Here is a 62,037-nt window from a genome sequence, read left to right as displayed (position 1 = left end):
TCCATCGGACCCAAAAAAGTTAAAAGCACATATGTATATGATTTGACAGAAGAATCTCCATCTGATATGAAGCAAAGTTTGTCAGATTTGTTGCTTTATTTGATCCAGAGGATCTTAGTTGGATTTTTTTTTTTTTGTAAGGATTTTGAGAATTTTTCAATTATATTTGTTCACCGTACATCGTGCGATTAGAAATCATTATAAATTTTTTATTTAAAATTAAATGTAAACAGTACCTGACAAAAGGCTACACAATATACGATGAACGAATATGCTTGAAGGATTCTCGGATCCTCACAAAGAGGATCCGATGAGGATCCAGCGAGGATCCGATGAGGATCCAGCGAGGATCCTCACTCGTATTTGAATGGAAGAGCATCCTCCATTGTGAGAATCCTGGGGATCATCAAATCGTGTCCGTTCATTGTACATTGCACAACCAGAAGTTATTTTAAATACTTTTAATTTAAATTAAATATGAATAGTATCTATAAAAAAAACTGACCGTATAATATACAATAAACGGATACGATTTAAAATCCTCCTGGCTCCATTGGCATAGCCTCCAACAGTCCCTTCCTCTCTCTCCTCTTTCCGTGGCAGTGCCATTGAGTGTAATTCAAACTACTGCACTATAACTCTACCCTCATTGGAGTGTTTCTGTACAACTACAAATACATATAGTTACTCCCTTTGAAGGGGATTTGCTTTACTGTTTATGGAGTGGGATAGATTATTGCCCATATATAACACGTATATTCATCTTATATCACCTATATGATTTCACATTTTGAGTTACACATATGGATAAAAACATGTAATATATACGTGTGGTATATATGTGAGTAATAACACGTCTCGCTTTACGAACAGTGGAGCAGAATACTTGCAATAAAGTTAATATCTATAAACACACGCACGAAGACATATATACATATATATACTGTTATACGTATACAGGTATATTGCATGTGTGGAGTTTAGATACTTAATCCAAATCATGGGGTCCCTGGCAAAGATCTCTAGGTCCAAGAAAATCAATGTTAAGTTGATTCATATATGATCATCCATAACCCGACAATCCTCCCAACACTATTCCTGTTCTCCTGCTATTGCATTATTTTGCATTATTTGATTGTCAAGATGATGTGTGTGTGTATATATATATCCTGTACTTCTACATATATTATTTCGTTGTTTCTCCAAGTTTGTAGTCTGCCATCTTGTTAATAACTACTACATTTTCTTCCTTTTAATGTAGATTAATATTTTTTGTTCGGAAACAAAAAAAAAAAAAAAAAAAAAACTACTATATCCTCAAAAAAAGTTAATGACTACTACTAATTATAAGAGATAATCCAACTTCTCGGCCGACCTCTATTTCTATCTTATCACTTGATTCATCGATCCATGTACTCATAGATAATAAGTTGGATCCCCTCAATAATATGTTTGATAACTAGAAATATATTTTATTCAGTTTACAACACTTATTACACGATCAAACCACAAAATAAATATTGTACACACAAATATATCAACTAAAATATGAAAGAAATATTTGTTTCTATGACTCTTACCGCTAAATCATTTCTATTCCATTTAATCTATGACACAAAAAATGTATCCATTAAAAAGATATGAAAAGTAAATATAACAAAAAGGATAAATAAATATGCACTTCAAGATAAGTTTCTCGTACTCGATACCATACATGTGAGCACCCGGGCCTAAGAATGTGAAGAAAATTGAGGTTATTCCCTTCAACCTATAAGAATGTGAGGACAAAGTCTCACATTGGTGAGAAACCAAATCATGCAAGAGTTTATAAGGAGTTGGGCTATACTCTTATATTATCAATTGATTTTATGATGGAATCTTATGTCACTGATTCTGTGCATCAACATATTCTTTATGGTATCTAAGAGCTAAAATCTTACGACATCATTTGATTCTCCCTTTTTTTTTTTTCTCTTTCCAAATGGCTTGGAAGGACTTTATCCATCATGCCAATTGATTTTGAAGTAATACCTCTACTTCCTTCAAAATTTTCCATCATGAAAGTATACAGTTTTTTTTTTATTGGGGACGTGACTTGAAGCTGTTTTGAATGCTAAAACATTGACATTTTAATTTTAATAATTTTTTATGTGTGTACGCATATGGTTCTCAACTTTTTATCATATCTAAGCACAGCATAAATACTAATGTCTAATTCCCCAATTGTTAATTATAAGCATGACTTCTTAATATTATCACAAAGAATCTTGATCTCGTTCATCTTTTTGAAATTTTTCCAAATAATTAAACAAACCTTTTTTTTATGAAAAAGTAAAAGAAGACCATAGCTAGGCAGTTTTCAAGATTCTCCTACATGATTGTATATAATTTGGCCTACTCGCTTATGCCTATCTCTCCAACTTCTGCATTTGCCATTTGGAATCATTTTTCATCCAGCATTATTCAGTTTACTTTTCAAAATTTTCAGTTCTATTCATCTCCACCCACAAGGGCCACAACCTAATGTCCATGCTAGAAATATGAAATTAAGAGATCCTATAATATCCGACATAAATTTTATGTGTATTATATAGTATGTTCATTCTCTTTAACATCATTTAGTAATCATACTTATAAAAGATTATTCAATTTGAAAGTTGTTTACTTAATCGTTGTGTCGTGCAAATTACGTTTTCATGATAAGTCATAAAAATTTTTATTCGTATGAATGATTAAATGATCTTCAAATTTAATGAATTTTTCTAGAGATGATTTATAAATGATAATAAAGAAAATAAACTGTTCTAATTACGATATTTGTAGAGAAAATAATATCATATCTGTAAAATCCCACATCGCCTGGAGAAGAGGAGGTGATGTGCCTTATATGTACATGCTCACCTCGCTATAGTGAGACACGTGAGAGCGTGACCCAAAGCAGACAATATCTTACTATGCGGATTGGGATGTGACAATTTGGTATCAAAGCCACTCCCCGGCCGGAAGTGTGTCGACGAGGACGTTGGGCCTCTAAGGGGGGTGAATTGTAAGATCACATATCGCCCGGGAGAGAGGAGGTGATGAGCCTTATATGTACATGCCCACCTTCCTATAGTGAGACACGTTTTGGGTGGAAGCCTAAGAACAAATCTGTGAGGGAGTGGCCCAAAACGAACAATATCTTACTATACGGATTGGGATGTGACAATATCGTTATTGAATAATCTTACATGTAAGGAGCCAGACAATTTCCGTCTTAAAATAATGCAGATCACACTTAAGGACAAATGGTCTGGTGTTAACCTTACCTAAACCAACCAACTCTATGAATTAGTGTATAGTATAAAATAAGAAAGCAATAATTCCTTCTTTTCTTGTAGCTGTTGGGGTATACTTTCTTTGGATCCTTTTTACTTTGTCCCCCCATTTCTCTCGATTATGCATAAAAAACAGTATAACCACACTGATCAAATGAACCTTGTTTTACCACTTACTTGTAACTTTGGGTTGCCCAATGCCTCTGCTCAGTGATTTGTACACAGATTACAGAGCCGACCTTATTTTTTTAAGATCACACAAGATTAATTTCTTTTGGATTTAACCACAATATAACACACACACACACACACACACACACACAAATATCATTTCATGCATGATCGATCCATCCAAGTTTCTAATCAAATCATGCACTTTCTTGGCTGCATGCATATCTTTTCCTTCATTTTTAAAGAGCTTTGAGTATGCCCATATATAACTGATGTTCCAAGCCTATGCAAGTTTTGTTATCTTCTTTACCAAAATATAGTCTTGTTATCTTAATCACCTTAATTAGGAGTAAAAGTTTGCTAAAAGTTACTATGGATAAATCTTTATTCTTTTGTCCAATGGTTGGCTAGAAGGGTGAGAAACGAGTGGTACTCATCGTTCTTGTAAAATACTAGTCAATCCTAACTCATGTATTGCGTTAAAATCATTAGTGTTTAGTAAATTAATAATTTTATTTGAATATATAAAATTGATATAAATGTAATGTGGAGTGTTTAATTATTGAGGGATCCCTCAATGCAAGAGGAGAGAGTTAAATTTTATGTGTCAAAATAACATTATTCGTACTAGATTTAATTGTTTATCAATTATCATAAGCCTTTGTTAGCAAACCACGTTAGTTTCATGTCAAGACGTGATCAATTCCAACACGCAAATGTTTAATTTATTTAATTTTCGGGTTTAGTTCTATCTTATTAATCATTTCGGTTGAATTCATGTGAGAATGTGAATGTTAAAGAATCTCATGTCTGTAAAAGTAGAAATTTTGCAAGTACTTAAAAAGTAAGTTGGGCTACTATTCATATTGTTAATTAGTTTTAGGATGTAATCTCAACTTTCTTCTGTGATCGATATTAGAGCAGATTAGCCCACATATGAAGCCCAACGGCCACACGTGGTTCACACCGCTCAATTTGTGTTGTCTACATATTTGGCTTGAATATTCGTCACATGCGAGGAGCGTGTGAGGACGTGTAAGGTAAAGAGTCTGCAATCTGCATCGATAAAAAAAAACTGACAATAGTAAGGTGGGTTACTCTCCATATATGGGTGGTGTGTTGAATAGAAAGATATATAGTCACCCTAATTGGCTACGCATGTGTCACTTTTCCTTTGGCAGCATTGTTCCATATTTCATCTCATTCATGCATGTTTTAGGGGTGGTAGAAGATACCAACTTCTTTAATAGATTAAACTTTATTTATTTTAGATAATTTATTTATTTTAGATAATGTGACTATTCAATTCCTTTCTACCTTGAATTAAGAAATAGTTAGGCTAGATCTCCTTCTTGTTAATTACAGCGACTTAATAATGTTAGCAGGACCACCAGAGGTCCACAAAGAGGTCAAGAATAGTAAACCATACTTTCTTGCCACCAATTACCATTGTCAATGACGAACATTCAACCACAAAAAAGGTACATTGTTAAACCTAAAAACAATTTTTTACGCAACACAATCAACAAATACTACAAGAAATATGCATAAACATACATCTCGAGACCTCAACATATCCCACGCCTTCCTTGGTTTTGTGATCATCAAAATACGTATTTTCTTTGTCCTCATACATAAACATGAACATCCATTGAAAGAGAAGAGCCAATACAAACGACTTATCTTTCTTTGTCTTTTTTCTCTTTTTCGAACCGTTACGCTAACCGCCACCAAATGTTAGTCGCGTCGCCACTACCTAATGAGTTTCCGGCTTTTTTTTCACGGACATATCAGCCGCTGAAGCTGGTGCAGGTGCTGGTGAATCTTCAGCACACAGTAGGCCGATGACAAGATCGGTGAAGGCACTGATAATGTCCTTGTGCGCGTGTGTCGGATTGAGCGAAAGGTAGCACAAGAGAAGCTCATGTAAATACTCCATGTCATCGCTTTTAGCATGAACATGATCACCTGCCGATATATGATCTCGATTCGCTTCGAGCATTTCCTCCATCGAACGCCGAAAATCCATGTAAGGGTTTGAGGAATACTTGGGAACTCGCACGCCTTTGGTGACCAACATTCTTTTGTGAGAAGACTTGGGTTTGGTGGTGGTGTCTGGAGACTCGACGATGGAGTTGGATTGTCCCGGGGAGGAGAAGAAGAAGCGTTGAGAGGCGAAGATGGTGGCGAAATCTGGAGGGGAGTACTGATCGGCGTCTGATTCGTCGGAGGAGTTGTAGAAGTGATCGTCGGCGGAGGAGGAGGAGGCTATGAGGGATTTGAAGGTTGAGTGATCTGATGATGAGTTCACCAAGTTGAAGTCAGGGTAGAGGGAGTTGAAGTTCTTGATGATAAGAGATGTACATGTGGTGGTAGAGGGACGTGGTGGCTGGTTTTGGTGGTCTAATTCGTTTGAGGCTTGATCCGGTGGAGCTTGGATTGTGGGTAGGCATTTGATGAAATTAGGGAAGCAGTGGAAGTTCTTGCATAGGATTTTAGACATGGTTTTTGAGAGAGAGGGAGGAGGGTGTGCTGGTTATATTTGTGAGTTATGGAATATGGGTTAGCTGAATGAGTGCTGGAGGTAAAATAAACGGTGGGATGATAAGTTGGCTTTTATTTGGGGAGAGAGAGAGAGAGCACTGCAAAAGTCCGAAAGGACAGGGAGAGAAGGGTGGTGAGAATCGTGAGATTTTCTTGTCTTTTGTTCTCTCTTTAATTGTTGGTCCGACCAAACAAGAAAGGTTCTCTCTTTGTTTTGTTCTATTTCTTCGTACAATAATATATTTATAACAACATTGTTACGAGTCATATAAAACTAATCACATTTTAACTCATCTACATCTATCTCTCCAATAAAAAATAATCTCTATATATTGCTGTTATGAAATTTATCTGTATTAAAAATATAGTTAGCAATGTGATTAGTTTGTGTGCAATTATCATTACTCTAGTTTTAATATTTATACTTTTAGGATGGCAAGGAAAATTTATCTGTATATTAACTCAGATTATATATGTTAACTAATTTATTAGTACATGATTTATACGAAAAAAAAAAAAAAAATCTTGCAACCACTTTGGGAAAATCTACAATCTACGTACATCCACAATATGAAATGTCCATGATCACATTCAGTTTGGAAGCACAAAGATTGACCTTCAACAAGATTCATCTTTTTGTTAATTGTTTTACATACAAAGTGGATGACCCCTACTTTGCTTAACAATTCCTTTATTTTTGTCAATACATATATGGATGCTAGCTACAAATTTACATTAAAACTCATGTTCAAGCAAAGTCTACTGCTAAAGTGGGATACACTTAGATTTCATATTTTTTTTTTTGGCATATTAGGTATTGGTTGAAATAGCACTAGTTTTAAGAAATACTATTAGGAGACTACCATTCGCTACTTGTGCTTTGTTTCACAGAATGTTTGGTGTGGGATGGGGATGCCAAGCAAATTATAACAAAGAAAAGAAAAGCTTACTAATTAATAGTTATGAGAGTCAATTAATCAATTTCAATTCTATCTTAATTTCAAGCTCTCACAACCACCCTTAATTAGAAATTAGTATACAATACTTCTAGAAATATTAAACTTTTATCAATAACAATAAGATTACTTGTATACAATTTTATCTACTATAATGATCATATGATATGGGTGGGACTGATGGAAAGTCCAATATTTATGCAAAAAAATTCTAGAAGTAGTACTTTGGTCTGTTTCATCGAGCAATTTTTTAGTATAGCCGTACCCAAGTGATGTTACTATTCAACTCAAATTATAACACTATAATTTATTTTGTTAATATATCCTCAAAGCGGGACATCTCAGTCATATTGTCTATTCTTATTATAACACGTGACATAAAATACAACATGATGAGTTGTATTCTCAAATCATTTGAAGAGAGAAAAAAAAAAAAAAACCTTTCCATTATTCAATTTACAATTTTACTTGCAAGAAAAGTAAATATTAATTCTTGGTAGGAAGATTGAGAGAGAGGAACTAATCATTTTCATGACTTTTAGTACAACATTGAACGTCATTTTATCCTTGCAAAGTTGCAGACCTAACATGGTTTTAACCCCCTGCTTGAAAATGGAAAACTTTTTCTTGGCTTTTCGTGAACTTTCTATGCCCACTTTGAAAAAGTCACTTCCGGTCTACCATATCTGATTAACCGTAAACAAAAAGTTGCAGTGGCACTCCTCACTTCCATTCAAAGCATCTTGCTGCTGATGATGCGGCTTCAAATTGAGGGCCTGGAGCTCCATGTAGTTTGATCATCACATCAGCTTTTAGTAACAACATCGGATCGTTGGCATCCAATCATTTCACTTCATGCATGCACATTCCAATTGCAACATTTAACATAGAAAATGGAATGGAACAGCCAAACTATGTAAAAAACAAGCGGCCATATGGCATATCTCACATAGACCAAGAATGTACATCCTAATTGTGGAAAATTTGTATCTAGCAATGTTTGAGTTAAGAATTTAGGCATATCACACTCAGATCTATCCCAAAAAACAAGCCATTTATTCTTAAAAGGGAGTCCAGTTCTCCTAAACTTACCCCATGGTCTAATAATTGTGATCACAAATTGTTTAATCTTAATCCAATGATGAAGAATTGAAATCAAACTGTGAGTGATCACAATTTTCTAGGTCTAAGAGAACAGACACGAATAATGCAAACCAAATTACACAGAGCAAAAATGTGTTACTGTGTATGACACCAACCATTACATCTCCACCTTGCAATTATAAAATGAAATTTTCTGCCAATGATTTGATTGTTTTACTGCAAAAAAACAAAGCCATCTGTCATGTCATATCATTGCCAATGAAGTAACGCAAACAACGCTGTAGGGAAGCATATATATATGCGCCCAACAGGGAACACAAATAGTACTACACTCCACAGATCTCCGTCACCTTCATATTATTATTTGTTGCATGATGCATGGCACTACGCAGTTACGCATGAGAGTAGGTACTTGTGGGTCTCAGTCCTGTAAGTACGTGCTTGCTTTTCCTCTTCCAGGAAACCACCAACTCCCACACTTTTACCGTTTTGGATTATTCTTACTCGTGGAAACATAACCGCGCCATTGCCCCCACCCTACATCCATGTAAATTATTGTCCTTGCCTGGGAGAGGATCATTGTGCATGCAGTCCATTATTAGAGGGTGACTACTAAGCGTAAAGATATCGGGACTACTTAATTGTTGTATAGGTGCAAACTATACAAGGGTCGTAGAATAAAAACCGCTTAATTGGTGTAAACTAGCTAGTTTATATTCACCTCAATGTGATGTTTGAAAGAGTCTAATGGTGATAATGTTTTTGTTAGTGGTGCTATTCTCACATCCCATTCAATATATAACTGATACGTCAAACTAATTAAAGAAGATCAAATGATAGAGATCAATAAGAGATGTGTGGAAAATAAAAAGAATGTGTGAAGAGCACCATCTTTATTAGTATCAGCAATATTCTACACTAACACACATTGAGGATATGAGTTTAAACTCGAAACACCGTGAGCAAAAGTACATCTCATTACACTTCATTACATGTTGGGATACTTTGCAGTGGGCAAAAGATACTACATCTCGAAGAGATTTTAATTTTTTGTTAAACTAAGAAGTAAATATTGTTAAAAAAAATAGTTAATCTTTGATTTCCAACACCACTCTCTATTTTAAAAATTTTTGAATATTTTATTATTAATAATTCAAACACAACCTACTTAAGGAAAAAGGAAATTTAAAGAGCGACTCTTGGGTCTAGTCTAGAATTGTTGTGCTTATTTTAAACACTGCTTCTGCTATACTTTAAGAATAATCAGCTGAAAATAAAACAGTTGAGCGTTCAATAAATGTAAATTTAAAAGTATTGTGAGTAGAAAATTAGTGCAAAGCGGTTGGTAAACTTTAAATGTAAAAGTGATATAATTGCATATAAAGGTAAAAATTGACATGAAAATATGGAGTACAACAAAACCAACGGTGGCTAGGTAATGGTTTGATGGTAGTGCTAGTGGTGTCAATAAAAGGGTGTGGTTGTTAAGCCGATAGAGGTAACAATAGTTGTAGGCGCAGTGACAACAGTGAGGATCACGATTGTAGTTGTGATTATGACAACAATGATGGTGGTTGTGTTTATAGTGATAGTGGTGGTAATAATGGCAATAATGGTAGTGGCAATTGTAGTTGTGGTGGTAGTTGTACGAAGGGTGACAACAATGGTGGTGATAGTAACCTTCCTTAGAATTTGTAATGGTGATTGTGGTCGCTTTTTACTTCAAAAGTAAAATGTATTTGGAATGATAAATAATCAAATTCTGTAAAATCAATGAGCCTATTATAAAAACTAAAAATATTCATGAAAACTCAATTTTGTTATAAATAAGTAAAAGTTAGAGAGATAATCTTTACTAGTGACAGGAGCGAAGTAAGTGTAAAATATCACATTGGAACTATAACACAAGGGAATGACAAATAAAAGAGGGGCGGATAGATACTGATGTTATTTATCTTTCCTTTCTCTGTATTTTGATAGTACACGGAGCACTCTATTTATAGAGCAACTCCAGCATACACACTTTGAAAATACGATCTCCTTCATTTCCAAAGTCCACATTACTGTGTGGGTATTGAAAATCTGTGTGGGCATTCATTAATCTGCCAAATATTTTCAACACTACTAATGTTTTCAACACTCACTCTTAGATACCCGCATATCAACATCAGTTGCCTCGTTAAAACCTTGCTCGGAAAAACCCAGTGGGAAAAAACCATAGTGAAGGAAAAAGAATACAACTTTACCTGTATTGTTGATACAGTGTTAAATATGCTTATGTTGCCTCGTTAAAACCTTGATAGGAAAAACCCAGTGGGAAAAATCCTGATCAAAAGAAAAAGAGTACAACATGCATGTATCATGGATGCTCCCCTTGATATGTATCTCCTTCTGATTCCGCATTTTCCAAATCTATCTAATTGGTAAGTCGACGTAATCCGATACTTTGCACGAACTTCTGAAACGTGCATTTTGGTAGAGACTTGGTGAACAGGTTTGCCAGATTTTCATTGGAACGGATTTGTTTAACTTCAATAATTTTAGCTTTTTGAAGCTCATGTGCACTGAAAAACTTTGGAGATATGTGTTTAGTCTTATCGCCCTTGATGAATCCTTCCTTCATTTGGGCAACACATGCTGCATTATCTTCATGGATGACAGTTGGATTATCTATCTTCGAAGTTAGTTCACATGAATTCTGGATATGATGGATCATTGATCTTAACCAAGAACATTCACGACTTGCTTCATGTAAAGCAAGTATTTCTGAGTGATTTGAAGATGTAGCAACTAATGTGAGCGGGCTTTATATGGATCAGAGAGAAAACCAGCATCTGCATATCCAACAAAGACCTGGTCATTTGTGGATTTCTTTGAGTAGAAGAGACCCATATTTGTTGTCCCACAAAGGTATCGCAATATATCTTTGATTCCCTTCCAATGATGAATTGTTGGAGCAGAGTTATACCTTGCTAACAAGTTGACTGAAAATGCTATATTTGGTCTAATACATTGTGTTAAATATAATAAAGCACCTATTGCACTTAAATATGGTACTTCTGGACCAAAGACCAGTTCATCATCTTCTTTTGGACGGAATTGATCTTTCTTAATGTCCAAATAACGAATGACCATTAGATTGCTGAGTGGATAAGCCTTGTCCATGCCAAATCGCTCCAGGATTTTTTTCAATGTAAGTTGATTGGTGGACCAAAATTTCACTTGCACAATGCTCGATCTGCAGGCCGAGACAATATTTTGTTTTTCCAAGGTCTTTCATTTCAAATTCACTTTTCAGATATTCAACAGTTTTATTGAGCTCTTCAAGAATTTCAACTAGGTTCATATCATCGACATATACTGCCAATATAGCTAATCCAAAGTTGGATTTCTTAATGAACACACAAGGGCAAATGACATTGTTGATATACCCTTGTTTGATCAAATACTCACTGAGACGATTATACCACATTCGTCCAGATTGTTTCAGCCCATACAATGATCGCCTTAATTTGATTGAGAGCATACCTCGTGATTTGTTAGTTGTTCCAGGCAACTTAAGTCTTTATGGGACTTTCATATATATGTCTGTATCTAATTCTCCATATAGATACGCGGTGATGAAATCCATAAGTTGCATGTCAAGTTTTTTTGAAACCACTAGACTTATTAAGTAACTGAACGTAATTCCATCAATTACAGGAGAGTATGTCTCCTCATAATCAATTCCAAGTCTTTGCGAAAAGCCTTGTGCAACGAGTCGTGCTTTATATCTTGCAATCTCGTTTTTCTCATTTTGCTTTCTTATGTATACCCATTTGTAACCCACGGTGTTTATACCAGGCAGGGTTTGGATTACTGGTCCAAAAACATTTCGCATTTCTAAGGAATTTAATTATGCATGGATTGCATCTTTCCACTTAGGCCAATCCTACATTTGTTTGCATTCATCGACAGAGCGGGGCTCAATATCATCACTTAATATGATTTCAGTGACTATTACGAATGGGAACATGTCGTCGATGATTATTTCATTCTGATCCCACAATTCATTAGTACAAGCATAATTTATGGAGATTTCTTTGCTTTCATGTACCTCTGTTTCTTCATGTACATGTATCTCATCAAGGACATTTTCTTTTTCTGAAAGTACAGAATCATGAATTGTGGATTTGTCATTCATTTTTTCTTCTTGAATGATTTCATTTGGATTCAGCTACGCCCTCGTCTTTCTCTTTCGAGGGGCTGAATCTTTTGAACCTGGAGATCTACCACGTTTCAGGCGTGCACTAGATGAATAATTCGCTGACACTTTATTTTGTCCAACAGGGATATCAATTCTTGCAGGTGCATTTGCAGCTGGTATATATGATTTTGTCACTTTCATAGCATCATTAAATGCATCTGGTATTTGATTGGAATACTTTGAAGATGAACGATCTTTTTCACTTCATTTTCACATTGAGTGCTACGTGGATTGAAATGAGATAAGGTGGGAACAACCGACGTCAGCTCTTGTCGTTCTTCTGGAACAGTTTTTTCTCCCCCTGACGATAGGAAGACTGTCTCATCAAAGTGACAATCAACAAAACGAGCTGTAAACATACCACCTGTTAAGGGTTCCAAATATCTAATGACAGACGGCGAATCAAAACCCACATAAATTCCCAGTCTGCGTTAAGGTCTCATCTAGGTACATAAACAGCACAACCAAAAACTCGTAAATGTGAAATGTTTGGCTAATGCCCAAACACAAGTTGTACTGAGGAGTATTGGTGGTTGGCTATAGGTCTCAATCGAACCAATGATGCAACATGTAAGATGGCATGTCCCTATGCAGAAACTAGCAATTTTGTTTTCATGAGTAGAATGCGAGCTATTAATTGAAGTCGCTTGATGAATGCCTCTGCTAGATCATTTTGAGTATGGACATAAGGAACAAGGTGTTCAACATCAATGCCCAATGTCATGCAGTAATCATCAAAAGTTTGAGACGTAAATTCACCAGCGTTATCAAGTCGAATTAACTTAATGGGGTAATCTGGGAACCGTGCTCGCAACTTAATTATCTGAGTAAGAAGTCTCGCAAAAGCTACATTCCGAGTAGACAAGAAACAAACATATGACCATCGAGTAGATGCATCAACCAAAACCATAAAATATCGGAATGGTCCATAGGATGGTTGAATAGGCCCACAAATATCCCCTTGAATTCTTTGCAAAAAATGATGGGGAACAAGCCTTGCAAGGGTTATCATTTGAGATAGCAATGTGTCTGCTCAATAATGGATGCCCATTAGAGTTGGTAATGATCATACGCATCATGGTAGATTCTGGGTGACCCAAACGGTCATGCCAAAACAAGTAAACTTTTGAATCAATGAACTTCTGGTTCATGACAGTATGTGATTCAACTGTCTTTATGTATGTATAATATAATCCACTTGTTAAACCACGCAACTTCTCCAATATACGTTTCTGGGTATCATTGGAGGTAATGCATAGATACTCCATATTTTCTGCACTTTTCGTTTTAATGTGGTATCCCGTATGTCTTTGAAACTCAACAAATTTCGAGTAGATTGAGTAATGTACAACGCATTCTGTATAGACTTCATTGTTCTATTTGGTAACATAATCTGGGCTTTCCCTGAGCCTTCAGTTACATCTAATTGGCCTGATATTATTGTTATCATTACTTTTGTAAGCATCAATCTTGAGAAATACTTTCAATCTCGAAGTATTGTATGCGTAGTTGTGTTGTCTACAAGACAAATACCTTCACCATTACTCTTGTTTTGAGAATGACCATAATGCTTATCCATGTTTTCTAAGTAAGGGGATACCAGTTAAAAGCAATTTATAACAGGAAATTTAAATGTCACTTTTATTGAATTTGAAATGCTAGTTTCAAACTACAAGTTCAATACATCAAACACAAATGATTCAGTCGAACCGGTATACTTCATTCCCCCTTTCCACAATAAAGTCTGAGACATCTAGGTATGTTGTGTTCAATTGCCCTGATAAGTCACACACTAGATCAGGTATATCCATTGGTTTAGCCTGATCAAGAAAATTGGTCTCAACACCTTTCTCCTTGATGGAGGCTTGATATAGATCCACCATATGTTTTGGGGTACGACAAGTACGTGCCCAATGCTCATTGCCACCACACCTATGGTAGGCTCTTTCAGAGTTTCTAGGAGCATTGTTCATATGAGCTTTGCCTTTGTGGCGATTTACATTTTTGAAGCTCGGGCCTGAATTATGCCTTGGAACCTGGTTGTGAAACTGGACACTATGATTCTTGCCTTTCCCATTCCACCGTCCTCGCATATGGCCATGTCCTCTTTTATGGTTATTACCACCATAAGATGTGGCGTTCACTTCGAGGGAAATAACATTCACTTTTGGGAATGATGCAAATCCAGTAGGTCGGGACTGATGGTTTTTCATCAGGAGCTCATTGTTTTGTTCAGCTACCAGAAGCACAGATATCAGCTGGTTGTATTCAGTGAAACCTCGCTCTCTATATTTCTGCTGCAGGAGCACGTTTGAGGCATGAAAGGTGCTAAAAGTATTTTCCGACATATCTTTTTCAGTGATGATTTCCCCCACATAGTTTTATCTAGGAGCCAATTCTGAACATCGCAGAATTATACTCAACCACTGACTTAAAATCCTGGATACTTAGGTGAGTCCACTCATAACGAGCTCTTGGAAGAATCACTGTTTTCTGGTGATTGTATCTATTTCTCAATGCCTTCCAGAGAGTTAACAGATCTTCAACCCTTAGGTACTCGCTCTTTAGTCATTTATCAAGGTGGCGATGAATAAAGATCATAGCCTTCGCCCGATCTTGAGAAAATGCATTGTTCTCTTCCTTGATTGTTTCTCCAAGATTCCCTGCCTCCAAATGGATCTTGGTATCCACTACCTAGGTAAGATAGTTATTCCCAGTAATGTCTAGGGCAACAAAATCAAGCTTTGCCAAGTTCGCCATTTTCTTTTCTGAAAGAAAACTGAGATGTGTAAGAACTTGCAATAATATCTAAAGGTATGTAGTGTAAGAACTTTTGGTTTTTATAAATTTTTCATTTTGATCTTCGAGCCAAAATGATAAGCACTCGAAACTTCTGGCTCGAGATTTACATGATGAATGAGGAGGACAATTGTACCGCACCATTCTCATTGAAATAACATAACATAGGATGAACGATTATTCCGCACCACTCAAGTAACAAGAAAATTTAAATACGCAGAGTAGGGTGGGCGATTATACCGCACCACCTAAAATTGTAATGAAATTAAACAACAGGTAAATTAAATATGCAGGGTAGGGTGGGCGATTATACCGCTCCACCTAAAATTTGCAGTAAAATTAGATATGCAGTCCAAGATAGGTGATGATACAGCATCATCTTGGATTGTAGTAAGATTAAATTTGCAGTTCAAGATGGGCGATTGTACCGCACCATCTTGGATTGCAGTAAAATCAACATAAATAAACACTAGGTTAGTAATCAAGATCTACAACAAACAAGAAATCAAAGATATATGTAAATATTAGGTTGAGAACTAGAAGCAGGCATGGTGTAAACAGTTCTTCGTGAGGGTATATCCAGCAATTGAAGCAGAGGAAGAAGATGAACAGTAAAATCCTTAAAGGAAACTTTTTTTTTTCTTTCGGCGAAGAGAAATGAGAGAATGATTAGAGAATCGTGTTGAACGTGTTATAAATAGGTAAAAGTTAGAGAAATAACTTTTACTAGTAACAGAAGCGAAGTAAGTGTAAAATATCACACTGTAACTATAACACAAAGAGATGACAAATAAAAGAGGGACATATAGATATTGATGTTATTTATCTTTCCTTTCTATGTATTTTGATAGTACATAGAGCGTTCTATTTATAGAGCAACTTCAGCACACTTTGAAAATATGATCTCCTTCATTTACAAAGTCCACATTACTATGTGGCTATTGAAAATCTGTGTGACCATTCATTCATCTGTCAAATATTTTCAACATTGTCAATGTTTTCAACAAGTTCCACATTTTATTAAAGTAATTTTTAGAAGCAACCCCCATGTTACACTTTTAAAAACTGATATTTGAGAGCCATTTCTTATTGATAAGCGGAATATTAATTTTATCAAAACACCTTTTTACTGTTTCGCTTTGCTTTTGGTGAAAAAAGCAATACAAAACTTAAGTTGTTTACAGCATGGGATGCGATGCTACCCCTAAAATAAGAACAAACCAAAGCATTTGGCTGCGTGGGCTAGCCCAGTCCAAAAGTTTTATTTTTCAGAAACAGCCCCATAATAAGAACTAGCGGTCCAGTCCAAAACGGAGAACGTAAAGAATTAAAGATGCAACTTTCATATAGGTATGTAGAACAGAACTCAAACTTGTTTAAGAATTACATATCATATAAGAAGAACGCACTGACATACAAAGTACAACACAGCTTGGTATTTTACCGCGAATACAAAACCATGGCGCACACGTTTACATACTATTTCATATAGATACGTGGCGTAAAACTGCTAACTAATTTAGAGATTGTTGATTACAGCACCTATTCAGTTCACCAGAAAGCATGAACAGCCGCATGTCACATGTTTATATTCTCATTCAGCCTAGCAGCCGCCATCACCGACGCTGCCACTCCACCGGGACGGGTTCCCATGCCCGGATTGTTTCGCAGCTCAGAGCTCACAACTCCTTCAGCATCCTGCCTCGTCGCGGCTTTGTCCGCGGGCAGCTTTGCAGTTGCACCCTTCAGCCACGCAACAAAAACTACTTCACATCAAACACCTTACTGACCATATTGAATAAATACAAAAAACCACACAATATCCATATGCCCAATGGTCGAGTTAATTACCGACAATACATCAGTGAGCTTGATCTTGTCCTGCTCCCTCTCCGTCCCAGCATTGTACGCTGCAGCGGATTGAGCCATGGCGGCCAGCCCACCCGGGCTTATTACATTGCTGCCTGTCGCTCTCACTTCAGCTGCCTGAATGGCCGCAGCATCGCTTTGATCAATTGGCCTGTCACCTGCTGTTTGGGCCGAGGCTTCCAGTGCTTCACCTATGGTGATTGAGTTTTGCTGCATGAACCCCGCCGCAGTTGCCTGCGCCACTGGGGTAGGCTGCACATGCTGCCCAACCACCTAACCACATCCAAACACACAAGAAAAAGGGTCACCCACCCCCTTTACATCCATAGCAGCATAGCATACATTATGTGTTGGACGTATAACACAATGCCAGCCATCATATTTATGTTTTTTACGATGTCAAACTATACTACTAATACAAATAGCAGAATGATCAATTCAACCCTACAACATACATGTTAAATTAGTACTGAATAGTACTAATTAATAATTTAGATTCAAACATATATAATATATATGATAATAACATAATGTATACGATAATATTAGACTACATAATATATATACATGATAATATTAGACGTAACAATCCGTATGAAGAAATATAGCGTATATATTAGACATAATTAACATATTAAAAGTGAGTTGTATTGTTAATTGAATCAAGCATTGGTATCTAAATGATCAGGAAAATGAGATAGCAGGTTGGGAACCTGTCCACCAACTGATTCGGTGATGATGCGGCTGCCGGGGACATCAGTCTCGGTAACAGTGACACCTTCACTTCCAGCAACATCGGTAGCCTGGTCATGGCGGACGAGACCGGCTTTTTCGTTCCGGCTGGCGGCCGACTGCATAACAGCGGCCGGACCGCCCTTCTGGGTCTGCCCAAAAATCATGGTCTCAGCGGTCTGCATCATGTTAGCATCTTGCGGTGCAATGGGCTTGTCAGCGAGTTGCCCTGAGACGGAGAAAACGTCACCGTACTTGATCGGCTGCGCCTCATCCTCCCGAGGCCTCCGTGGCTGTCCCTGGCTCATTTTTATCAGTATTTGTGATGAATTACAACGTTATTTCAACGGTTTTGGTGGTTCTGACTAGTTCTATACGTACGTGTAGATGTTAGGGAAGAATGGCAGACTTTATATAAGGTTATATATAATTTGGGAAAACTTATTGACACGTGGATTTTGAGACACGTGTCGAGATAAAGGCCAGGACACTTCGAATTCTAGCGGTACACATGTAAGCAGGTTGCTGTGCTTGCAGTTAATCTGCCGACACTTGTCGCTACAGAGGTTGCCAACACTTATAGGACCCTCGTCACTCCATCGAATGTTCGAACCAAGGTTCCAAAATACGTTAGACGTTAGTCGGGCGGCGTGCTGGAACCTAGCATTTAGGCAGTTAGGTGGAGTCTAAGCAGACTAAACGGATTTAAGTAAATCTATTGTATTTCGTGTAAATAAGTGTCTGTTTATACATAAAATATATATAATTTTATCATAAACTAGAAAATAGAATGATATATATACATATATATATATTATGAAGTATTGGAACATAATGAAAACATGGGGTGCAAATATATCATGTGTGTTTATTTAAGTGTTCAATAAGTTTCTTACAATTTATTGGAAACAATAAAATGCAAAAGGAAAGTTATCTATTTTCTATCTAAGTGAGTTGCAACCTAGGCAAGTGTCTAGACGGGTTTGGGCGGGCGCCTCAGCAAGTCTAGGCGCTATTTCTTAATTTTCAAACGCTTAAACATTAATCGGAGCGGTGGCTAACCGCCTAACACCTAGGCAGGGATTTTTAGAACAATGGTTCGAACTGATACTGGATGCTAATGCTAGTATCCTTTCAAAGGTTGAAGTTCAAGCTTTTACTATTATTTGGACCCAAATTTACACCATCGGCCCGTGCAATTAAGGCTATTGAGTGAGCATAGCTCTCAAACATCAGATGAAAACTGAAGATAATTTTGTTATTATTGAAAGATAATATTATGATTTTTATTATAATAATTATCGTTTAACAAATTATCTTGATATTTTCTTATACAGGATAATAAGATGCAAAGTAAGTTTCCGAGCAAGCAATACAATTCAATTGGACTTGAGACTCCTATTATCAGATTGAGTAGCACGATGATGGTGCATTAAGATGAGGTTTAGATAGTCAAGATGCATGGTTTAGGGATAATGTTGAAGTCAAGATAATGATGCAAATTGGAATGTCATTCGTACATGTAATTGGATGACAGAGATTCACGACATTTAAATATTATAACCAATCTTTGGATTAGATTGGTGTTCTGCAAAGATGAAAGGAGCACACAACATTGACACGAGGAATCTTGACTTTGAGGGATATTATCAAAAAGGTTCTTTATCATAATATCCTGACGCTGAGAGTCATAATGGAATTGGAATACTTTATTTCAGTGGCTGAGCATTACAAAATCTATAAATAGAGGCAGCGACAATGACAAAAGACACCAATTCAACACACAACTGCCCTACGCAAACCTCTCAAACACCTTGAGATTTTTTTTATTTTCTTTTTTTCGTCAACACACCTTCAGTTTGGATAAACAGCAGTGTGAAGGCAATCATCGAACATCTTCAATTTGGATAAACAGCACTGTTGCCGTAGAATCAGCCGATTGCTGAGCATCTTCAGTTTGGATAAACAACACTGTGTCGAGGTCGACTGGTTATTTATCCAAGTCTCGGTCGAGAAGGATTTTCGAATCCTTATTGGCAGAGGTCATCTCATTAGCCTTCTTGACGAAGTGAGGTGTTACAAGTTACTACATTCGGCACATTGAAAACCGAATTTGATATTGAACTTCGCAGAACTAGCAGTCTTGTCTTTAGGCTCTAAAACCCGAAGGCTGAGACGTGTTCCTTCCTTGGCCGCAGTCGCAAAATCAAGAAGTCAGCAACGCGCTCAACACAACATCAATAAATTTTACTCCTCGGCTGAGCTTGGCCGATGAGTTGGCACGCCCCGCATCAATAGAAGGACGTAGTTAGCTCATTAGTTACTCGGCCTGCACACCGCGTAGACTTTGTAATTTTTTGGGTCAACAACTATCTATTCAAAGCCGAGAATTGGTGTTCGATTACGTATCCTAGTACCCTTCTACAGTTCTAGTTGTTATGAGCACTAACTCAATTAATTAAAAATCGATTTTCAAGTGGTTAAGAACGTTGACCCTTGCACCAAAACCCACGTTTAGGGTTTAGTTACTCCCACCCTAGTAGTGCTGGTATGACAAAGAAAAAAAGTGTCCTTGAGATAAGCAAAACAGAGATTTTTCCCGAAAACTTCACGTATCAATTAGAAAATAGAGTGTTCTTTTGATAACCCTAGTCTATACACACGAGCACTGCGAAAACACTCTTCCAACCACGTCCTGGCGGTGTAGCATAAGGCAATGCAGACATTACTTGTGATGCAAGAATACCAGATCGAGCCAAATAAGCGAAAAAGAGCATAAGCCACAAACAAGTTGAAAAGGGAATGTAAAGAACAAGGGGGGCTTCAGTATAAGAGGGGACTGTTTTGCTAAAAATGTCAAATATCTTTTTATGACTCGAAAATTTTCGACTTCAAGTGTCACATGGTAACAAGCTTGCATTCGACTTCTACCAAGCCTAAATATTCGACCATCATATATTATGCAATCCGTACTGACACGTGATACGCTACGACGGCAATTGATGTGAAGCATAAAAGTATACAACATATTTAAGATCATAAATACAATAACACTTGAGGTACAGCTGCATAAATGAAACTGATCATTGCTACTTATTGTATGTACGATATTTTACTGATCATTTGCTTCATATCATTCTAATTGACCTTTCGGAGCAGCCTTCGGTGTTGCCGTGCAGTTCATTGACCTGCAACCTCCAATCCATTGCCTGCACAACAAAGCATGATTGAGAAACTGAAAGGAAAGGAATGACAAATGTTCTTCTCTACTAATAGCATAGCAATGGGAAAGCTGATTGAAATCCATAGTGCATAATCAGTATACATCTGAGAGAAGATTCTCTGTGTTTGTCAGCAAATGATCTTCCATCTTCAAAATAGGGCATGCCATTCAATACTGTGTTCAATCTTTCAATTAGTTTCTCAACATATCATATTGATCCTGTCATTTTGTTCATAAAGCGTTGAGTAATCCCAGTAATCCCCGCATGCTTATCCAAAATTCTAACACCTTTAACCCAAGATAAATGGCTCTTGCTTAAGTTGCAATCTTGAACACAACATATATCAACAATATGATTAGAAAGGCTTACCATCTGGATCAAAGAAGAAGACTTGCTTGACCTTACCATTAGGTAAGGACTTCTCAAAAGTCTGGATTCCCTTTTCCTGCACAACCGAATTTGTTCATAGAACTCGCATCAAAGAATGGTTGATAAAATAAATAAATTAAATGAGAACAAACAAACATACAAAGCCTTTAAACCTTTGTCTTTGGCCCTTCTAAACAAAGGCCCCAACCTATTTAAGCCTGTTTTAGAAACAAACTTTGTTTTTAAGGGGAAGAAAACAGCCCCAATCAAATTCTTCTTAAAGCTTCCCAACTTCTTACCCCAACAAAACAAGCTAAACAGAACCAATCAAAAAATGACTTTGTACGTCATGAGGATAACTTAACTAGTCGTCTCCCACTCTCTCATTTGGTCTAGAAAGGTCAAAGGTTGCGTTTTTGGTTCTTCTTTCTCCCAAAATTTATGCACGTGAGTTTGTTTTGAAGCTTTTCCATTGCATTGAATCTTCAGCTATGTCATTCATGTTCTGTTCCGCATCGTAGTATATACCTAAGTTCATATTACTATCAGTTCATAGTTATACGAACATGTATATATAGAGGAAACGAAGAACCTAGACCATATAAGGGAAGTGAAGCAAAACTCGGGTGAAAAAATAGTTAGCAAATAAAAGCGAGAGCTCATATCGTACATAACAAATGCCTCATCTAGCCTAAGATTTGATTTCACATTTCAAGACTCAATTCCATAAAGGTTCACACAAGTAGATCCGGCCAGTTGGCAGCGGTAGCGGCGGCACCCTCGAACGCAACTTCGACCCCCCACCACCACTAGTCATAAATTCGAGTAGTTTAAATATCGTCTTTGTAAAAAGAAAAGGGTCCTTAATAACTTTCGCTTTTCACTATAACAATCAAACTCCACAAAGCACAACTTTTTCACCTCCAAATCAAAACCAACAGGGCAGCAATCACATATTCAATTCAAATCATAAAAATCCCAAAGGGGTAAATTTAAATACGTATTCATAGTTTCATACCTTGAGGGTTTTCGCAAAAGACTGGAAATTGGAGACGTTGAAGCAGATGTGGTGGCCTCTGGGGAGGTGGCTCGGGTCAGCAACCGGTGAAGTGGCGCTCCATGGTCCTTCCGGAAGGTTAAAACTAGGGTTTCTTTCGATCAGGTGGAGAGCGAAATTCCCAGGCGCCTTGAGCCATATCACCTTGAACTCCCCGAAGTTTGGGCTTTCAATCTCCTCGAGCCCAAATATCTACAACGATCGTAAAATCAAAATTAATTAGATTAACTAATTGCTAATTAGCTTGTTAAAGTGATGTAATTATAAGAATCGAAATAGGGAATTGAATTAGGAAGGGTGAAGGACCTCTTTGTAGAAATCGGCGAGACGCCGAATGTCGGAAGATTCTCTGGAAATGTGGTTGAGACTCACTCCTGTTGCTATTGCCGCCATTTCTTTCTTCTTTCTTTTGGCAAGCGGTTTGGGGGACCTTATATAACGGCTGATTTTATTGGCTAGGCTTGATGTGAATACGACGTCGTGAAACGTCATTGCTTTGTGAATTGTGATTACGGACTAACATTTTTGGCAAAGTCAAAAATGGAAAATTTAGTTATTTAAGGATGAAAGGGGATTCCTGCTAAAAATTCTTTCGGTTCGAATTACAGAGTTTTAGAGTTTTATGGTTATTATTAGAACTGTTCAAATAATGAATCACTATGTAAAGAGCTTGTCTACAAATGAATGAATTAAAGTTAAGGTTGTTTAGTCAAATTATTATAGTAAATATATAGATGGTTAGTAATGCTTTTATCAATTCTATTCATCTGTTTTAAAAAAAAAAAAAAAAAAAAAACTAAACGACCTTGATTTTAATAATTTTTTACAAAGACGTTCTTTATAGATTAATTTAGGGTAAAATACAAAAAACTACCTCAATTATTGGTGTCACGACACTTTCCTACCTTATCTTTTAAAATTGACAATGTCATACCTTATTTTTAGAATTTGATCCAATGTTATACCTTCCGTTACTTGGCCGTTTACTTTTCAGTTAAATGCTGACGTAGTTTGATTTGGAGTCCACTTTCTATTAAAAAATCATTAAAATATTATTAAAAACTAAAAAATATATATATTTAATATTATTTAAATATTAAAATAATAATAATAAGTTAAAAAAAAAAAAAAAAAAACCATCAGTTCGTCCCTCCCCTCCCCCTCCCCCGTCCTCTCTCTTCTCCCCATCTTCATTTTCTTCCCCTCACCTGCAAACCCAAAAAAAAAAAAAAAAAAAAAATTTGAAAACCCAACAACCCCACCTGCGGAAGAACAAGAAGGACAAGGAGGAGGAAGAAGAAGAAGAAGAGGAAAAAAAGGAGGAAGGAAAAAAAAAAAAAAAAAATCCCCCCCGGGTGTCGGCGCGGAAGAAAAAGGGAGAAGGAGAAGGAGGAAGAAGAAGAAGAGGAAGGGAAAAAAAAAAAAAAAGTTGAAAACCCATCAACACCCCCCGTCCCTGCGGAAGAAGAAGAAGAAGAAGGAGAAGGAGAAGGAGAAGGAGAAGGAGGAAGAAGAAGAGGAAAAAAAGAAGGAAGGAATAAAAAAAGAATATTTTTTTTTTTTAAAACCATCAACTCCCCTGCGGAAGAAGAAGAAGAGGAAAAAAAAAAAAAAATTTGAAAACCCATCAAATCCCAAATCCACCACTCTCATCCATTCTTCATGTCCTTTTCCTCACCCATCATCCACCTTCTCTGCGTACCCAAGATCCCGTTGACGGGATCTGGGTTTTTTTTTTTTTTTTTTTTTTTTTGGGTTGCAGGAGGGAGAAGAGTGTGGGTGTGGGGGAAGACAAATTGGAATTTTTTTTTTTTTTGTTTGTTTTTTGGGATTTGCAGGTAGGGGAAGAAGATGAAGATGGGAAGAGGAGAGAGGAGAGAGGAGAGAGGAGAGAGGAGGGAGGAGGGGGGAGGGGAGGGACGAAATGATGGGTTTTTTTTTTTTTCTACTTTTTATTATTATTTTAATATTTAAAAAATATTAAATAATTGTTTTTTAGTTTTTAATAATATTTTAATAGAAAGTAGATCTCGAATTAAGTCACGTCAGCACTTAACAGAAAAACTAACAGAAAAATTGACGGAGGTATGATATTGTCACAAATTCGTAAGATGCGGTATAACATTGTCAATTTTAAAAGATGAGGTATGAAACTGTCGTGACCTTAATAGTTGAGGTAATTTTTGTACTTTACCTATTAATTTATAATAACATAAAATTTTATAAAACGACAAAAAATAATTTTGAATAAGAACTTCTATATATTTTTTGAGATGTAGCCAAGTACCAATAAAGCAATGTAGTTTACAACATGTAAATAGTAGTTGAGCAAAGCACTAGTATTATAGGCCGCCACAGTTCAGAAACAAACCCAGTGAAGAAATTTCACAGCTCCTGATGCACTACTAACCCCTCCTTACCCCTCAATCATGACCCTAATTACTAACAATGCCATTCCTCGCTCCCAACACGCTCGCCTCCCTGGTCGAATCCGCCGTGTCGACGCACTCCCCTCTGCTCGGCCGGGCGGCGCATGCCCACATGATCAGAACCCTCGGAGCGTCTCTCCCCTCCTTCCTCTCCAACCACCTCGTCAACATGTACTCCAAACTCGACCTCCCCGACTCAGCCCAACGCATCCTCCGACTCAACCCATCTCGCTCAGTCGTCACCTGGACCTCCCTTATCGCCGGTGCTGTCCAAAACGGCCATTTCGCCTCCGCTATCCTCCACTTCTCTAACATGCGCCGCGAGTCCATCCAGCCCAACGATTTCACCTTCCCTTGCGCCTTCAAGGCCTCGGGTTTGCTGCGCTTGCCTGTCACCGGAAAACAGCTCCATGCGCTAGCTGTCAAGGCCGGGCAGATATGCGATGTCTTTGTTGGGTGCAGCGCTTTTGATATGTACTGCAAGACGGGTCTCCGAGACGAGGCTCGGAATGTGTTTGATGAAATGCCCGAGAGAAACCTTGCGACGTGGAATGCGTACATGTCGAATGCGGTGCTTGACGGGCGGCCGCTAAATGCGGTTTACAAGTTTATTGAGTTTCTGCGGGCGGGTGGGGAGCCTAATTCGATTACGTTCTGTGCGTTTCTCAATGCATGTTCGGATACATCGAGTCTGGAGCTCGGGAAACAGTTACATGGGTTTGTGATGCGATGTGGGTTTGGCAAAGATGTGTCGGTTTTAAATGGGCTTATTGACTTTTATGGGAAGTGCCGGGAGGTCGAGTGTTCAATGACGGTTTTTGATGGAATTGGTCAGCGGAATGATGTTTCTTGGTGCTCTATGGTGGCTGCGTGCGTGCAGAATGATGAGGAGGAGAATGCATGCGAGTTCTTTTTACGGGCGATGAAAGAAGGGGTTAAGCCGACTGACTTCATGGTTTCTAGTGTTCTAAGTGCTTGTGCTGGGGTTGCGTGGCTTGAACAGGGTAGGTCAGTTCACTCGGTTGCAGTGAAGGCGTGTGTGGAGGGAAATGTATTTGTTGGGAGTGCACTTGTTGACATGTATGGAAAATGTGGCTGCATAGAAGATGCCAAGCGTGCCTTTGATGAAATGCCTTCGAGGAACTTGATCACTTGGAACGCAATGGTAGGTGCGTACGCACATCAAGGGCTTGCCGATATGGCTTTGGCATTTTTCAAGGAAATGTGCACCCGAAGTCACGAGTTTAAACCAAATTATGTTACATTGGTGTGTGTATTATCGGCATGTAGTAGGGCAGGGGCTGTGCAAATGGGGATGCAGATCTTTGAGTCAATGAAAGCAAAGTATGCAATTGAACCAGGGGCAGAGCATTATGCATGTGTTGTGGACTTGCTAGGGCGAGCTGGGATGATAGAGCGAGCTTACGAGTTTATTACAAAGATGCCAATTCGGCCAACGATTTCCATTTGGGGGGCACTTCTTGGGGCTTGTAAAATGTATAGGAGTACAGAATTGGGGAAGATTGCAGCTGACAAGTTATTTGAACTCGATCCTAAAGACTCTGGCAACCACGTGGTGCTTTCTAACATGTTTGCAGCTGCTGGCAGGTAAATATCCCATTGTAGTGTTGCTATCTAGAATCCTACACGCTTTGTGGCGTTTAAACAAACTGATTTCTGTTTGGTAATTCTGAATGCAGGTGGGAAGAAGCAACGCTTGTGAGAAAGGGAATGAAAGATGTCGGGATCAAAAAGGGTGCAGGCTACAGTTGGATCGCAGTCAAGAATGCAGTCCACATCTTCCAAGCAAAGGACACCTCCCACGAAAGGAATTCGGAGATTCAGGCAATGCTAAGTGAGTTAAGGAGGAAAATGGACGAAGCTGGCTATATTGCCGACACCAATTTTGCGCTGTTTGATATAGAGGAAGAAGAGAAAGTGTCGGAAGTTTGGTACCACAGCGAGAAGATTGCGCTGGCGTTTGGACTCATATCCCTCCCTCCCGGGGTGCCTATAAGGATAACAAAGAACCTTAGGATCTGTGGGGATTGCCATGGTGCAATCAAGTTCATTTCTGGAATTGTAGCTAGAGAAATTATTGTGAGAGATAACAATCGGTTTCATCGCTTTAGAGATGGTCATTGCTCGTGTAGAGATTATTGGTGATAATTTAAAATTGTTCTAATCATTTAAAAAAAAAAGAAAAATTCTACCGATAAATTATTGAGCTACGCACACAGCATATCTTGTAGATAACAGTAATGCTACTACGGCCACTAACTTTGTCTCAACTTTTTAATATCAATTTACATGAACATAGCACAATTGGCACATTGACTCATCAGGTAGGACCTTTGTTATGATAAAAGTTGGCGATTCAACTTTTTAAAATTGGGAAGTGCTGTTCACATACATTTTTTAGCCTCTTACTTATTTAAGTCTGACCGTTGATTCCGTCTAATTTATTTAGTCTCATGGTCATAAATAAAAGAGTGTGAGAAGTTAAAAAATAGTGTAAAAATCACCTTTTTTAAAAATTAAAAAAAAAAAATTCGTTTAGCTCAATTCAGAACGTCTCTTGACGCGGAGGAACTTTGGTTGGAAAAAGCTCAAGACTTTCTTTTGGATTCTTTATTGATGATTGTAACTTCACAATTATTTGCTAGCGGAAGACTTAGCATTAAAGACCGTATTTGACAATTCACTCTGTCTATGGATCCTTTATGTGTCTTTTTGCATGATGAAGATGTAGATCATTTTGTATTGTTCGTTTGCCAAGGCTATTTGGAGTGGTACTGTTTCTTCACGTCCTTCCTCCTCCTTACACACATGTGGTCAGCTATCTCTCTATAAATACTTCATTCTCCACCAAATTCTAGTAAGCTTTGGTATGTAATTAAGCCCTAAATTCTCTCTCTTTTTAGAGAAAATGACTTAGGCATCGGATATCATTGGCCAAACCCCCCATATCTGCTTCACTGTCTCCAATCTCCCATCCTTAGCCCAAACCCTCAAGGTATATATGCAATGCAATGCATGTTTTATTGTTGCTAGATGATTTTTGATAATGAAAACCCTTTTATGGACTAGCCTTTGTTTCTGGTTATTTATATTTTTCTTCCTCTATTCGACGCAATCGCGAGTTGTCAGAACAAATTTGGTCGTGCAGGAAAAGGGAATTCAGACTTCTGAGAGGTGCGTAAATGATGGTACGCTCCAGCAAATCTTCTTCTTTGATATAGGCGGTAAGATTTTCGCATCACGATTATTTTTATATATACAGATATATTCTGACTATGAATTTGAATAAGTTTCGCCATTATCATACTAGGAGTCTTTGTCATTCATCCTTTCAGTTAAGATTTTAGTTTTAATTCTTCAATTCTTCGATGCTTTCCTTTGTTTTTCTCAATCAGTCTTTACTGGTGCAGGGAATGGCCTGGAGGTTGGAGCACCTCAATGAATTCCGCAACAGCACCTAGGGCAGCTTTCGAATGGTCGAGTGGGATTGATATGAAGCAGACGATCACTAAATTTTAATTACATATATGTAACAAGTTGCAAACTTACAATGTATGCAGCTGTTTCTCAAGTGTTGTTATATATATATATATATATGTTTGCTCTTCAATAATTACCTGATCTATAGCATGAACCAATTCGGATTGAATTTATAATCTATAACGTCAAATATGTTGTATCATTTCGACCAGGCGATTCTATGAGTTGTGGCTTATGTTCTTGGCTCGGTCAGCATTTCTTGCATCGCAAGCAATTGAGGTCTGCATTATCGCCTTTTATTGCACTGCCACTGCTAGGATGTGATTTAAAGATAGTGGAGTGTTCTTGATTGGAGGACAAGATTTGGTTCAATATTAGCTCTCTAACAAAATCACCAACACATGTTTTATTGTTCTAAAAACTAGTGCATATGTTATTTAAAATTTTAAATTCAACAAACACGTGTCATCTTTTGATTGGACAAAATAAACAAGTTTCCTTATTTAAATAAAAATCGACTTAATAATTAAGCTCTATTATTACAAAGCATCACATATGAAGAATCCATGTGAATAATATGCTCACCAAATATTGAGACAAAAAAGCCTACTAATTAAGTTGTTCCGTTTCCGATATCTCACACACTTTTACCGAGTCTCTCTTTCTCTGTCTATTCACTCCACGCATTTTGTGCTTTCTCAAAATCAATTACAACTCTCTTCCTCTTTTTCTCTATTTGCACTCCTCGATCATCTTCCACGCCGAGAGAGAGAGAGAGAGAGTTTCTTTAGGGCATTTCGGTCGCACAAGGTGGCGACAGCTTAGTACCTAATGCCATGGGATCCATCAACGGTGGACGTGTGATGGCAGCTTCATAATCGTCTACCGTAGACAGGTTCTTTGACCATGATCATATGCAAGAGGGCATTTCAGCGGTTCTGTCGCAATGGAATGGCCAATGCCCAGGAAATGGTTTTCCAGAACCAGTGGGGTGGCCGAGACTCCACCCACAAAGCTCAACAACTCTCTGTCGATATGCTCTCTTGGTTTCTTCTCAAGGTACGTTGTTCTGTTTAACTTTATTTCAATTCACCACTTATTTATAACTTAATCATTATGCAATCACCTTTAATGTCATTATTTGGCAAGAGAACGTCTTCGTATATATAATAACATGTTGATGTGCAGTGCCACGGTACGTGGAAGATATCGATGTAGAAAATTTTCTCCACGAACGTACGCTACTCTCTTTCGACATTGAGGAATCGAGGAGGTATATATGAATCATACGTGTACATCTATAATACTACTCTCTCATATGATTTATAAACAATTACACTAGTTAATTAGAATGTATAAGCTTTGATTAATGTTGATATAACCCTAGATTAAAATTAATTAATAGATGTTCCTGTATATTCATGATCAGTTGGGATGTGATTAGTTTTTACGACTGCCACTTATATCTAATTAGACTTAAATCTTGTCCATACATAAATATTTGGTGCAGTTTTTTTTAATCATCACACTTTTTCTGCAATTAATTGACCCAGCAGTTGGCAAAACTGAATCTAGTGATGTTTTAGAATTTATATAGTTGACCTCACTTAATGAGAAAAACTTTGTTATTGTTTTTGTTTTATCAGAGAACAATTGATGATTGTAAATGACGAATACTTGCATCGGAACCATTAGATATCAGCAAATCTAGTTGGAAAATCATTCCAATTTGTTACCAGATTGCACACAGGCAATTAATTTGGATAATATTTTTTTTTTTTTAAAACAAACGATATTATCTACACTAACAGAGAGGGGTAAGACTTAGCCTCACTAGGGGAGGGGAGTTTGGGTAAGCCACACAATGAGCAACCTAATTTGGTATCGAATTTTCCATCCATGAGATTCGAACCTAAGACCTCTCACTTCTAAGCGAAAAGAAATGTCACCAGACCGTGGTATTGAGTGACAATTTAGGTAATATTATACCATATGTTTATGCATTTTTGTCTCACCATGTGCTAGCACCACCTAGGGATGGTAATGGGGCGGATTGGGTTCAGATGTGTCATCCCTATAACCGAACCCATTTGTTTTTCCTATACCCGAAACCGTAAAAAATCCGAACGAATATTCCTCATAACCGAATCCATTGGGTAACGGATTCCCCATCGGGTAACGATTTTTTCATTATGAACCGGCCGAGAATTACGCACCAAACTAAGTTTGAAAAATAATCCAACACCACAGTATCAGGCATCCAATAAGCAGAGCCCCTTATAATTTATGGCAATTATAATGTGATGATAACATCAAGAACCACTAACAAGTAACAAACATTTAATTTAATTTCTGGTCCTTAATTGGTACACCCGAATATCCTTTACACCTTAAAAGACGCAAACAGACAGAGAAGAAAGAGAAGGATTAGCTATTAGCTACTGATGCTAAAGCCGTAGTAAATGTCACAACCCACACAAACAAAACCAAAAATAAAAACCAAATCAAAGAAAAATAGAACCTAGCTAAGCTATAAGACAAAGAAGAAATCTCCTTAGATAAAAAAGACTTAATGATGCACCATTGGTCGTTAGAAGATCTGACTACCACGCGGTAAACACCGGGTTCCAGTCACCCATTTCGCCACCGCCAACCACCGCAGCCGAATCCAAAATCGATGACCAACAATGAAACCGTTTTGTTGGTGATGGCTTGGAGGTGGCTGATTTTGGTTGTTATTGTTTTTCCAGAAAGAGCTGCACAGACCAAGTAAAGGATCAGCACAGAACAAATAGGTTTCCTTCCCAAAATTGAAGTATTGAACCATTTTTCTAACCTTTTAGTTCTTCTAGATTCCATGATTCATTGAAACTTGAAATCATTAAAAATTTTGGAATAAAGATAAAAACCTTTGAAGTTTGCACTGCACGCTCAAGACCTTTGGGGTGCGTTTGTTTCACCGGACTATCTTGGACTGGACTAGCTTCAGGGGCTAAGCTGGATTGGCTTAGACTAGACTAACCTGGACTAACTTTGTGAAACGTTTGTGGCAATGTCAGACTAAAAAACAGGATAATTAATAAATTCTAATATTATATTATTTAATCCCTTTTTATTAATATTTTATTATTAATTATCTCTTCTTTTTTTTTTTTTTTTTTTTTGAAAACTTTCCTCTTCGAAAACCAATTCCATAATTTGAGACCACAATTTGAGATCATATCAAAACAACTCCAATTCCACAATTGTAGAGTGTCCCGTTGTTGAAATAGTGTCTCAAAACCAACTCTAATTCCGCAAATCAGAGCCTCTCAGACTGTTGCCTCCATCTTCTTCGCCGATCCCAGCGTCCTAGCATCTTAGGCGGCAACCCCAAGCTGCTTCGCCGTTGTGGACATCGGCGTTCTTGGCTTTTCAAATTCCTCCATCGCAATCATGTTCTTCACCCACTACTGGGTTCACAAAGATCTCGTGATTTGGGTTTCAACGAAACCATCTACGGTGATATGTGCCCACGACGGTCGGAGGCGGTAGAGGTTATGGGTCTTGTCGGAGGAGGAATAGGTGGAAGATTGGCAGAGAAGGAAAACGGAAGAGGGGGCTCTGGGACTTAGACGAGGAGAAGACGACAGAGAAGGAGACGGTCTTAGTAGTCCGGCCGAAATTGGGGATCTTCGTTAAGAACACCTAGGGAGGTATATAATCCAAGTGAGTCTGACCTTAGCTCATTAAACCTAATCCTTGTCTAGCCAAACAAGGGACTACATTAGCAATTAGTCTAGTCCAGTCCAATCCTCCCTAATCCAGTCAAACAAACACACCCTTGGAGTCTCCCAAAAAGTATTAAAGTTGCTGGACAAAAAAAAAATTAAGGATTTCATTCTTTTATAAAAAAAATATAAATAATAAATATTTATATTTTTTATTAAAAAATGAAAACAGGACAGTTTCGGGGTGGATACCCCTATAACCATAACCGAACCCGAAATCAAACAATTTACCCAACGGTTACCCGAACCCGATCTCCGAAACAAAACTGTTAGAGTCGGTTACTTGCTGGGATCGAATTTAACGGATTAAATTGCCACCCTCGCACCACGTCATTCCCACAAGGATTTGTATTGAAAAAAAAAAAAATCTCACAACGATTAGTTTGTTCATCTTTTAAGAAAAAATTGCGCAAATGGCATCCCATAACTTCATACCTTATACAATTTGGTGGTGTAAAGTTAAGGCTGTTAATTGTTAAAATGTTTAGTTCATATGCTAATCACATAAAATTAGAAAAAGATCGAGTGTCATTTATGCACTTTGCATTTAAAAAAAAAAAAATGTTTTTTAGGGTATAATTGGATTTTACTCGACAATCAAATGTAAAGAATGCTCAAATGCGTCGTTGGGGGTGGTCGCAGACTGAGGGTTGTAGAGGTCGGAGATGCAGCGACAGAGAAGAGGGATGAAGATCATGCGGTAGCCAGAAGAAGATGCAGGGAGAGAAGAGTCTTGTTCTGGGTGGTTGGATGGAACCTGGTGGTGGTTGTGGTTCATGGTGGCCGGCAGAGGAATTGGGTTTTGGGATTTGTGGGAATGAGGGGAAAGAACATAGGGAGGGGAAACGAAGAATAACAAGAACAGAGGGAGAGGAAGAACAGAAGGAAGGGAACTTGGGAAGAAGAAGAAAAATGAGAATATGAATTGGGATTCAAACGAAGAAGAATAAGGCATGAGAAGATTAACCTAGAGCAAAGAGAGTGGTTGCGTCTCGAAAGGAAAGAGAGAGCGTCCGACTAAATTGTACTGTGGTTTTGGAGAGGATAAGCAAGTAGGTCTTTTCCGTATAAAGTAGGTAAGCCCCGATTGTTTAATCCGGTGGTTATTTAATACAAACAGACAACAAACAATCCGGTGGCTATTTAATACAAACAGACATCAAACACCGTACTTCGTATTATTAGTATTATCCGGTGTGCCAAACGAGGCCTTATAGATGAAAAGTTACATCTCTTTAATAAGTAGAAATTGGATTCTATATAAACCCATGAAACCATTGATATTAAATGATAGAAAATTAGAGTTCATCTTTACTCTTGAGAAATAAGATTTCCCCACTTTGTTTCTCTCATTCTTAGTTTGTCAAATTTCGAGTTGTGTCTTAAGAGTACGAAATATATAAAGTTCACCAGAATTCGAAGACTGAAGTGTTTTTTTACTTTGGATTATAGATTGTTGAATCCTAGAAAACGGATGTCTACCGAACTACAAGCACAAGAGTATGGGCGAAATTCTATCTTTAAGACATTGCATTTATGCAAGCCTCAATCTTCAAGTTTGTTAGTTTTTCTAACTTTATCCCTAGTTGTTTATATTAATTTCATACATGATGTTGTGAATTTCTTTATGATTATTATTATAGGAATTCTTGTGTTATTTTCATATTTTCTAATATTGCTCTAACAAAAAGTTGCATTAAATCAAAACTAAACGTCTTTTGGATGCAAGTAGAGAATCTCACAAGGGTATGACCAATGGAGGATGGGTGCCTCATCAAAATTTGGTTATGTAGCAAAAATCCAATGGGAAAATGTTCTTAATTGTAGAGAAAAATAGTACATTCAGATCAAATGAGTATACTTCTGGATATGGGTAAGATTTTTTGCCAACTTAATGTACCAACCATACCACACCAAATTTGTGCCAAAACTTACCAATTGGCAATGATACAATATTTGTACCGAACCAAACATTTTCGGTATGATAGTGGTATTCAAAATCATTACCGGTGATATATCGTACTGAACTGATATTATTAATATTATGTTATATATACAAATTCCCCCAAACAAAAAAGTTCGAAACCAGTTGAAAAGAATGCATAAAAGAATGCGGGGTAATTTTGTTATAAAAAAGATTTTTTTATTACTTTTTTATAATTAGTATTTCACTATTACGTGGAATATCCACGAGTTTCTTTTAGGCTCTAGCATGATCTAAGATTATTCATTCAGTCCAAATATATGACTTTCTTTTTCTTGGGTAGAATTGTCTGTTTGCACTTGGAATATTGATTACATGGAACATCCACTGGTTTCTTCTAGTAGATATAATTATTTATGTAATTATTATTAATTAATAATAATTATTATTATGTATATTTCATTTCTTTTTTTAGTGAATTAGATACCATCTTCTGGTTCTCTTCTCTGACTCTCAGACCCCTGTTTGTTTCCCATAGAAAAACCTAAGCTTTCTTGCCATCTTGCAACTTCATCTTTCTCTCATCTTGCCGGCGACTTCATATTCGTTTCTTCCGTTTCTAGCGACTCTCTCTTCCCAGTCCATCTCATATTCTCCTTCATCAACTTGGGTTATCTTTATCTGCGGGTCCATCTATCAAAGCACAACTTGTGTGCATTGTAGATGATGATTATTGATTTTAGGCTTAAGTGTCTAAGCCAACCAAGACTTAGGCTTATGTAAAGGAATATACCCATTCATCTTTTGATACGTCATACTTGTATGTATAAATTGGGCCCAACTCAGCTCGACTCAGCGCGGGTCAACCCGGCCCGTAAAAACACCATAAATAAGCATTACCCCTTCTTTTTGGATAATCACAAGTTGCCCATTTCTTGCTAATTACCCTAATACCCCAATTTTCAGAAATTTGCTTTCTCCCTCTCCCTCTCCGCCTATCTCCGGTGACCCCCGTCGCTTTTTGGCTGCAACTCAATCCGATCTGTACGCCCACAGTGACCCTCTCTCGTTGGTTCGAGGGTTTTCCAAGGGGTTTGCTTCTTTTGTCTTTTTTTTTTTTTCCTTTTGATCTTCCTTTTACCTTTCTTGGCCTCCATTTCCGCAAATGGTTTCTCTGAACCCATTGTCTTTTTCGTAATTTAATAATTTATCTATTTCAATTTGTTTAGCTGATTTTCTATGAATTTGATTTGTTGTTGCAGTGACGAGCTGACTTTCTGGAATCCGAAACCCTAATCTATCTGAGGTACAAACATTCTTCCGAGCTATAAGATCTAATCCTATCTTACTTTTTGTTGTTTATTCTTTATCTAATTATTGGGGTTTTGCATATTGTTCATCTCTCTGAGGTACCCATTGTCTGCATATATAACAAGGATTGATATTTCAAGTTAATTTCGGCTCCTTCGTCTCCTATTTTTTTTTCGTCCTTTCCTTCTTCCATGAATGCATGTGCAACATTCTCCTATCAAAAAGTTCATCTCCTAATTCTTTTTCTTTTTTGTCCTTTCCTTCTTCGTTCCTAATTATTTATTGTCTCAATCGATTAAGGCTTCTTGCGTATAGGCATGGTAATCTGATTAGTGTATTATTTGCCGTGTATGTCTCACTGTCAGCAAGTCGGCATTTGCATATGCATTTCCGTGTCCTTTTTTGTGCTGCATAGGCCTCCGTTGGAGGCTTTCACTGTGTGACTGTATTGTAAAAAAAAAAAAAGAAAAAAAAAAAAATGGGGAACCAGTTATGGCAAAAAACTGAACCGATTGAAACCAAACCCACCCAAGATACAATAACGATAGTAACAAATGGGTTTGGGGCATGGCCACTTTTGACCTAGGTTTGGCTTGCCGCTGCTGATGGCTTAAGCTTTTGGGCTTCTGGCAGTTGTTGAATGGATAGTGGGAGATTCAAATATAAAATTAGTATCAAACAAACTTTGCCCAAAATTTTCCTTGTTTGAAATAAGTGGAATGAAATCTTTGCCTAGTGCCTACATATAGATGTGAAATTACAATCTATTACAGTTCTATGTCAAATACTATGATAGACGGCATAATTACTCATACTAATGACTTAACTAAGGCCTATCCATTCGCGGAGGCTGAAAGTTGGATTAAGTTGGATACCTGTCTGGATTTCAAAGAATTATTGATATTGCAACACTGTAGATATCATGTAGTTATACTATCAAAGAGTTTATTTCTAAGAATAAAATGAATCATTGGCATGTGCTCTGGTCGTTGTTTTTGCATTGTGTTACTTTGTAACTAGAAAAAATAATGTTGGTTCGTAGGTTATCATACTCTTCAATTGCTTGAAGGTACACTACCCTCATCATATGCCAGCTGATACAGGAATCATGGAGATCAATTTTGATGCTGAAAGTGATAGGACACCAGAGACAAATGAAAATGATTTTATTTGTAATCCAGTTTTACCTGATGATTCTGGGGAAGGTTTGCCTTATGCTCCTGTGAATTGGCCTAATCCTGGTGATAATTGGCGCTGGAAGGTGGGGAAGAGAGTTTCTGCTGCTGGACACTTTCTGGATAGGTATCTCTATCTTCCAAAGCGTCTTCGCAATCGTGAACATTCAACTCGTAGGAAATATGGTTTTGCAAGCAGGCTTGCAGTTGAACGATATATCAAAGCAACATTTCCTGGTTTAAATCTTGATGACTTTTTTACAAAATTCTCCTGGAGGATCCCTGCACACCAGTCAGCATTGACAAATGGTCAGCCGTAAGCAAATTTGATTTTTATTTTCTATTTCTCAACTTTTGTGCTTTTATATCTTTTGGGCATCTCTATATAAATAAAGTGATAATATCCTTGTCTGTCTTTGAAATGATCTGGTGTTTGTGTACCTGTGTTTTCTTTTCCTTTTCATTATCTTATGTTGGTGATTTGATCCAGAGCAATTTATCTTGGAGACTGATGGCTAAGCGCTTATTTCTTGACTTATGTCTTCAATACACGTGTGTTTGGTTGTTTATTTTCTAATTTGTATTTACTGTAGTGAATGGCTGAACTAATGGTGTCAATTTTGGAAAAATAAAAAATAGTGCGTTATTTAAATGCTGTCAGATTCTGATCAACGTTCCTATACGTTAAAGTTTCATTTAGTGTAGTGAATGGCTGAACTAATGGTGTCAATCCAAACCGAGTCCTGTTTTTTTTTTATTTTTTTTTATCATGATCTTTTCTCCCTGTCTCTATAAGATTCTTGAATTTTTTATGTATAGCGAACAGCGAGCGAAGTGTATACATCATCAAATTCAAGCTGTTAACAATATATCCCATTTTGGTTTTAAAGCTTTTCACAAATAAAAAATAAATTCCATGTTCAAGAATTTACTAATTTAGTGTACTACGCATCTAATATGTTTTTCACTTCTCAACTTATTGGAGAACCAATTGCGTTACTTTCATGTGGAATTTATGCAGGTAGTGCGAAGCTGAAGCATGTGTCACGTGTTCTACCCCCCGAAGAGTGTGCAGAACCTGATTACATGTCTGATACTGAGCGTTGTAAAGCTGGAAATAAGAAGTGCAGCAGTCTGTTGGAACAAGCAGAAAGCCCAGCTTTAGCAGTAATGGAGTGTGATATTTGCTGCACTGAACCTAAGTTCTGCCGTGATTGCTGTTGCATTCTTTGTTGCAAGTCTGTAAACTCGTCATGTGCAGGTTATGATTACATTCGTTGCGAAGCATTGATGCATGATGGTAGCATATGCGGGCATGCTGCCCACATTGATTGTGCTCTGCGATGTTACATGGCTGGCACTGTAGGAGGAAGCATTGGCTTGGATTCTGAATACTATTGCCGGCGCTGTGATGAAAAAACAGATTTGGTTTCACATTTCACACGGCTTTTACTTGCTTGCGAATCTCTTGATTCTCGGGATGATGTTGAGAAGATTTTAAATTTTGGTATCTGCATTTTGTGTGGTTCACAGAAAACCAGTGCAAAGGACCTGCTGAAACGTATTGAAGTGGCCATTGAAAAGGTAAATATAGTAGCTTTACAGTATTTAGACTCCCACACTTACACTTCCTAAAATTCCAGCAATATAACATTTCTATTTTAAGCAGCTCAAATGTGGGACTAATCTTGAAGATATTTGGAAAGAGGGAGACAATTTTTCGACTATCTCCATTGGTAATCTTCCTTCTCTAAAATTAAGTAATTATGTTATGATAATTACTTGCAACTTTTTGGATGCTGTATAAAAAATATAATTAGTTAATTTGCACAAGGTTTCATCTCTCTCCCTCTCTCTCTCTCTCTCTCTCTCTCTCTCTCTCTCTCTCTCTCTCTCTCTAAAATGTTTTCATTTGCATACAGATGTCTCTCATCATGGAGATACTGTCATGGAACTTACTGGCTTCCAAGAACACTTGGATGTCAGGGGCTCACAATTTTATTATCGAACTGAAGCTCAAAAACTTGAGGAAGAGATTGATCAGGTTCTCCATGCACTAAGAAGGTCACAGGAAACTGAATTTAAAATGGCAGAGGAATGCCTTAATGCACAGAAGAACTATCTCTGTAATCTGTATCAGCAACTTGAGAAGGAGAAGTCTGATTTGGTACAGCATGCTTCAACTGACTCGGATGCTTTACTGAGTACTGTAATGAGCAGAGTGAAGCAGATTAAAAGCGAAGTCAAAAAGCTTAAGGATATGGAAGAAGTGGCCAACGGATTTGGAAAGACTTCTAGAGCTGTCCTGAAGGAGCACTTCAGTTTGGCAATTGAGGATTGAAGTAAACCTTACTGGATTATGATGGTTTAATTTCGTTGTTTCATCAACTTTGGTATTGAACTGGCTTCTTTATGGTTTGAATCGATTGCGCATTAGATTTTTGTGCAATCGTGCTGTCACATTTTTGTGTGAGGTTTGTAAGCACAAGGGCATCTAGTAGAATCAGCCCGTGCCTACTGGCAGAAGAAAGGTATGAAGAGCCCGTTGAAGGACTTTCAAGGAACCCTCTTATGTTGTGAATTGTATCCTATGAACTCCCAAAGAATTTGCACCTTCTTGCAGTGATTGCGTTGTTTGATGAAACGGTGCATGAGAAAGGTCGTCGCAGATTCTAGTCTGTTTGAAGCATCAGGCAAGTGTGCTCTCAACCTCCCAATTTCCCCGACTGTGTGTTTTTTTTCTTCTTCTTTTTATGTTTGTGAAGGCGGTTCGCCTGACTGGGGAATCGGAAATTTTGGCAACTGGAGAACACTTTGGCTCGAGTGCTGCTGCTCTTCGTTCGTGTGAATAGGTTGGTTGCAGATGTAGGCATTTTCATTTCCTGTACAATGTGTGCACAATGCACAAATATAGTTTCTTCGGAATGAAATGGACCTTTCACGTTGTTAAAATGGTTTGGTTATGCTTGCTTATTTGGTTTTCCGATTTATACAAAAACTGAAAATTAAAATAGTTATCAATCTTGGGTTTGTGCTGCCAAAATTCTTAGAACCTGATCTCGCTCAAGATGCCCCACTAGTCAGGTAAAAGGTAGACGGCGTCTTACTATAGTGGCGGAAGTTAATTATGTTTGTGTACCATGGGACAGGTTTGATCCATACCGATTCTCTTCTTTTCCCAAACTTTGTAGTAACCCAAAAAAAAAAAACCAAAAAAATACATTTGGTCAGCGTAAAGAGGCACGCAGCTTCTGTGAGAGGGAGTGAAGTTACAATTTACAGTCCTCGTGCAACTGAGTAGCTTCACAAATTAATGAAGGAAATGACGAATGAGGCCTCCGTGACAGCTGTATATCTTCTTCCACCGTGGGTGAATATGATGCGGAAGTGGGAACAATTGGGCAAACATATCACACAATGCAGAGGCCATGCAACTTTCAGAAGAATAAACTAAACCAACCCAGTTTTCAATCTCCGACCACGGCATCACGTAAAAGAATCAGTTCTGTTCACATTCAGGGAAAACCTCAGCCAGCAAATCCAACCATATTGTGCCCAATCAATCCATACTAACTGAGGCGTAGCATGGAGGAGATAAAGAAGCATGGAAGAAAAGGGCGGTAGCATATCAAGCGGGAGAATCCGATGCAATGAAAATTCGACACAAAGAACTGTCTACGCAACTCATCAATTGTACTCAGCCGATGATCGTCAGCAAAATGGGAGAGCTCATCACAAAATAATCATCAGAAAAGCAGAGAGATGTTCATTTGATAGCTAAAAGTGAAAAGTAATGCAAATCACTGCAGCCCAGACTAGAAATGCTTTGGGTTGACTAGCAGTAGTAGACTCAGTGGGCCAGAAAGCATATATTCTTAACCATCAAGTAAAAGTAATTGGCTCTTGGTATTGGAATGAAGGCAGATCGAAAGGGTTTTCCGTGTGAAGAAGTCGTCAACATAAGATGTTGACATGGCTTAATCAAGAATGCAGAAAATTGAATAGCAGAATCTCCAGAACTAGGTCGACAAAACTAAACCCCGCATAAAAGAACTACGGCATAATTCCAGTCAAAACAACGAAAAGGGTGGACTAATCTTTCGATCACGGAAAGAGGGTTTGATTTTAAGTTTGCAACACTCACAAGTTTGTTTTGTGTGCCTTCTTACACACAGCATTTATATAATCCTAGGGGAAAGCAAATAGCTAAGCAAGAACAACAAAAAGAGAAGAGAGAAGAGAAAAGGGATGAGCACAAAAGCCCTGTTTGCCTACATAATGAACTACAACCAATCGTACAACCAATATGATCAGCACAAAAAAGGGAAGGGATTTTCGCACTCCCTTTTCGCTCCTGCACTCTCTTAGTACTAGGATTAATAAATCAAACGAGAATCAAGGAACGGAAACAAGGACAGCAGTGTCAAAAGGAGTAAACGGGAGTGTGAAAATCGCAACGGCGGAAACACCGCATGCAAAAGCAATACCAATAACCTAAATCCAAAAGACCAATCCAATACACAATTGCATCATCATTGCTAAAACCAACATTTCTTTCATTCAACAAGAACAGCAGCATAAAACAACTAGTTCCACCAACAACAACAGCCTCAAAAGCTCAGTTGCAAAGCTAAAGCCAACTTAATTGGAACAACTAAAATTATAGCCCAAAGAAGTAAAAAGGTTTAAAAAACAGAGAGATAATTACTGTACAAGCACAAGGCGGTTACCCATACCTCCTCTGAAACCCCCACCCCCATTCCCGTCGCCACCGCCCCAAACCTCTCCGCCACCATCACCACCGTCCGCATTCTCCACTCCCACATCCTTCGGCACCGTCACGATAAGCTCCCCGTCCACGAAAACCGCGCTGGCCAACTCGGGTCGAGTCGATTCCGGCAGCCGAAACCTCCACATGTCGAGCTCGAGCTCGTCCAACGTCAATTCCGTCGATCCACTTTCGCGAACCACGATTTTGGTCACCCCGGGATGGATTTCGATGGTGTGGGTCCTCACGCCGTCGCCGATATTATCGGCTTCGGCGACGAATCGGAAGCAATCGGGATTCTCCTGGACCAGAACGTCAGCGTCGGACCGAAAGGGGAGCTCCAGGATCCGGCTGAAGACATGGGGGAGACGGCGGAGCTTCTTATGGGTCAGACCCAAAAGTGCCTGCGCTTCAGAAAGTGGGTTTCTTGATCTGTATTGGACGGTGATGTTGCGCTTCCTGGGCATGGGGTGGACCTTCATGGTTGGCGGCTTCAGTGGCAGCTGCTGGGGAGGCGGTGGCGGAAGTAGTGGAGCTGCAGAAGAAATAGAGGGATTGCGACAAGATTAATAGAAAGATGCCCTTCTTGTGAAAAAGGCACGCCAATCTTGGGTGGGAATCAAAATCCTGATTGGGTTGTTTTTACCAAAAGAAGGAATCATAAAGGATTGGTGGGAAAATTGATTTGGGTATTTTTTGGGAAAATGCCCTAACCCTAGAAATTGGTTTGGATTGAAATTGAAATGGATTGGATTGGATTGAATTGAATTTTCCCAATTTCTTTCTGATAATTTAGAAATTGGGGAGAATGAAAGAAATGTTGGCTGCAATTTGAAAAGGGCGTTAAGGAAAGCTCCCTTTCTGGGTAAGCATAGTGGCTAGAGAGCCGATGGGAGGAATCACAGCAGAATATATAGAAGGCAAAGATCGTTTAGGTTTCATCCTTGGACTTTACTATAATTACAATTTTGGCCATATTTTAATTTTTTGGACCATCCAAATTGTTTATAGCTTTTTTGGTGTCAAGGAAATCTCACAGGACAAGTAGAAAAAAGGTTATTCCTTGTGCAATTATATAATAATAAAGATATATAGGGTGCAATTTCTTAGTAATTGTAAGTCACCTTCCAAGCTCATGTCTCGTGACACAATTTAGGTTGTCGTTTTGAAATTCATTTTCGTTTGATTATGTGACAACTTTGTCAACGTGTTTTGGGACTTCCCTTGACGTGTTTTTTACGGCGAATGAGTGATCAACGCTTAAGGACGTGTCCTTGTGAGAAGAACAACACATGGAAATGACTGCTTACTAATATTTCTAGGTTGAGGAGCAAAATGAGGAATTCACCAAAAGAGGGGAAGTAATTGATATGAAACGAGTATATTATCACTATGACATCCCGTACTAATGATATAACAGGATGTGAAGAAAAACTTATACATGACATTGCATCATAGCACATGAGGCCACGATGGCTGTAAGGGAGGAAGGAAGTAAGGGACATTCCGTTACCAAAAAAGAAGAAAGGGACATTCCGTCTCCTATACTCATTGGCAACTTCTTCGAAGTTACATTCCCTCCTGCACCCTTGTCTAATATGGCATTTTACAAAACTAACATCGATCGACTTTGCATGAGCTCTTTTATCACAGAATTTAGAATATACAAGAAATTTTAGATGTGTGCATATTCTATCTAGTTATACAACAGCAATTTTTTTCTCAGCAGCTTAAAACGATGCTCACCGGTGTAATTATTGTCGATTAAGATAAGTTTGATTTAGTCTATCTTTTATACAAATTTCAAGATTTAAACTTAAAAAAAAAACGAGACGGTGAGCAAAACTATTCGCATTATATAAACTATAAAGACAGAGAATGAAGGTTCCCCGACCCTTCGCAGAAGGGGTGACCAACTAAAACAAAACAATTTTAATTTATTATCCCTACAGAATTTTGGATTAAGTGCAGATAGAGACAGTGCTTGCTGTAGTTTTCATATAGGAATACGTGGGGTGCTCCGTGACAGACAACCATTGTCTATTGAAACTACTCTAAACCAGCACCACCCATAGATTTTTTTTTTTTTTTTTTTAATATCTTTGAAATTAATCCAAAGATTAGAGGGTGATTTTTCCTAATTGGGGACATTTGGTGACCATAAAATTCCAAAATCTGCTTGCTAGCTTTCAGATTAAGATTTTCACGTTTGGATTGTGGACAGACCTTTCAAACTGGGTCGTGTAATCTTGTGGAGCTTCTTTCGTTTTTGAAAAAAAACGTCTTTCCAACCGAATGATTAAACGGGAAAAATAATACGTGCATATCCAAACTAACCACTTATTTTAATATCGCTTGTATTAAAAAAAATAACCGATTATTGTTGTTGCTCATTGAAGGAGCACTCTGCATCTTCAAATGCATAATGAGCCCAAATGGAACTTAACTATTGATTCAGCAATAATTACACAGCGGTGAAAAGTAAATGACAGTAACTTGCCTGATACTGTGGTAAATTGAGACAGAGATGCTCCCCTTCCTGGAGGTCTGACAAACACAAGGCAATTGAAAGGGCAATTTGTACTTCCCTTAAGCTCTCCCCTTTGATCTTCTCGTATGCTCAACCACATTCGACTCTGTTACGTATGTTGCATTTTTGGTACGTCTTCCTCATGGTGCATATGACGCCTACGGTGAGATCTTCTATGTTTACGAGTCTGTACTTTTGGGGGATTGACAGTGCTAGAGGGACTTGGAAGAAGAATCTCCTCGCTTGTATTACCAAACACGCAATCAAAAGGGTCGACCATTACATCAACACCAGAGTTCACCTACGATAAGAAATAGACGAGTCAGAATACAAGACACCCCTATCATATGCCATGAAAAGTAAGTGTAGTTTCCTCATCATTATTCAGATATGTACATAGGCAACAGGGAAGAGTGAGAACCCCTTCCAAACGTGCAGAGTACAAATGATCCTACTATAGTACTATTGCTGTTGATTTCATCATGTAACTTATCTGAAGACACACCTGTGAAAAAGATTGAAATATATGTACCTAAGCAGTTAGGTTTGCTACCGGTACAGGCCCAGGGCATGATACTTTCTTTGGCATGCAAATTTGATCGGGGTATGGTTTTCTGTACCATGTAATGGGGTTCACATGCATTTGGTGGGTATAATGTTCAACTATATGAATAGTAAAGGCTACAAACTATCTTACGTACACTTTCCTCGACAGTGACAAGTTTATGCTACATCTATTTTCTAAGTTCTTCTGCACTACTATCACTACTTATAAAACTAAACTCATCAGCAATGTAATGCAACCATTTCTAAGAAAAAAAATTACGAGATAAGTTTCTTACAGGAACTTGTTTGGGAGCAAAACGTATTTTGTGGGAGTCATTCTGGGTGTTCCGGGAATCACTGTCAGAGGAACTCTGATGGTCACCATGGGAAGCCTGGTCCGGATCACCTTGAGAATCGCTGTAATCTGTTCTTCGACCATGGCTAATGTTATCACTAAAATAATTCCGATAACACCACCTCAGTGTTGGCTGATCTGAGTTCGCATCATCAAAAACTTTCTCAGAATAGAACTGTTTAGAGATAAGCCCCATCATAGAAGGATCATTCTGATACTTATTCACCATTCTGTTATTTGAATCACAGTTCACAGTTCAATAATTCAAGAATTTCAATTAAAGTTAGTAAAAAAGCAGATATTGGTCATATACTACAATGCATTTCTTTTCCGGATAAATACATGTACAGTAATGTCCCATAAATACTCAGATAATTACATACAAAACGAAGTAAAGAACGGGTTGCCAGAGACGTGATGGAAGGGCAGACATTAGTCATATACTGAAAACAAAGTTTTTGTGAATGAATAAATGTATCAGAAGGACTTCAATTCCATAAGTGTAAGAAGGACAATGAACTCAAAATTTTCAACTCCTAATTACAACTCATGAAGAATAGATCCACACCAAGATGGCTAAAGATCTTTGGCTAAAGATCCACACCAAGACAGCTAACATGACTATTCATGCATACCAGAAGAAAACCAGTGTTTCTAGCCAATTGCACAAAAGTGAATCATCAAACATCCTAAAAATAAAAATGGTGACATACATAGTTGCTAACTCTGCCTGCATACGACTTCCATCCTGAGAAAGAATATGGTTAACACACGAATTTAAGGACCTAGACAAGCTCCATAGTCCAAATAGAGCAGCAGCTCCTGCAGAAGCATAAAACTTGTTCAAAGGAGAAAGTGATAGGTAGCTATGATTCATATATATATATATATATATATATATATATATATAGAGAGAGAGAGAGAGAGAGAGTGAGAGAGTTTAACACACCTCCTGAAAGGTTAAGTCGAATAAACGTATTCAGCTTCTTTGATGCTGCGATAAAGAAACTGAGATTGTTAAAAGAATGAAACATATAAATAAACAACAATTATGATAACAAAGTAATAACAATCCAAACTTACAATAAAAAAAACCTGAATCATTATTGGACCCCAAAAGAAGAACCTTTACATGTAAATTAAATGGAACAAAAAAATTAACATAATTGTTTATTAAAGAATCCTATAACCTTTCACCAGCTCGCTCCCTCGAATGATTATAAATGAGTATAAAAGTGATATGCAGACGGTAAATATTCATAAAAGCCCCAGGAAATGTGTAAGATTACAATTCTATGAACCATATAATATCAATTGCAATTTGCAAGCTGATATCCTTTCCCTTGTACTGTTTCAAAAAGTGCAGAATTAAGAAACGAAGAAAAGAGAACAGGATACTAAAATGTATAAACTCTAATGCAATGAATTATTATTCCAAGCAGCAAAACCAACGTACTTCAATACATTTTACGAAGTACATATCCTTTTTCACTTGAACATAAGTGTGGCACTGGCAATCGGTAAACATCTCTTGATAACTACCTCAAAACCAAGTGGCACTGGTAATCGGTATACATGTCTTGATAACTACCTCAAAACCATGGAACAAAACTTGAAATACTGGAGAACCAATGTTTCTCTATCCAAAACCAATGCACACTGTTGTAACCGAAAATGGCCTAATGCAAACTCTCCATCCAAATAATGAGAAATCGAACCCTCAGTTCTCTATCTGAAACCAATGCAAACTCTTGTAACAGAAAATGACCAAATAAAAACTGGGTTTTGCAGCTTTTGGCGAATGAGAAACGAAATGTGTGCCAAATTAGCTAATATCGAAAACAGTCGTTCGCTTGTACCACTACCGTTATCATACAACTGGAAACTCCGACCTCCCAATGAATTGAAATATACAGAAATACATAGTTGGAAGATAAAAATTCACAAAACACACAGGAACCCTGAACAAGAAAACTGCCAAACGAGAGAGAGACCTGTCCAGGCAACAGTGCAAGCAGCAAGACCTCCGAATGTAAACTCCCTGACAGCTTTGGACTTGCAAGTAAGAAGAATCTTAGTTTCTTCAGGCGTCAGTTTTACCTGCATAAATACACACATTTGGTACAGCAAGGTTAGCAACTAATGGGTGATTCTTGGGTAAAACTGAATTGGTATTAGGGTTTCGAGGAATTTGGTGACTGAAATTGGGGAAATTTGTGAAATGGGAGTGGAAATTTTTACCTGTTTGTACCTTAGATGTTGCTCCAGCTCGAACAAAGCTTCTCCCATTGCTTTTTGGGGGCTTCAGATCCTGGAACGTTTCCTCCTTGTAGATACAAAGGAGAGACGCATATAAACGACATGTCGTGTGTTCTATAGTTGTATGGTCTTTTTTTTTTTTTCGAAAAAAAAAAACTAAAGTGGTCAGATTTGCAGCAATGGTTGTGTAGTTGTACGATCAAATTTTGACCACTTAGTAGTACGATTTAGTAGTATTTTTTTTTCATTAGAAGTGAGGTTTTAGATTCAATTTTTCGTAAAAAACTAATTTGAACCGTACTAATGCTAACTCATTGTAAGATTATCGTTTGTTAAAAAAATATATATAAAATCCCTATATAAAAAGTATCCTCAGTTTTCAAAAAAAAAAAAAAAAGAAAAAAAAAGAAAAAAAAAAAGTGACCGCTTGCAACACCTCTGCACCGAATGTTGTCGTTTGGGGATATTTGATGGCTGCTTGTCAGATTCATGGTGAGAATGAATTAGGAGAATATGATGCAAGACAGCTTCTTGAGGTAGAATCACATGATGATGGAGCCCTTGTGGCGTTATCAAACATTTACTCAAAACAAAGAAGATGGAAAGAGGAAGCAAAGAAGGAAGCGATTCTCTTGCACAGTGAGAAGTTGGCTCTTTCTTACTGTTCAAGCATTCGCATGGTTAAGAATCTCCGGATATGCAAAGACTGGCTTACTTTGATGAAGTTGGCTTCAACGGTGTATGAAAGAGAGAGAGATTATTGTCAGAGATAGGACTAGGTTTCACCACTACAAACATGGTTTTTCTTCTTGTAAAGACTATTGGTAAACTCTATTCTCCGTTTGAGATTAAATCTCATTCTACTTGCTAAAACGCGAACGCGAAATTGATTCAATTCAATCAATCAGAAAACTATCCCAATGATCTGGTCTGATGTTCTTGCTGATGACTAACTTTTGATTGATTAACGCTTACGTGGCCTCTAATATTTACAGACGCTTCCCAAGAATTGGATTCCTAACGCCAAACAGAACCTAGTTTGTTGCTAGTTACTCATAATCAGGAAAGCAACGATTTCCCGATTACATTACACCGTTAGGGAACATATACAGTTCGAGATCAGATCAACAATTAAGCTCAACCGGTTCCGCAATACAACATAACAAGGGGACATTTTTTCGAAGCTTCTCACAAGATATGAGGTCCGGATATCTGCTGAGAGAAAACATTGCACCTCCGATGATGTCCGCTGAGCTCTTTAGGTTGGGATTTCGATATTGTAATTTGCACTAGTTTCAAGGTACTGGTTGTTGCCAAAAGTAGATAAGAGCCAAAATTTCTGCTGCATCTTTCCAAGCATTCTTGAGATCATATTCTTCAAAAACGCTAGTGCTGCTAGGGGTGGTTCGGTATGGGATCCCATACCGAAACCCTTGTCCCGATTCCCAAACCGAAATTTTTGGGAATCCCAAATTCAATACCAATCCCAAACCAAATTTTCGGGAATCCCAATTTTCGGGAATCCCGAAATAATTTCGGGATTTCGGGACAAATCGGGAATCCCGAAATGTTTTTGGGCTTTTGGACTAAAATTTGACATATTATGTTTTTGGGCTAAAATTTGACATATTATATTTTTGGGCTAAAATTAAGCTTCAATCTACCCACTACCCATTAAAGTAGGTTGAATATTAACCGATTTACCAGTAATCATCTTAACATTTACACCAAGGTTAAGAGCCTGGCGGATGGTTTCTGCACTATCATGTCTTGGAGGGTCGAAAAGAGGCAACAATCCAACGAACTGCCATGGACCACCAGAACCTTCTTTTGTTTTCGCCGGCACTTCCTGTAAACATATACCAATCACAATTATAAGCCGGTGCTCTACTTCTTATAAAACTGAAAAAAGTGCAAGAGATGCTAAAAACGTCAAGGTTGAGTATAAAACCTGTCTAGCAACAGCCAATGACCGAAGCCCACGTTCAGCATATTTGTCAATAATGGTAAAAGCCTTCTTCTTGAAATCTTCTTTGCAGAGGCAGAGGTCCAAAATCTAATTACAGAAATCAATTCATTAGTCTGTGAGTATGAAGTGCACCTCTCTAATACCAGCTCGGGCCTGCGTATAAATGAATTCATTAAGATGAGCATATCCATTGAAAATTCCGTCCCAGAATTAATGAAGAATCAATTATAGGGCAAACAAGAAAAGTTGGAAATGATTTATACCTCCTTTGGGTCGGCAAGCATTCCAACCATAGCAGCATCAATGGCATCCTGGTTTTCAGTTCTGGATGACCTTGCAGCTAGAAGAATGACATGATCTTTCTCCACACCCTTTGCAAACACCTCAATTAAAAAATAATATATATATATATAATATTTATTTCTATTCGGTATGGGAATACCGAAAAAATGGAGATGTAATCCCGAATCCCATACCGAAAATTTCGGTTTGGTTCGGGATGACATACCGAAATTTTCGGGAATTTTGGTTTGGGATTTTTTTGGTTTGGGATCGGGATTTTTTCGGTTTGGTTTGGGATTTTTGGGATTTTTTTCCAGCCCTAAGTGCTGCTGAAACCAATCTTTGGTTATCGCATATCGTGCTCCACCGGTACTCAAGAATCCATGTATTGGGATCTAGCTGCACAGCTGAGGCACCCCAACTTCTCCGCACCCAGGAAGTGTTTGGCTTCCGAATCACATAGCTACCGACCTTTCCATCCGACCACTTCTCGACAACAACAATGTGGTAAGAAAATAGTATATGTTTGTACATCATGACACAAAACTCAAAACATCTCAAGGCTGACCATACAACACTAACATAAACAATCTAGTAAAAACGTTTTCAGCTTTACCTCTGTGACTCTGCCGGATAAGATTGTGAAAGACCGGGAAGAAAACCCACTCGTGAGCAACCCGGCAGTCTGCAAAGGCCATCCCCATATCCGCACCTCCTCAATTGCAGATTTATACAATGTGCAATGTGAGCTTAGAAGCAAACCGTCCTAACATTTCATCATTAACAAGTTTGTGAATTTTGGAACAGACATTTCAAGTTTATCACCGAATAATGCTGAATTGCTATTAAACTTGTAAAGCAGAAGTTTGATTACCAAGTACCTGACTAATGTCCCATATAGAACCTGGATAGCTGCAATTCGAAACCCTCCCAGGAACAAGACCTTGCATCTCTTTCTGCAAGAACCTCAGCCTGCCATTCATATCATCCACAACCCAAGATTTTTCACTAACATTTCTCACCATCTCCGGTGACAGAATTGGTTTCAATGCACCCGAAACCATCTTATAAAACCCGCACATCGCCACATAAACCAAGATTAAACCCAAAATCAATCTCCAAAACTCACACCCAAAACCCCTTTTTCTCTCCATCTTCTTAGTCTTCTTCTTCGATTTCAATCTTGCAGCCGGTTTAAGTTCCGGAGACACAGGAATCGGGGGAGAGCCCGACGTGGGTGTGGACAAAATCGAAGCATCGAAAGAGATGGGGGTGCGTTCAACACTTGGGTTGTTCTTAGGCCTTGAAGATGAGAATTTGGTGAGCGGGCTTTTCTGGATGCTAAAAGGCATGAGATCGAGAGTGGCATTGATGCTGGCCAAGCACATTTCGCAGTTGCAGTTGGCATCTTTCCGGCATCCTGGGTAGTAGCAGCTGTCGCGGTTTTCAGATCTGTCGTCGTCCATGGCGGTGGTGGTGCTCGATTTCACTGAGGATGAAGTCGTTGTCATCGACGGCGACGATGAGAGGGCGCATTTCATGGCTGCTTGAGCGTTTCCGGGTTTAGGAGAGAGGCTTTGTTTTGTGGACATGGTCTTTGAAGCGTTCACAACTATGCTGTGTAGGGAAAGATGTGGTTTTTAAAATTCGAATCCCCAACGGTCATATATGGAATGATCTGGTGGGAGTTGTTTTTGAATCCAGTGATTGGGTAACAAATCTCTACATGATCTTAGTATGGTTAAGGGCCTTTCCAATTCAGGACTCCCAGTTTTTTTGTTTTTTTTTTTTTTGAACAAACGATATTATATTTATACTAGGGGAGTGGGTGACTTAGTCTCACAATGGGCTAGCAATAATGTGGTTTAAACTCGACTTTAGCAAGAATCGAATATAAAACCTCGCACTTACAAGTGAAGAGGAATACCATTAGACTGTAGTACTAAGTGGTTCCAATTCAGAACTCTTAATGGCAAATACTTGTCATGTCTCCCAAAGTTTAACGGCTAATTAACTTGATGAGTGGGATAATGGGTCTCAAACTAACCAATCATAGCACGCCCCGCATACTCTAATAAAATCATTTTCAAGTTCAACCCTACTAATATATAATAACACAACCTTTAACCTTGAGAAGGTTCCTTTGTTAGAAAACTCGAACTCTTGAATTCAGATTCATTAAGTTTAACTCAGGCATCGAAGAGATGTTTGTTTATTTGAGCATTAGTCAAAGAAAGTCTAGTAATAACACAGCCGTTTAGTGATTGCGAGTTGAAAAAAAATGCCTATAAAAACAAGCCCCAATATCAAATCGCAATATTACAAAGAGCAACTGTAAACATGAATTTTCCTGAAACAATAACACGTGTACAAATAATATTTTGTATTGATTTTAGGGTTACAATCTCTTTTACAATATGATCCTTTGATTTTATCTTCATAAGTGTAGATCTGTGGATGGGCTGTTGATACAAAGGGCTGTTAGGGCTTGATTTAGGGATGAACAATTGTGTGGATTTGTTGATGTTGTTGATCTAAAAGGCCGTTGGGGCTTGATCTTAGGATGAATGGATCTTCAAGGGCCTTCAGGGCTTGATCTTGATGAATAGTTGATGAACGGATCTTCAAGGGCTTTTGGGCTTGATCTTGAAGAACGGGTGTGTGGATTTGTTAATGTCGTTGATCCAAAGGGCCGTTGGGGCTTGATCTTAGGATGAACGGATGATAAACGATGAACACTTTCTTCAAGGGCCGTTAGGGGCTTGATCTTAAAGGTTGAGGGAAGTTTCTTCAAGGGTCGTCAGGGCTTGATCTTGAAGGAGGATTTGACGAAGAACAAAGAGGGCTTTCTTGATCCTTCGGGATTTGCTTGAGAGTTTTAGAGCTTCAAAGCTTCAAGGTTTTGGTGTGATGTGAAATGAATGGAATTGGCTTCTATTTATAGACTTTTTCAAGGCCTAATTTTAAATATAATAATCAGATGAAATAAATAATTTCTGCCAGGTATTGACACATGTCCTATTTGATGACTTTTTTTATTTTGTTCAATTTTTTGTTGAGTTACATGATACGTGTAAAATTTATGTGATACGTGAGTGTTGAAATTTTAATTATTGGTCAGTATTTATTTCATCGAAATTTCGATGTCTACAAATGCCCCCATTTCAAGGCGTGTTGTATACATGTGTTTGTCACGTGTAGGAGATGCGTTTTGAAGTCCCTTAATGCAGATGTCGATCCAAAGGCCTTTAGGGCTTGATCTTGAAATGGACTTGAAATTTCTTCAAGGGCCGCTGAGGCTTGATCTTGAACTGGGCTGAAAGTTTTCTTCAAGTGACGTTGATGCTTGTTCTTGAATTTTGTTTGAAATTTCTTTAAGGGCTGTCAAGGCTTAATCTTGAATGAAATTGGACCACAAGGAGCTTCACGTGGTAGATGATCTTTGGCTTTGGGAGTGGATGAATCAACACGTATTTTGTTGTGCTTGTTGACTTTCCACAGCTTTGATCTTGAATTAGGTTGGAAGTTTCTTCTGCCAGACTTGCACCAAATGTCTGAATTTACTCCTTTTATATGGAGTTGAATTTGATTCAAGGGTGGTGGACACTTGATTTTGAATTGAACTTGGGATTTCTTCAAGGGCCGTTGGGGCTTGACCTTGAATTTAAATAGGACCATGAGCGATTTCAGGATTCAGACACATGGCAAGCAGGCACGAGGTGAAGGTGATGGTCTGTTTCTTTGTTCAATCTTTCTAATTTATACCTGAGCAGTTTGGTTAACGGTATGATCTTCAAGGGTGGTAGACACTTGAACTTGGATCGAACTTGTCTTCTCGAACTCTTCGATTAGAGCAACGATATCGAGCTTGGATTTGACTTAAACTCCTCCGTCTAGATTATGCGGTTCTACAGAGAAGGGCATCGTGTTATAGTGATTTGTTATAGCTCATCATGCTGCATTCTTCTCTGATTATTTCTTTTACATAGCAGAAGTGGTGCGCAACCTTTTGCCTTTAAATGGTCATTCAGAGCATCATCTCCCGGCGACTCATCCATGCTTGGCAGCTTCAGTGTAAAGAGCCAACATCATATTAATTGTCCTGAAGTATTCGCTGAGGAAATTCAAGGCCTATCAACAGCTCCAGGCAATTAGTTCCAGATCGGAAGTTTGATTTTAGGTTCCGACTGATTGCTTTAATTCCCCTCATCTTGAGGTAAGAGCAAAGGCAAAGAAAAGCCAGGGAAAAAAACATGGTATAAGATACCTTTCGACCCTGATGATATGAGATACTTTTGCTTTTGAAGAAGTAGCGGATGAATCAACACATGTATTTGTTGCGCTTGTCTTCGCATGCTTAGGTTTACCGCTTCCACTTGCCCCATCCGTTCTCCAGGCATCTGGTATCTTCTTTGGAAGTACATCAACAGTGAAAGATGAGTACTTGAGAACAGTGTTGGGTAAGTAATCAAGGAAGGGGTTCCAGGCAGTCGGTTCCTGACGGGAAGCTTGATTCCAAGTGCCGACTGATCGCTCTCTTTCTCCTTGTCCTGTAAGGAAGAACAAGAACAAAGAAAAGGACATGGAGAAGGCATGGTATGAGATACTCTTGCTTTCGACCTTGATGATATGAGATACTTTTGCTTTGGTGTGACCTGGTTAAAGATGTGTTTTCAAGGGGGAAGAAACTGAGTATGTTGAGAGGTTTGGTTGCAGATGTATTCTTGGCAAGCAAGAAGAGTCATGCGTTTTGGAAGTGTGTCTTGCCATGAAGGATGAAGGTCGACATATATAGGGATTTTAGAACAACGGGTAGTGGTGCAAGTGTGGCCTTGTCACCCACACTTGTCAGCAAAAGTGTAGTAGTTGGAATAGTGAACTCCATGCGTTTTCAACTTTGTCAGAGATCTTTGACAAAGTTGCACGTGTTATCTAACAAGTTGAGTTTGCGTCTGAAAAGTGTTGACGGATTTTATGCAGGAAAATCTGGCTTTTGAAATTCGGAGAGTGGTGCCTCTTCGATTTTTGGATTAGTGGATGCATTGCCTCTCCTTTTATAGAGGTATTGATCACATCCAACACGCACACTTTGAAGATTGCCTGCTCGTGAAAATTGTCTCTGGTGTATTTATGAAATTTTACTCTATCTAACCCTTTTTTTTTTTTTTTTTTTTTTGAAAATGGCATACCCGTCTAACATCTGCTCAGATTTGAGCCTCGGGAGTTATACAGGCGTGCCACGGAAATGTATGGCGTTCATCCTTCTTATCTTCAAATGGCCTTCTTACAGTTGAAGAATCCGTGATAAGGGATGCAACAACGGCTCAGGTAGTAGCTAGGAACCTCTTTACTCCTATAAATAATAGGTTACTTTCAAGATGGACCGATGAGTTGGTTATCCAAAACTCCTTAGCTTTCAATGTTCAGTGCGCAGTCTCTGTGTCTAATATGGGCCAACGTCTGATTGCTCAAACTCGCCAAGTTGAATCATTGACAGCCGAGGTAGCAAATCTTAAATAAGAGATCAGACAGCTCAAGCGCAAGAATAGAGATTGGCACCTGCTTGCAAATAATTATTCGACGAGCATGAAAAGGAAGCTCGATCAGCTGCAGGACTCTGAAGGTCGGATTCAAAGTGACCATTAGAGGTTTGTGGCTGTACTCTAAAGGCACTTTTTGCCTTTGTCATCTAGAGCTCGACCAAGTATTGAGGCTCAGAATAATCAACCTCTGGTGCCTCTTCTCCCCAGAGTTCCGCCAAGTACTGACGCTTCACATAAGTGACATTTGTTTTTCTTTCTCTTTTTTTTATTTTTTTATTTTTATTTATTTATTTATTTATTTATATATATATATATATATGTAATTTATCGGAGATATCAATAAACATGCTTTATTTCATTTAGTGCATCGTGCTAAGTACAAACAAAACATATAACTCACTAAGATGTGTTACTTCTCTTTTTTTTATTTTTTTATTTTTTTATTTTTATTATTATTTTTAAATGATGTCGTGCACCATCCCATAACCTTTCTTTGCTCTCTCTCTCTCTTTTTAAATGGTGTCTGATGCACCATCATCCCTATTTTTTTGTTTCTATCTTTCAATGATTTTGTCACCACCACATTTATTCTTTTCTTTCCTTTTGACTTGCTAATAGTAGCATGCACTTGTGAGTAGTGGCTTGAAGATGGCATGGCTGGGTTCCTCAGTGGGCTTCCTCGTTGTACTACACTCTCCGCATGCGGACCATTTTCATTTGCTTCTCTGGAGACCATCATTTGCATAGTCACTGCACTAATAGTTTTTTTATTTTTTTTATTTTTTATTTTTTATTATGATTTATATATATATATGTGTGTGTGTGTGTGTGTGTGTTGCATATGATGAAAGATAGCCACCGAGAGCTGTGGCTATGTGTCGCAGAGACGGCGGAGTACCAGTCATGGTGAAGCAGGGGAATTGAACAACAAGCTGAAGCTCCACTACTCGATGCTGTGAATCTCAGTGCTTCCTGAGTCGACCAGGAAAACCCAACGTACACGAAACTGCTTACGTGCTGGCCCAGATCGAGAGAGGATGATAGAACCAGGTCTTTGGGTTTCAGATTGGAGTATGAAACCGAGACGTTGATGACCTCACTAGACCCATCGTACTCAATCCACGAGCTCACCAGATCGCTGCTTTTGAGATTGATGTCGACAGAGCGCAGATCACTGACATGCGTTGACATCATGGAGTTCAGATCCAATCCGATGTTGTTTCTGTTGATGTCTTTGAATCTGGAGGGTGTCAGAGAACGCTGGGTTGAGCTTGGAACTAACATAGTTAGAGATGCAGCCCAACAATATCGCATCATTGATGAACATCACTAGGAAGGACGTGAGGAACCCACATAACGACGTGAGAGAGACCTCGACGGTGTATACCGGAGCAATCATGAAGGCATAATTGGTGGTGAATCCCGTGAGGAAAGCTTCGGCGAGGAAGATGAGTCTGCCCTATGCACTGGCAAGTTCTGATGTATGGCAGATTAGAGTAGCCACCATGGCCTTCCCGAGTACGTCACTTCGAACCTCGCAAGGACAAGCTTCTGTTCGGGGACGATCTTGCAGTCGTGGATGATGATGGCGCCAATCTCGTGCTTGAACTACCTTCCGGGAACGGTGATGAATGCTCGGGAGAGCAGGAGGTACTCATTGTCGGAGGAGGCGAAGGGCATAGCAGACCCAATGCGAATAGGAGTCTGGGTTGCGGTTTTGAAGGGTTGAGGAGGAAAGAGGAGATTGGAAATTGAAGCCAAGAAGACGAGTAGGCTGACGAGTGCTCAGTCAAGCCCAATGCCATTGAGGGAATTATATGCGGCTTGAGATAGAGTAGGGCCCAATTATTTTGGGTATATGAGCCTAGAGTAGGGCCCAATTATTTTGGGTATATGAGCCTTCGTCCTCAACACAACAATCCAGCCCACCATTTCGGGTTTGTCAATATTTTGCTTCTTTTTTTTTTTTTTTGGTTTTTTTATTTAATTGGGAATAAACTATAATTTAATTTTTTTTATACAAAGAAAATTGCAATTTTTTTTTCTACAGGTGCAACTGTGCTCTTTGCCTGGTGCTTGTGGTGCTGTGCAAAAGACTGCAGAGGGATTTCGTTGTGTAGTGCCTTTTGGTACCGTTTGGTACGTGGGACGGGACAGAACAGAGTGGGACAAGGCGTTCCGTCCCACATTTGGTGCGCCTAAAATGGGTGGAACGAGTTGTTCCGTGGGATGAATTTTGGGTGAATTTTCGTTTCACCTCACTCTCCTGGTACGACTCGTTCCATATCTGTGGAACACAAAATTATAACCTCTCCGTCTCCTTCTTCTTCCTCCTTGTTTCCATCCGAGGGCATCTTTGCTCCCGCTCCGTTCCGTTCTGTCCTGTCCTGTCTCGTCCCGTCCCGTCCCGTCCCGTCCTATTCCGTTCCGTCCCCTCCCGTCCCGTCTGCATACCAAATGATACCTTTGGTCACGATTTTCCCTCGGTAGTGATGTTGTTGTGCACATTGACCTTACTGCTTGCCATGGACTCTTTTCCGCTGCTGCTTGAAGCTTGTTCCAGTGCGTCACTTTTATCATGTGGGGTTGTGCAAAAGACTGCAACGAGTTTATGTTGTGTAGTGCCTTTTGGTCACAACTTTCCTCAGTGGTGACGTTACCGTGCACACTGACCTTGCTGTTTGCCGTGGGCTCTTTGCAGCTGCTGCTTGGAGCTTGTTCCAGTGTGTCACCTTTACCATGTGAGGTTGTGCAAAAGACTGCAGTGAGTTTATGTTGTGTAGTGCCTTTTGGTCACAACTTTCCTTGGTGGTGACGTTGGTGTGATGCTCATCCTTGTAATACGGCTTTGTAACAAAATCATTCCTTTAAAGAAATAAAGTATTCATATTTTGAATTTGCTTTTTATTCTTCAAAGTGTTTGTGTTTTTGTTGATGATGTGATTGTACTTGAAGTTTTGAAGTTTCAAGTTGCCTACGTACCCTCGGTTAAGGAGGGATCAAGTTATGACGTAGTTCAAAAGAGTGATGGTTTTTTTTTTTTTTTTTTTTTTTTTTTTTTGTTTTTGTTTTGTTTTGCCGTACACAGTTTATGCTCTTGTGGGCCAGGAGCATTTTTGGTGTTGTTTTCAGTTTCAGCTCGTGCAGGCAATAAGTGTTTTGGTGCCGTTTGCAGTTTCAGCTCGTGCAGGCAATGCACGTCTTGGTGCCATTTGCAGTTTTGACTCGTGCATGCAAGGAGCATTTGTTGTCGCCTTTTAGGCTCGTGCGAATAAGGAACTCTGTGAATTTGTCAAACGATCTTGAAGAGGCATTCTTTGCAATTTTCATAGCAATGAGTCTTGACCGAGTGATTGAAGAAATCTTTAGGAAAGAATTCGCGCATCGTGATGGCAACGGACGATCTTCATGTCACAATTTCATCATCCTCAACATTTTCATGTAGCTTTGGAGGTTGACGATAGTTGTTTTGCTCCTTTTCCGATTGGCGAACTTGTGGAGAAGATGTATGCTTCTTGTGCATTTTCTTTGGAGTGACATGAGTACATCCTTCAACTTCACTTGACTTGACTGACATGGTTTTGGAACATGCCCTCAGTGGTTTAGGTGAAGATTTTGAGTCGAAGGAGACAAAAGTGACGGTGGTATAGTTTGACTTCACCATATCGTCAAGATCTAGCTCGATGATTCCTTTCTGAGCCAGCTTCATGATGAGATCTTTCAGCACGAAGCATTTTTCTGTTGGATGATTGATGAAGCGATGGAATTTACAGTACCTTGGACTGTCAGTATGATTCATCTCTTCCGACCGTCTGCACTCAGGTAGGTCGATCACCTTTTTGTCAAACAAGTTTTTCAACATGGCAACCACATCAAAGTCAGGGAATAGATAAGTCTTCTCCTCAAGCTCCTTCAAAGTGTGTCTACGCATCTCTTGATCACGAAAAGCTTCGGTTTGAATAGCCTTGCCTCGTGTAGAGATTTTGACTGGAGTTGTGTTGATCGTCATTGCTTCCTTGGTGGGTTTCCATGCAGCCTTATCCACCTTTGGCCCCAAAACTTTGTTGTTCTTGTAGTCGGCGATCGGTTCTTTCTTCCCATGATGGCCGATGCTTAACTCCATATCATGGGTACGGGTGGCTAACTCTTCAAAGGTTCGTGGTTTGATTCCTTGAAGGATGTAATGTAGTTCCCACTGCATGCCTTGAATGCATATCTCAATGGCGGAGGTTTCAGAAAGCTGATCTTTGCAATCCAGACTTAATGAACTCCATACATTGATGTAGTCGACGACATGTTCATCCTTTCACTGTTTCATACTTGTCAGCTTCAACATGCTTACAATGCGGCGAGTGCTGTAGAAGCGGTTGAGGAATTCCCTTTCTAGCTGATCCCAACTGTTGATAGACTCGGGCTAGAGGTCGGTGTACCAGTCAAAGGCGTTACCTTTTAACGAGCGCAAGAACTGCTTGACAAGGTAGTCTTCCTTCATCCCAATATTGTTGCAAGTTTCAATGAAATGGGCGACATGTTGCTTTGGGTTTTCCTTTTTATTGAATTGTATGAATTTTGGCGGCTGATAACCCATCGGTATCCACAAGCTATCAACCCTCTTGGTGTATGGCTTTGAGTACAGCAGTGCATCCTGCGAAGTGTCTCCCACCTGTGTTCTGACGGTGTTGGCAATCATGTCTTGGATATGTTGTATGGAAAGAGAGCCTATGAGTGTCGTTGCTTGGTCTGGCTTCTCCTCGACTTTCTCCACTAGAGGTTTCTCTTCTTCGTCGGTTTCTCTCTTTAGTGGATCAACCTTTGGGTCGAGGTCAACTTTTTTGTCATGCTGCGTCTCCATTCGGTTGATGAGTGCGGTGATTTGCAAATCTTTATTCTCTGAGGTCCTTGTGAGCCTTGCAATTACTTCACTTATTTGAGCTAGTTGTTCTTCAATGGAGGTAACGCCGATGGTCATGACTTGTGCAACCAATAGACACGACTTTCCTTCAGACATCCAGGGTGCTAACGAAGAGCCTCGTTGGTCATTTTGGGATTATCTTGTGCGCCTCAGCAGCATGCTTCGGTGCCCCCAGCGAGGTCAGGTTGATGATGGACTCGCACCTTTGATGCTCCTCTTGCTCCCTTAGTGGCACCAACTTTGAAGCGGCATGTTGAGGAGCGGTTGTGGAGCCAATGGATTGTCCATTCTCGTCGGAAGTGCTCAAGATCCTTCCCTTGGTGGTTGCTAGAATGGCTTGTCCCTTGCTTGATGCCATGAATTTTGAGGTGTGTTCGGATCCCTTAAGGGAGAAAGAGCTGAGAAGTAGAGATTGTCCCACCGGGCATGCTAAATTTGTAAACACAAATTTTCCTGAAACAAGAACACGTGTACAAAATATATTTTTCATTGATTTTAGGGTTACAATCTCTTTTACAATTTGATCCTCTGATTTAATCTTCGTAAGTGTAGATTTGTGGATGAGTTGTTGATCCAAAGGGTCGTTGAGGCTTGATCTTAGGATGAACAGTTGTGTGGATTTGTTGATGTGTTGATTCAAAGGGCCGTTGGGGCTTGATCTTAGGATGAACGAATCTTCAAAGGCTTTCGGGGCTTGATCTTGATGAACAGTTGATGAACGGATCTTCAAGGGCTTTTGGGCTTGATCTTGAAGAACGGGTGTGTGGATTTGTTAATGTCGTTGAACCAAAGGGCCGTTGGGGCTTGATCTTAGGATGAACGGATGATAAACGATGAATACTTTCTTCAAGGGCCGTTGGGGGCTTGATCTTGAAGGTTGAGGGAAGTTTCTTCAAGGACCGTCGGGGCTTGATCTTGAAGGAGGATTTGACGAAGAACAAAGAGCGTTTTCTTGATCCTTCGGGATTTGCTTGAGAGCTTTAGAGCTTCAAAGCTTCAAGGTTTTGGTGTGATGTGAATTGATGAAGTGAAATGAATGGAATTGGCTTTTATTTATAGACTTTTTCAAGGCCTAATTTTGAATATAATATTCAGATGAAATAAATCATTTCTGTCAGGTGTTAAGACATGTCCTATTTGATGACTTTTTTGATTTTGTTTGATTTTTTGTTGAGTTACATGATACGTGTAAAATTTATGTGATATGTGAATGTTGTAATTTTAATTATTGGCCAACATTTATTTCATCGAAATTTCGATGTCTACAGAAACATCACTAAACCAATAGTTAATTGGTAATTTGTACACATGCGTGTAACATGTACACGTCGTTATGTGTTTTACACATACTATGGGCAGAGAAGCATCCCCATATTCTATTTATAAACCCATTTAATAAATTGAGGAAACAACAAAGGTGCATGTTTGCTAGCTAGGTTTTCGTTCATCCTCCAAAAAGTTGGTGCTACTTGCACAAATTGTTTAAAAAATTAAGGATTTGTTTGGTATTGTATTAAAAAATTTCACAATTTTTCAAAATATTTTTTACGAACATCTTTTAATAATAATTTTTTTTTTAAGATCTAAAAATTTGTTTGGTGTGAGATTCAAAATAGTTTTTAAATTTTAATAATTAAAAAGAAAAGAAAAAATACCCTACAACAACTCGTCGTGGATTTAGGAATTATTACTAAATTTAATTGGACAGAGATCCGAAGAGGGTTGGAAGATAGGGAGGTGAGACAGAAGGAGGAGAGAGAGTAGTGAGTGGGAGAGAAATAGGAGAGAGGGATTCGGAAGAGAGGAGAGAAAGAAATGAGAGTGAGGATCTTATCAAGAAAGGAGAGAGAAAGATAGATAGAGATAGAGACCTAGTAAAGAAAGATTGGAAGTGAGAGTAAAAATGAGAAAAAGTAGTGCATTTGGAGTATAAAAACTCTAAACATTTGGTAATTTTTTTTTTTTTTAGTACAACGGTATATTTTTACACTAAGGAAAGAGGGAGTTCGGTTAAACCACACAATGAGCAACATAATTTGGTATCGAATTCGTCATCCACGATATTCGAAACTAAGACTTCTCATTTACAAGTGAATAAGAATATCATCAAACCGTAGTACTAAGTGGCTAAACATTTGGTACTTGAATAAGCACGGTAACAGATATAATAGTGCCACAATTAACCATAATATGTCTCAAGAGACTAGATTAATTAGATCATATGACTTAAGATTCTTTATTAACATGTACATTTTACAGAAATATATACCGTTTCATCATATATGTTACATGTGCATGGCATCGTCGTTCATATAGTATTCATGGTCCTAATCAGCGTAATGTCCTATACAATTCTTCCTCACGCGAGGTTATAG

The 62,037-nt window shown here is 38.5% G+C and overlaps 9 protein-coding genes and 1 pseudogene across 13 annotated transcripts; 2 read left to right on the top strand and 8 right to left on the bottom strand.

Moving 5' to 3' along the window:
• Positions 1–4,811: 4,811 nt before the first annotated feature.
• On the bottom strand, positions 4,812–6,060 carry LOC137736460 (transcription repressor OFP16-like). Its single transcript, XM_068475726.2, has one exon. The coding sequence runs from the start codon at positions 5,989–5,991 to the stop codon at positions 5,245–5,247; it is 747 nt and encodes a 248-aa protein (XP_068331827.1). The 5' UTR covers positions 5,992–6,060; the 3' UTR covers positions 4,812–5,244.
• Positions 6,061–16,486: 10,426 nt separating this feature from the next.
• LOC137735885 (late embryogenesis abundant protein D-34-like) lies at positions 16,487–18,123 on the bottom strand. 2 transcript variants are annotated; one of them, XM_068475239.2, is made up of 3 exons: positions 17,720–18,123; positions 16,989–17,279; positions 16,487–16,880 (listed from the first exon to the last, which is right to left on the bottom strand). In XM_068475239.2, the coding sequence occupies exons 1-3, from the start codon at positions 18,044–18,046 to the stop codon at positions 16,716–16,718; spliced, it is 783 nt and encodes a 260-aa protein (XP_068331340.2). In that variant the 5' UTR covers positions 18,047–18,123; the 3' UTR covers positions 16,487–16,715. The 2 variants fall into 2 exon arrangements, with proteins under 2 accessions (XP_068331340.2, XP_088539251.1); XM_088683125.1 differs by having other exon boundaries at positions 16,778–16,900; positions 17,720–18,111.
• Positions 18,124–20,711: 2,588 nt separating this feature from the next.
• LOC137737644 (Lactoylglutathione lyase / glyoxalase I family protein) lies at positions 20,712–22,845 on the bottom strand. 2 transcript variants are annotated; one of them, XM_088682274.1, is made up of 5 exons: positions 22,695–22,845; positions 22,350–22,580; positions 21,332–21,407; positions 21,064–21,135; positions 20,712–20,947 (listed from the first exon to the last, which is right to left on the bottom strand). In XM_088682274.1, exons 1-5 carry the CDS (start codon positions 22,779–22,781, stop codon positions 20,919–20,921), a joined length of 495 nt encoding a protein of 164 aa, XP_088538400.1. In that variant the 5' UTR covers positions 22,782–22,845; the 3' UTR covers positions 20,712–20,918. The 2 variants fall into 2 exon arrangements, with proteins under 2 accessions (XP_088538400.1, XP_068333286.2); XM_068477185.2 differs by lacking the exon at positions 21,064–21,135.
• Positions 22,846–24,679: 1,834 nt separating this feature from the next.
• On the top strand, positions 24,680–27,037 carry LOI1 (Pentatricopeptide repeat (PPR) superfamily protein). Its single transcript, XM_068477856.2, has 2 exons — positions 24,680–26,425; positions 26,518–27,037. The coding sequence occupies exons 1-2, from the start codon at positions 24,837–24,839 to the stop codon at positions 26,981–26,983; spliced, it is 2,055 nt and encodes a 684-aa protein (XP_068333957.2). The 5' UTR covers positions 24,680–24,836; the 3' UTR covers positions 26,984–27,037.
• A 7,473-nt stretch (positions 27,038–34,510) lies between these two features.
• Positions 34,511–39,450, top strand: LOC137736812 (CDPK adapter, putative (DUF1423)). Of its 3 annotated transcripts, none has more exons than XM_068476085.2 (6): positions 34,511–35,104; positions 35,275–35,318; positions 36,427–36,807; positions 37,520–38,082; positions 38,168–38,234; positions 38,421–39,450. In XM_068476085.2, exons 3-6 carry the CDS (start codon positions 36,432–36,434, stop codon positions 38,837–38,839), a joined length of 1,425 nt encoding a protein of 474 aa, XP_068332186.2. In that variant the 5' UTR covers positions 34,511–35,104; positions 35,275–35,318; positions 36,427–36,431; the 3' UTR covers positions 38,840–39,450. The 3 variants fall into 3 exon arrangements, with proteins under 3 accessions (XP_068332186.2, XP_068332187.2, XP_068332185.2); XM_068476086.2 differs by having other exon boundaries at positions 34,924–35,104; positions 36,418–36,807; XM_068476084.2 differs by having other exon boundaries at positions 34,924–35,104; positions 36,366–36,807.
• Positions 39,451–41,033: 1,583 nt separating this feature from the next.
• Positions 41,034–42,284, bottom strand: LOC137736813 (uncharacterized). The gene has a single exon (XM_068476088.2). The coding sequence runs from the start codon at positions 41,746–41,748 to the stop codon at positions 41,203–41,205; it is 546 nt and encodes a 181-aa protein (XP_068332189.2). The 5' UTR covers positions 41,749–42,284; the 3' UTR covers positions 41,034–41,202.
• A 1,308-nt stretch (positions 42,285–43,592) lies between these two features.
• On the bottom strand, positions 43,593–47,114 carry LOC137737899 (uncharacterized). Its single transcript, XM_068477476.2, has 6 exons — positions 46,939–47,114; positions 46,692–46,797; positions 45,647–45,691; positions 45,411–45,519; positions 44,639–44,927; positions 43,593–44,097 (listed from the first exon to the last, which is right to left on the bottom strand). The coding sequence occupies exons 1-6, from the start codon at positions 46,984–46,986 to the stop codon at positions 43,906–43,908; spliced, it is 789 nt and encodes a 262-aa protein (XP_068333577.2). The 5' UTR covers positions 46,987–47,114; the 3' UTR covers positions 43,593–43,905.
• A 710-nt stretch (positions 47,115–47,824) lies between these two features.
• On the bottom strand, positions 47,825–50,908 carry LOC137736416 (uncharacterized). Its single transcript, XM_088683208.1, has 4 exons — positions 50,089–50,908; positions 49,824–49,973; positions 49,539–49,693; positions 47,825–48,353 (listed from the first exon to the last, which is right to left on the bottom strand). Exons 1-4 carry the CDS (start codon positions 50,797–50,799, stop codon positions 48,215–48,217), a joined length of 1,155 nt encoding a protein of 384 aa, XP_088539334.1. The 5' UTR covers positions 50,800–50,908; the 3' UTR covers positions 47,825–48,214.
• Positions 48,354–49,308, bottom strand: LOC148691896 (plasma membrane ATPase-like). Its single transcript, XM_088683207.1, has 3 exons — positions 49,189–49,308; positions 48,908–49,012; positions 48,354–48,805 (listed from the first exon to the last, which is right to left on the bottom strand). Exons 1-3 carry the CDS (start codon positions 49,216–49,218, stop codon positions 48,617–48,619), a joined length of 324 nt encoding a protein of 107 aa, XP_088539333.1. The 5' UTR covers positions 49,219–49,308; the 3' UTR covers positions 48,354–48,616.
• A 7,134-nt stretch (positions 50,909–58,042) lies between the features above and the next one.
• LOC148691895 (uncharacterized) lies at positions 58,043–58,951 on the bottom strand (annotated as a pseudogene).
• Between the last annotated feature and the right edge of the window lie 3,086 nt (positions 58,952–62,037).

This window comes from Pyrus communis, chromosome 13 (assembly GCF_041283825.1).
Source record: "Pyrus communis isolate YQ-2024b chromosome 13, ASM4128382v1, whole genome shotgun sequence".
Lineage (NCBI taxonomy): Eukaryota > Viridiplantae > Streptophyta > Magnoliopsida > Rosales > Rosaceae > Pyrus > Pyrus communis.
Note: the sequence above shows the minus strand (reverse complement) of the source record. Positions and strands in the feature narration are given on the sequence as shown.

What these genes read in the sequence shown, in the direction of transcription:
- LOC148691896 (XM_088683207.1), bottom strand. Translation starts at nt 49,218, where the DNA reads ATGGTTGGAATGCTTGCCGACCCAAAGGAG. An exon ending in TGCTTGCCGACCCAAAGGAG is followed by an intron (nt 49,013 to 49,188) that starts GTATAAATCATT and finishes TTCTGTAATTAG; the next exon opens with ATTTTGGACCTCTGCCTCTG. An exon ending in CATTGGCTGTTGCTAGACAG is followed by an intron (nt 48,806 to 48,907) that starts GTTTTATACTCA and finishes ATATGTTTACAG; the next exon opens with GAAGTGCCGGCGAAAACAAA.
- LOI1 (XM_068477856.2), top strand. Translation starts at nt 24,837, where the DNA reads ATGCCATTCCTCGCTCCCAACACGCTCGCCTCCCTGGTCGAATCCGCC. An exon ending in ATGTTTGCAGCTGCTGGCAG is followed by an intron (nt 26,426 to 26,517) that starts GTAAATATCCCA and finishes TTCTGAATGCAG; the next exon opens with GTGGGAAGAAGCAACGCTTG.
- LOC137737899 (XM_068477476.2), bottom strand. Translation starts at nt 46,986, where the DNA reads ATGGGAGAAGCTTTGTTCGAGCTGGAGCAACATCTAAGGTACAAACAG. An exon ending in AACATCTAAGGTACAAACAG is followed by an intron (nt 46,798 to 46,938) that starts GTAAAAATTTCC and finishes GTATTTATGCAG; the next exon opens with GTAAAACTGACGCCTGAAGA. An exon ending in TCGACTTAACCTTTCAGGAG is followed by an intron (nt 45,520 to 45,646) that starts GTGTGTTAAACT and finishes ATGCTTCTGCAG; the next exon opens with GAGCTGCTGCTCTATTTGGA.
- LOC137736812 (XM_068476084.2), top strand. Translation starts at nt 36,411, where the DNA reads ATGCCAGCTGATACAGGAATCATGGAGATCAATTTTGATGCTGAAAGT. An exon ending in CCAGTCAGCATTGACAAATG is followed by an intron (nt 36,808 to 37,519) that starts GTCAGCCGTAAG and finishes GAATTTATGCAG; the next exon opens with GTAGTGCGAAGCTGAAGCAT. An exon ending in TTGAAGTGGCCATTGAAAAG is followed by an intron (nt 38,083 to 38,167) that starts GTAAATATAGTA and finishes TATTTTAAGCAG; the next exon opens with CTCAAATGTGGGACTAATCT.
- LOC137735885 (XM_068475239.2), bottom strand. Translation starts at nt 18,046, where the DNA reads ATGAGCCAGGGACAGCCACGGAGGCCTCGGGAGGATGAGGCGCAGCCG. An exon ending in CCGAATCAGTTGGTGGACAG is followed by an intron (nt 17,280 to 17,719) that starts GTTCCCAACCTG and finishes GGATGTGGTTAG; the next exon opens with GTGGTTGGGCAGCATGTGCA. An exon ending in AGCTCACTGATGTATTGTCG is followed by an intron (nt 16,881 to 16,988) that starts GTAATTAACTCG and finishes GCGTGGCTGAAG; the next exon opens with GGTGCAACTGCAAAGCTGCC.
- LOC137736416 (XM_088683208.1), bottom strand. Translation starts at nt 50,799, where the DNA reads ATGTCCACAAAACAAAGCCTCTCTCCTAAACCCGGAAACGCTCAAGCA. An exon ending in CTATATGGGACATTAGTCAG is followed by an intron (nt 49,974 to 50,088) that starts GTACTTGGTAAT and finishes ATGAAATGTTAG; the next exon opens with GACGGTTTGCTTCTAAGCTC. An exon ending in GATAACCAAAGATTGGTTTC is followed by an intron (nt 48,354 to 49,538) that starts AGCAGCACTTAG and finishes CGAACCACCCCT; the next exon opens with AGCAGCACTAGCGTTTTTGA.
- LOC137736813 (XM_068476088.2), bottom strand. Translation starts at nt 41,748, where the DNA reads ATGAAGGTCCACCCCATGCCCAGGAAGCGCAACATCACCGTCCAATAC.
- LOC137736460 (XM_068475726.2), bottom strand. Translation starts at nt 5,991, where the DNA reads ATGTCTAAAATCCTATGCAAGAACTTCCACTGCTTCCCTAATTTCATC.
- LOC137737644 (XM_088682274.1), bottom strand. Translation starts at nt 22,781, where the DNA reads ATGGCGGCAATAGCAACAGGAGTGAGTCTCAACCACATTTCCAGAGAA. An exon ending in TCGCCGATTTCTACAAAGAG is followed by an intron (nt 22,581 to 22,694) that starts GTCCTTCACCCT and finishes CGATCGTTGTAG; the next exon opens with ATATTTGGGCTCGAGGAGAT. An exon ending in CTTTTGCGAAAACCCTCAAG is followed by an intron (nt 21,408 to 22,349) that starts GTATGAAACTAT and finishes TCGGTTGTGCAG; the next exon opens with GAAAAGGGAATCCAGACTTT.